Raw genomic sequence first — 72,089 nt, forward strand, 5'->3', positions numbered from 1 at the left:
CGTTAGAGAGAAAATGATTGTGCTTAATCATACATGAAAGGGATACCAGGACTTGCAAATGTAATCCACATAAACTTCTATAGATTAGATATGTGTTGAGGTTTTGCTCCTTATGTTCTGTCCTAGCATATGGACTCCGCGAAAGGAAGCAAACAATTCAGCAATATAACACACTGTATGCTACAGAGCAGTGCGGGTGCACACTGCTACACGGATGAATGGCAGTGTAAAATCCCCAAATAGATAGAGAGCTAGACTGATTTGACAGAATCACATATTAACTGAGAGTAACAAGAGTCCCTTGACCACTCTTGAGATCCATAGTATTTCTGTAGTTTTTGAAGTGCTGGCTTGACATAAATTAGCAACACAGCATTTTTGCATTAACTGTTATTCCCTCCATGCAGCTTCTGTCTTGGCTCAAGATCTTAGACACAAAAAGTCTTCAGAGATGGACAGGGTCCTTTTCATTTAGTATCAGCTTTAGATCTCTTAGAAATTGCTAGGTATGCAGATTCAACAATTGTCTTCCTTTCCTCTTCACTGGATAACAAGATACTACCAGAGAAGTCCTGACTTGTGTCAGAAGCATGTCTGTTTCCAACTTAGCTTTTACAGCTGTATGGTTATCTGCCACATTAAAATAGGAGGTCGTAGTGTCAGCGCTAGGCTTGACTCTAAGATGCTCTGCTAGTACAGGTCTCTTGGTTACATGGCCTGTGTAGTTCTGAGAGTAACCCTTGCCTGTGAACTGGACTTCTTCCTTTTAAAATATTTGACCCACTGTGCCTTTTCTATCCTTAATATATTTATTTTTACCATGTAATACAGTGACAACCTTTGTGTCCTTGTCAGTATGCAGTTGAAGGTCTTGTAGTCTATTCCTGACTGCATTTTATAACAACACACTTGAAAGAGGACACTGGCCACCGTGAACTGAGTAGTGTTTGAGTATATTTAACACTGGAGATATCAACCTTCAATGATTTAGTATAAAAACTTGGCAGGAATAAAGGCAGTAAGAATGCAGATAATCGGACTTAAAAGTGGCTTTTACTTTACAGCCATATAATAGGCTTGCTAAAATCTGCTGTTGATAAGCTGACATCCCTTTTGTTGGGAGCTAGAGACGTCCTGTTTTCCTGAAACATTAAGAGAATGAAGGGCTAAAATCTCTGAAAGTTCAGTGGCTACATGATTCATGTTTATTATTTTCCCTGGAAGGGAGTCTCTGATATTCACTCAGTGGAGACAAAAAAAAAAAAAAAAAAGCAGAATACCATTTTCATGTCACAGTAACATAATGGTCACAGCAACATAATGAATGAGACAAGCCATTCACTCCACAAGGGATGAGCACTCTTGAAGTAGGCAATCCATAAATCTCTTTCATTGTGTTTGTCAGCAGTCATTTTTAAGGGCTTCTTTCTCAATTCACAGGTTGTGGTTATTAGTAACCTCATAGCTGTGCTGCAGATGTCATTGAGGCTTATTCCTTGGAGCCATGTCATCAATCATGGTTTTCACATGGTTTTCACATACTGGAGCAGAATAATCCATAGTATTTTTTTTCCCCTAGTAAGCATAACTTCAGTAACTTAAATGGAAAATGTAAGATATAATCATCATGCACACGCACAAACCACAATGACTTGGCTGCTTAAACTGATGTAAGGCAGTGACATTTTTGGTAATACTGTACAGTTCTCTGAGACTTACCTTGTATACATGGAAAAGAAAGGCAACCACAGCTCTGAGTTACATACAGGAATTGCTGCTGATGCAGCTGATGTTGGAACTGCTGTAAACTTATTCCAGATACCTTTTTTTGCATGGCAGGCTGCAGTGTCACTCCCCCAAGTGTCGTCACATTGTTAAAACATCTCACATGATCAGAGTTGTCCAAAAGTATATGAAGAAACCCATGCTAAGGGTTTGTGACCTCCAAGTTTTGTTTCATGGCAAGGATGCTTGCAAGACCTTACGAATGTGGGATGCTTGCTAGAGGATGAAAAGGTTGTTGAAACAGTGTATGTTTAATGAGAGCACAAAAGGTATATTTCATCTATTTCAGCAAGAAAATGTCCTATCTAGTATGCAGTTCTCAACTGGAAGGTGGAAGGTGAGGAGTCTAAAATTTTCTATAAACTATGGTATAAACATGGTAAAATATGATACGCATTCTTACATAAGAAGTTAGCTCTAACTATGTCTATGCACATTTTCTAATAATGATATTTCCAATCCAGGAGGCTTTATAAGTACATTGCAAAACTTGGCTAACAATCAGCTTCTTCCCTGGAATGAGTTGCACCTCAGTAGTGAATCTCATAAATTTAATCGATAGGCACATACATCAGAGTGGTGATTTATATCTTGGCTGTTGATCAATGACACCATACATTTGCTGCCTGTTTACGGAGTAGATGGAGTGTTTTGGATCTGTGCAATTGCATACTGAGCTCACCACTTTACACTCCCTGCCAGCTATTCTTTTTCAGCCTGAGCATATTTCTTCTGTATTTCAATTATGGATTTAGCAGCAAAATAGAGCTCGGACGAGCTCTTCCTGAAATTGCTGCTGCAACTCTTCACATTCACCTAAACCCTCCCTACAGACTCTATCAAATAACAAAAGTAGATTTTACCCTGATGTGTAAGCTTGGGACATGAGCTTCTGTTTGGATCTTGACTCATTTCATCAACTTGGTTTAACTTTTGGTTGTCTCTAGCTTACGTCCCGAGTGGATTAGCTGACATCCCATGTAGGAAAACAGGAGAATGTATTGGTATTTGTCTTCTGTTCTTCCCAGCATTGTGTAGGAGATGGACTCAAACCATGTGGCTTAGAGAATGTAAGCTTAAGCACAAACGCAGATGCAGAAATGGGGTGCAAGTCCATCTGCTGTTGGTCACCATTTTTGAGGAAGCAGGTACTGTCAGATTCATCTCCTTTGGCTGTTTTTCTCCAAGCTAGAAAATATCTCCTGGTACTGATAAGCTATTTGAAAGAACAGACCTAACAATGTAGTGGAAAGCTACTCAAAGTATACTGTAGGAGTACAGTCAGGACTCTCTGTACTGGCTAAGTAACATGTTGCAGGCAACAACACGCTTGCTCTGTTCCTATCTCACTGGACCATAATGGTGGCAGCTTCCTGTGGCTGCTTATAGGAGAGCATTGGCTTAGAGCAAGCTCTGGACATTCAGGCTGCCCTTTGATAATTTTCTGGCTGCTCAGAGTGATTTATCCTTTCTAATGCAGCCAAAACAGTCAAGCTCATTTTCTGCGTCTGACCCTTTTCTTTGGCAGGTCTGATTTCCTCCTATTATTCCGTGTGTTGGGAAAGCATGCATCGCATTCCATCCCTGCCTTCCTGTACAGAGGTGCCATCCATTACTGCGTCCGTACTTTCATGTCCCTGCTGGAACTCGCCTATTATTTTCAACACAGCAAATGCGCTGAAAACATCAGGTCCCAAATGGGACTATGAATATCGGGCAAAAGGTTCAAACTGAAATGTAGGCTGTTGGATAAAAAACTGGATGCCAGGATCAAAGTGGTTGTGTTTTCATCAGTGCTAAGGACTTAAAGCTCTCATTGAAATCCAAACCAGGCGCTTTTAAGATGACCATATTTTAATGCTCTTGGAATTTGACAGGTTGAGTATGCTTAAATATGTGACATTGCCTGATGTTTAAGTGTAACAAAATCCCACAGGCTTCTGAACAATATTACCAAATGTGAAAAGCATAAATCTTTCATTTCATTGCCTTGTTCAGCCACTTAAGGCCCATGAAGATACTTACTGTGTCACTACTTTTTTTTGCCACAGGGAAATGCTCATTCATCATCTTAGAATCGTCCTTTAAAATGCTCACAGATTTTATTCTAATGAAGTCTTCCTTCACTTGTGGAAGCACTATAAGGCCCATAAGTGATGCAGCAACACAATGGTGTTTCAAGTTCAATGTGAATTGGTTTATGCTAAAACAAGCCAGCATCCCCGAGATGGCTGGGTTTACTCACTCTGCTCACTACATTAGTCCCATCAGATGATTCACATAGACTTTGTACAATGTTACACCGATGGCATTAGAAAAATGTGAAATATCAAATGTCGCCCATGGAAGCACCTGTCAAAACATAAAAGTTTGATGGATAATTTAAAGATTCTTAGATTATTTGCTGAAACTTCACTTTTCAGACTTTCAGTTCTTGAAAAACACTGCAATTTCTTCCCCCCCCCGCCCCGAATAAAGCATTCTGATGCATGTAAACCCATTGGTTTCACTGAGAAATGACACAGCCCGGTGCTAAGAGACAGAAATGAAGCTGGCAGAACCTGCCCAGATGCTTCCCAGCTACGCTGCACCAGAGCAGCTTCGTGGCAGCATGTCTCTGCATAGCAGAGCTTCCACTTCCGGCTGAAAACATTACTTGGTATACTCCAGCAAAAGCCATGCACGGAATCCCTTGAGTAGCTCACTCACGTTACCGGTGTCTTCTGTTCTTCTTAGTTGAGTAAATGTAGAATTGTCCCTGCTCCTGCTGATGCTCAAAGGCATCTTCTTCTCCAAAATTGTTCTGTGGAACATGACGCTATAGAAAGGAAATCATTTTAATTGGCTAAAGAGACAGAAAATTGGCAGAGCAAGTAATCGAGGGCCTCTGAAGTTTTAAGAAAAAGAGATTCTTGGTGCAGGGAAAGTTTTGTGGGTTTTTTTTTTTTTAGATAGCAATAGACAATAATAGTTCAGATGCAGGAGGTCCCTGGTTTTTGGAGAAGGGAGAGCTCAAGTGTTGCAGGGAGGCGGAAGCTGGTGTATCTTTCATGGTAATTCAGATTAAGAAGATTTAGAGCACAGATCTTTCAAAAAAACAGGGGAATTCTCCCCTGCCAGCCTGCAGAGTCTATTTTATTTATCGTAGCACCTTGCCTTGTAACATTTCTGAAAGCATATTTAGTACAGCCCTGTTCATGACGGCAGAAGTTTTAAAGGTTAGTCACTGACCTTGGATACCCACTGTTGAATGTGCAGCCCGAGTTTGATTTTCACAGATGCTGATGTCAAAGAACTGGCTAGAAAGTTTTTAAGATTGGACCTACAGAACTATAAAAGCATTGAAAGCAAGTAGTGAAATGTTTAGATTTAGGACCTTGTAAGAATTTATATTAACTGAAAAGAAGCAAGTCAGCATAGTATCTAAAAATGTGTAAATCTGGATGCCATATCAAAACATGTTAAAGATCATTATCTTCTGTAGGGTACATACTGATGACTTACATAAGAAACATGTTTTTCAAAACAAAAATGAAATCCTCAAAGACCTGTAAGAAATTATAACCTCTGATTTGAATGTTTGATTTCTTTTCACTTTAGTTTAAATATCTTCCTCTCATATAAATTACAAATCAATATTCAGAACACAAGAGATTCATTCGTCTTATCTCCTGCTTGGCATATACTAAAACTATCATGATTATCACTTGTAAAAAAATTCGTGTTAATGAAAGTACCTCTTCAGGTCATTTCTTCACAGCCTATGATCTGAGATTAATGGCTACAGTTCAGCAGACTATTGTTAAGTATTGCTTTGTCTATTCTGAGGAATGATAGAGATTTAATTAATTATACCTTGTTAATGAATTGGAGTAGAACATGATGGTGGTGAGAGGTTCATTTTCCCCTACAGAAAACAAATATTTTGGGTTTTTTTCTTAATAGTATTTGATAATTAGTATTGAGATATTGGTATTTAAAATACAATATGTGAAATGTTCAGATGAAGATGATTGGATTTACATTTTATTATGCAGCATTATACTTAATGGCACATTCAGTCTCTAGGAAGGCATGACCTGTGGTTATAAAGAAGAAAGGACAAAGTAAAGAACTCATTCTCCGACACTGACTGACTTGGCTTTTTCGTCTTGTTGCTTCCCCATTCTCTCCTCACCTGCCTTTTCAGATCTGAAGTGTTTGACAAGAGGGTATACAGCTTGTGCTGTATTATTTGACAAATATATTGTGTTAGAAACACATAGTCTATTTTAGGTCATTTATGTAAAGGGTAAAGCTAATAATTGAGGCATCCCGATAAATTTTTCATGTCTATACAGACTACAGTTAATTATTTTTTTATGGAATTTTAGATGAACTCAAAGTATTGGAAGTCCTTGGTGTATCTATGATTACAAAATGCTTATTATTTAGTATTTAAGCCGAAATGTCAAAGCTAATCCCAGTGACTTGACTAACTGAGTTTTGGCTGACTGACTCAATGTACCTTAACAATGACAGATTTTCTGGGAAAAGATACTTAGGGTCATTTGGAAATTCAGGAACTTTTCAGATGTCTGAAATTAGATACAGATGATTAAGGTAGCCAGTACCACTAGTTGATTGTTGTCCAACTTCTGTTTTAAAAATCCTAGTGATAATAGTATTATTGGACTCTGTCCCTTGTAAATGCTGTGTTAAAAAGACTGCCTTACAGTTTTTTGCTATTTAGTGTTCTGTAGAGCTTCTGTGTAGAGAAACTTCTATTATCTAATCCCACAACTGAGTAAAACATTCAAGCTACACAGTGAGACAATGACTTAAGATAGCTTTTATTCTTTTTTACCTTTTTTCTTTTTTATGCATTGAACAAAGAATTGAAATGTTATTGATGCCTTGATTAGTTCTTTTTTGGTTGAGGGAGAATTTGCTAGGCCATAAACCACCAAAAGCCACCATCTAATGGCAATCAGAATTATTAACTGTGAAAAAGGAGTTGTTATGATTGTGCAATTGTAAGGTGATGAATGGGTACCTTGAGCAAAAAAAAAAAAAAAAGTGAGAAACCTATTCCTGTGTGAATTATCAATGTTGAATGACTATTATGCAGTTTTGTGAGGGTTTTTTTGTTGGTGTTGGTTTTGGGGTTTTTTGGGGGGGTTGGTGTTTTGTTTTGTTTTGTTTTTTTCTTTTTAGAGTATTATGAACCTTTTCATTAATATCTTTCCAACTGATAATCTAGTATCTAATATTTTTTTTCAAACTAAATATCTAATATCTAATTTCTTTCCTTAAAGAGAAACTTCTCATGATGCCATCACAAAGGATACAATTACAAAGCACCCCGTGGCTTACAAGAGCTGCATGAAGAGCAGACATTTGATATTGTTAGAAGAGAGAAGTGTAAGTCACAGGTCCTTCACCTCAGACAGATGTGGTATGTAGGTATCTTTGTGGATAAGCACCTGCGGGCATCTTGAACAGAGACAGATGCATACAGAGAAATATGCGGATATATCTCTATGTATCAAAAATGTTCCCTAACAGTAACACTGTTTTTTATACACAGGTTTTGCCTGTTCTTCATACTACCTCTGCATAAAATGGGATCTTATGAGGAACTACAGTCTGTAAATATAAAGCCTGTCATTACTAATAACAAGCCTAGAAAAGTAAGTTTATGTGCCTAGATCTTTGGTTTGAATTGTACACCCAACATTACAAACAATTTCTGAACCTATTTTTTATGGTTTACCATGTTGCCTATTAGTTCTGTTTCATCATTTAATTTGCTGTATTGTCACAGCCACAAGGCCCATCCTTTTCACTTATTTCTTCATCACTTTATATAAAAACATTTGTAGTCATTGGTTTTGAAGAGACTTATGGGGACTGCATTCTGAAAATAAGGAGCATGTATTTTTCTCCATCTTGATGTAATACAGATGATGAATATTAATTGAACAGGCAACTTTCAGAATACAAGTTCCCACCTAGATCTTTGTATTCCCCTTTTCTTTAACTCTGTCACCTCATAAAATAAGGAAGAACTACTGATCAGGAAGCAGAGAGTGATGCAATAGGCAAAGCAAGGTTGCATTTCTTTGTTGAATGTCCTATCAAGTGTCTTGTGCTAGCTTGTCAGATCTAATCAAAACTCCTTGATGTTGTGCCTTCTGGATGAGTGATTTGATTTTAGGTAAATGGGGCATTCATATTTATGCTTTAAAGTAGATGTGGCATATATTGTTCATGTTTTGATCACTGCTCCAGTAAACACAAAAGTTTGGGTTTTTTTTTTATTATTTTACAAGACATAGAGTAGCAAGATTGTACTTGACTTGCAAAACAACAAAATAAATCTTACAAAAAATGTCAGCGTTCAATAAATTATGCACTTTACATCAAGCTGTGCTGACATCTTAAATGAAGTATAGCTTAAAGATAAGGTGTTAAAAGAGAAAATTATAGATGTGCAGTGAGTTTCTTTAAAACTATCACTTATCCCCATTCCATCACTGTAGCTGTCATTTTATCTTCTTTTTTTTTTTTTCTCCCCCCTACATTTTTAGGGCTAAAATGTCTGAATTATGACAGAAACTGCCATATTATGAATAATTCTTGATAAATGCAGAAGAAGATGAAATCTCTACAAACTTAATGAATATTTAAGGTCACATATATAATATTAGTTCTGACAGATTGTTAAAAACTGAGGGCTTTTCTTGAACTGAAGGAAGTTTCACTGAAAAATCTGGGATTTTCTTTAAGTATGTATTGCATGTCACGCGTACATATTACAAAATTCTTGTTTCTTACAAGCACACACTCCTAGATTGACACTCACTTTTCCTTTCTGTGGCTCTAGTCCAATACACAGCCCTTCTGTTCATTTTACCCTTTCACATTAGCATGCTGATATCATAAGGTACTAAAAATAATACATTTTTTAACTTCACCACTGGGTTATCACTTCAACAGGTTGTTACGAGTTTGTAAGAAGAAAATTCACAGCTGAAATGCGTGAGAATTTTGATAAAGAGGGAATCACAGAAAATTCAGAGTTTACTTTTGCTTTGGATCAGCATGCAAAACCTCACCCAACTCATCTGTACCATACAAAAAGGTGAGCCATTTGCTCCGTTAGTAAATGCCACTTGTGTTAACTCTTGGCATTTCCCGGTTTCATTCAGGGTGGAATCAGGAAATGTGTATATATATATATATATGAAAATATTTATAATAACTACAAGAGGCTAATCATTATCTTCAAGGCAACCAACGTCAGGAAATTCAGACTTAAGCTTCCAAAATTGACCTAGGTTCTGATGCTTATTTTCACACACTATCAACCTCCTTACAGTATAGGATCTGAGTCATATATCAAGTGATAGCAAAGGTTTGAGCCATTTCAGCCAATGGCATGATGAATGCTGGACACAGTTCTTTTTCACGCTGAATTGCATGAAACATTGGCCAGTTTTCTTTCCAAAAGCAGAAAATTGCAGGAGGAATGTAGAGGTGGATGATACCTGTTGTGTGACTGCATAGTTTCAGTAGACTATGTTCTGCATTTGGATTAGTAACCCTTATTCATAGTTTCTTGTTGAGAATCAAGTGTATCATACTACATTAGCAAATAGTGTTTCTAGAGTGAGCCACAGCCAAAATCATACAGTGCTGTAGACTGTGTTAACAGATTTTTAACTTTGTTCCCTTGATATTGGAGAAAACTGCAAGATTCTGGACTATAAGATGGTGTCTTACAGTGGTAGCTATGTGGGGAAGCCCGGATTGCACATGAGGGCTGACAACTGAATAAGAATTTAAGCCCTTGAGAAACTTGCTTATAACTATCTTGAAATTAAAATAATCTTTGGTTTGTCCAATATCCTACAAGTCTATGAGTTGCTCTATTTCTTGTGAATATACATTTACAACATTATCTGCATCTGATTTTTAATTTATTAGTATGCAAAAACTTGTGAATACTGGATTTTTACCTGGTATTTCTTGTTAAAGGATAGAGATGTCATGTAAAGTAAAGTGCAAGAAATCTTGAACTTAAATCAGATTTTCTATCATCAGCTAAGCTTAAATTGTCTTAAGGGCACCTGGAAGTTCTGCAGGCCATGGTTCACTGGCCCGAGAGGTCTGAGAAACTTTCTTTTGACTTAAAGAGTGTATCAGAGCCAAGACATCGACCAGGTTTTTGATTGACTTTATGAACTTTGCAGCGACTTGATGAAGTTCTCAAAGATGCAGATATTTTTGGAGAAATGACTCAAAATTAACCACTGAATCTTTGTGAAATTATGCTCAGGGATAATTAACTAACATAACAGCAAGGGGAAAAATGCTTAAGAAACATTTTAAATGAGTCATGATCAGTTAATAGTTCCTGCATATATTTTACAAATTTCAAGCCCTATCCTTAAAAGCTTCCTGCAAGAGTCTGCTTTTTATGTTTTGACTGACTTAGATGTAGCTTCAAAATGAGCTAGTTATAGATAAGTTTTAGTGACAATGCTAATTCACTGCTGCTTTTGCCCATACAGTATCCTCCTATCTAAGGGCATGAAACTTGCTATTCCCTAAGACATATCTTTGTTCCACATCTGAGGAGCACCTAAAGAATCATTACTTTTTAGAAATACAAAACATATCTAACATTATATGAAAGACAAGTTTTGCCACATAACCAGCTGAAGTTCATTTATGGTTACGATGTGAGTTTTTAAGGAACAGTTTCTGAAATATGGAGCGTGAAGGGAGGATGCCCTTGATCTTTCATGTGAGTCTAGTGATGTATACTGAATATCACAATACATGAAGAAAAAGCATATTTTAGTACTGCATGAATTCAGATACCTAAGAGAAGGAATTCCTTTCAATCCATTGACATTCTAAAGGTCAGAACATGGTTCTTAATTTCTGAGGAAAACTGGCATTTTAGTGAACAGCGTTACTCAAAACCCTGAAATATTCTGGCCAGGAAATGTTTCTTAGTGGTTCTAGTTACTCTGTTATTCAGGTCCCCTTGTTCCCATTCAGACTGCCTTTTCCGTGATGCATCACCATTCCTCAGTGAAGCCAAAATATCAGATTTCCTTTTCCTCACACAGAGTTTGTATTCTTCAAAACTCTTCTTTATTACTGCATTCACAGAACATACTAGCAACTACTTAAGAGAATGTAACCTTTGTTTTATGATCAACAAATAATCATATGGATGGGTTGCATACCTCCTTGTTTTCCATTTTCTGCTACTGGGCTCAAGTGCCTTCTTTGGAAGACAGGCTACTTACCTGTAGCCTGACCAGTAATTATTTATTTTTGCCCTTTGGCCGAATTCCATTCCTTATTACTTTGCTTAGCCCAAACCTGCCTTTCCAATACCCAAGATATTTTATTTCAGTTGTTTCTTTTATGCTTACAAACATTTTTACAGTCCATCAGAGAACAGCCTTTCAATTTACTTATTCAATAAAAATTCCAAATTCCTAAGAATTTCTTCAGCAATGGACTACTGTGATCTTCCACAGAGATAGCAAATGGTCCTTGTCCATTTAATACCCTCCAAAATAAAATCCTGAAAAACTGATAGGCAAGTGGAGAAAACCGATGAGTCCAAAATTATTTATTCCAATTAGTACTGATGTAAGTGTTCGAAGAACTGGACAAATTTTTCAGGCCCTCAAGCTCAAAATTGAATGAGGTCCCTCGGTCACCTAACAGATGCCCTGAATGTCAAAGATACATATCATCTGTCATCCAAAAGCAGGAAGGAATCACAGCCCCAAAGAATCAGAAGCATCTCTTTTGGTTTTCTTTGTTCATGAAGGCTACAAACCTGTAATTGGGACTGGTTTTAACAATAAAATACAAATGTTCAAAGATAGAAATGGTGGGAGAAATGCCCTGAGATCTCAGAGCCCTGAGTGATTTGCAGAAGGGAATGTTAGTAAGATGTATCCCAACCAGACTGTCACTCCAAGCTCTTGCTTTGCAACTCCATAACCCAAATACTCACTTGAAATGAAAAAGAAAGAGGAGGAACTAAAAAATTTTTTTTTTTTTTCCTGTGGAAAATAGTCAACTGCACATACTTTCTGTCCTCCTGTTTAGCCCCATATGCTTGGGTTAACCCTTACTAGGCATCCCTTAATCAACCTAATAAATGGAAGACTTCACTTTAATTATAATAACTATATCGGATATTTCTGCACACTTCTCCAGGAAAGAAAAAAGGGATCTTGTCAAGTATCCCAGTGGTGCTCTAGTGTGAGGAGTAACTTTGGGCAGAACTGTGTCCAAGAAAAATCTTACATGGGACTAGATGGGAGCTACACGTGTGAAAGCCCGGTTGTTTGGCCTGAGCATGAAGAAAAATGATGAGGATTGGCAATACCGTGGCACTTGGCCAAGCACCTCTTTACAATACCATGCCTGTAATGTATATTACCTTTCACATGGGAGCTAGCTCGACAGTATGAAGCAGACTAAGAAATGCTCTGGAGTTTGTGTGGTGAATATTTTTTTACCACCTCCTACCCCAAAATCACGGTGGTAACTGGGATCCATTCACAATTGCCACTTCCCACCAGACCCCTGAGTGGTGCAGAGATAGATGATAACTGTGGTGTTTCTCTTCATTTTAATAGCTTTGGTTGGGGAACTTGAGATAGATTTTTGCCACAGCATGCATTTTAAAGAAGATAAGGAAAAATGTTGAAACTTTTCCACATTGTCCTATGTCCCCATTTGACCTGTTGTCAGTGGAAGTGGTGGTGTGGCTTTCTGCCCCCTCCCTCTCCACTGGAGAGATTGCTTTCACCTACCAGCTGAGTAGAGGGCACACTGCACTCTGTCCCCACCCCTTGCACTCCCCATCTCCTGTATCTCTATGGACTGAAAACAAAGCAGAGGCTGTAAAAAAATCTCATGGCACTTCAGACCTTGCTGTGTCTGATTTTTACCTTACACTGTCAAAATTCTGAATTCTCACAATTACTCTCTTCTAAGCAATTAGAGTGTAAGTTATCAGTTCACGTGAAGAGTGGCAGACATTGTGTAAGGTAGAGCTGCTACGATGATAACGAGCAAGGCTGTAGAGAAGTCAATTATGTAAGACTGGAAGAGCTCAGAGACTCAATTCATTAGTGTTCTTCTAACCTCCAAATCATCATTTCGGTTCCATCCCTAGGGGCTGTGATACGTCTGAGAGACATTAAAGATAACACCTCAAGCACTCTGATATCCTTGGCAGCAAAAGGAGGGAGATATTTTCACTCCTTTCTCTTGGCTTCACTCCTTCACTTTCTGGCACCCTTTCTGTGGCAGTGCTGGGCCCCAGATCGTGAGCTTTGGAATAGCAAATACAGTTTCTCCTATGTTGCTTAAGAAATGCTGAATAAAGAACTGCTCGGGTACATGACAAAGAAGAGCAAAATAAAAGTGCCCCTAACAAGGACACTGTTCACTCAAGGAAGAATGGTAGAAATAAGTATATTATATAATTTTATATTCAAATGTTCAATAAAGAGGAATATTGATCAAGGAAAAATGAAATCTTGAGTGAGTAAAAAAATGAATGTCACGGTCCAACCTTCCTCCAAATATGATTATATTGAAATTAACTGATTTTACCAGACATGAATTTGATTGTGTGGTTCAAACAGAGAAGTGCAAAGTATTTAACAGCATAAAATGATCTCACAGCACTTTCTTTAAAGCAAAAAAAAAAAGAAATATTTGCAATAGCAACATTACATTAGCTCATTATTTACCTCAGTATTTTGTCAAGATTTTGGCAGGGATGGAGAGTAGAATGAGATGGCAGGGCCCTATGAATGCTAAAGGGAAATTATTGTAGCCTAAATGAAAAAAACCTGATTTATGTTTGTGGCAGACTTGAAGACAGAAGGACTGCCAGGGGTAAGAAGATGACAGCAAGGATAAGGCTCAGGCACAAATGGCCATCGTGGTTGTGCTGTTGTGAAAACTGTATGGAAAGTTCGTCTTGAAGGATTAATGCACTTGTCAGCTGCCTGAAAGGGAGAGGCAAGGATGAGTATGGAAGGTGATCCAGATACTTAGAGATAAGAGGGCCCTGGCTCCTGCTGGCACTCAGACAGTCAGCTTTGCTGTTAGGAGATCACTAGTTGACCTGAACTTATCTGACCTTGTGCTTTGGAAGTATAGATAAGATATTTTAGACAAAGTCCACATCTGTTCTTTTCATTGCATGATCATTCTGGTTTTAGCAAAACCAAGAATTTGTTAAGAATAGTACTGGCTGAATAAGGGGAATTGCAGAAGCCAAAGGGAATTCCAAAGGGAATTTTTTAATTTTCTCTGAGGAAGGTACTGAAACCTGGACGGTTTCTTCAATCTGCCCTTTTCTTGCTCCCTTTCTCCCTTCACTCTCAAAAGGTATCAATTTTTGTATGGGAACTACTTGCAATACACATGCAGCTAATTACAGGAGATGGGAATCCATGGAAGTACTGATTGCAACAGGTACAGGCATTGCGCATTGTCATGCAGAGACAGCTGTCTAGCTCTTTTCAAACCACTTGTGTACCAGAAACTGTCGTCTTGATGCTCCGCTTGAGCTAAAAGCGCAGGCACTTTAGACCCAGCTGTGACATTACCTCTCCTCAGATGAAATGGAGCACCTGATTGTGGGAGTGCTTCTAGTCCATCTCAGTGCAAAGTAAAACAGGGTCACTAATACTTGTCAAAGGTAATGAGCAGAGCTCTTACAGAAATGAATGCGTGACTGCATACAAGAAGGTCAAGTGCAAGGTCCTGCACCTGGGCTGGGGCATTCCCCAATATCAATACAAACTGGGTGACAATTTGATTGAGAGCAGCCCTGCAGAGGAGGACTTTAGGATACTGATGGATGTAAAATTGAACATGAGGTTGCAATGTGCACTTGCAGCCCAGAAAGACAAGCGCATCCTGGGCTGCATCAAAAGAAGCATGACCAGCAGGTTGAGGGAGGTAATTCTCCTACTCTACTCTGCTCTTGTGAGACCCCACCTGGAGTACTGTGTCCAGCTCTGAGGTCTCAAGTACAGGAAAGACATGGAGCTGTTAGAGAGTGTCCAGAGGAGGGCCTTGAAAATGATGAAAGGGCTATAACACCTCTCCTGTGAAGAAAGGTTGGGTTGGGGTTGTTCAGACTGGAGAAGAGAAGGCTCTGGGGAGATCTAATTGCGGCCTTTGAATACATACAGAGGGCATGGAGAGAGACTTTTTATCAGGGCCTGTAGTGACAGGACAAAGGGCAAAGGTTTTAAACTGAATGAGGGTAGATTTAGATTGGATATATAGAAGAAACTTTTTATGATGAGGGTGGTGACGAGACACTGGAACAGGTTGCCCAGAGAGGTTGTGGATGCCCCATCCCTGGAAGTGTTCAAGGCCAGGTTGGATGGGGCTCTGAGCAACCTGGTCTAGTGGAGGGTGTCCCTGCCCATGGCAGGGGGGTTGGAACTAGGTGATCTCTGAAGGTCTGTTCCAACTCAAAACATTTTACAATTCTATGATTCTATGACTGTGCCCTTATATTTACTGTTTCTTGGCTGAGTTACTCAAACTCAAGAACTATGCTAATGTACCTACTTTTGGTTGTTGAGCTGGCTTGAAGAAACTTGCATAGTGTTCTGCATGTACACATCCAAGGTTTAGCTCATAAGGGTCTGAGCATATGAAAAAACACCAATATGATACTAATATCAATCCTGTTTAGTGTACTGACTTTTGTAAGGTCTGGAATGAGTCTGATGTGAATATTTATAATAGGACTATGATTCTGAAATAGCAAAAAATATGCTTTTATTGCACAACAAATAAATATAATCTCCTCTGACAGATACAGTTAAAACCCCGCAAAAACTGGTGTGTTTCCTTACATATGAAATTCCACAATGCATGTGTTATAGTGCTACATTATTGATTTATGATGGAATCAAAGCATCCAGTACCACATAATAGATTAGAAACTCTTTGACAGAGAACTGAGGTTAATGCAGGAAATAGTCTTATGACCCTTGGTATTTAAGCCCTTGTGATTATTTTAAAAGAGTGGTTACATTTGACATATTGATCAAATTCGTCAGTTACATCAAAAAAAGAGTATCAGCAAATAGACAGAAGAAAGTTAAACTGCAAGGAGACTTAAAGAGGTCAGAATAGTACGATGCAAGAACATGACATACATTTGTGTAAAATACTGACTAGGAAACAAACACCATGAAAAATTAGAAGATGGATACCCTGAAACCAGCAGGGAAGTCCTGGAGATGATAGAGAAAAACGCCACACCCTAAATACAAGACAGATGTTCTGTATCATATGTAGAACATGAGAGGTAATAGTGTAGTTTTCATAGCACTGGTGAGTCAGTACGTGGAATAAATCACAAGCTTTTTGTTGCATTACATGGGAAAGACTGGAGAAACTGAGAAAAGATAAAAATGCTAAGCAAAATGCTTTGAGAGACAGTGTCAGACTTCTGATGTAACATATTTGAAAAAAACTCGAGTGATGTGAGTGCTTACTTTCCAATGGCTTTAGGACAGACATGGGTCAAATGCAGATCTTGATTCCATAAAACAATATAGCACAGACCTAATTTTCAACATGTGCTTAAGCAGAGCTCTTCAGGCATTGGCTTATTCTCCAAAATACTGGGGAAATATGGAATTTAAGCATACAGGACAATTTTCACAGTGAAAAACTTTGCTAAATTACGACCTAACGAGAGGCAGAAAAGGAGTAATGTGAAGGAAATCCTCATGCAATGGGAGGTATATGGAATAACTGACACATGGGAAATGCTAATTACTCTGTTTGTTTTACTTTTCTTTAGTGTAAATAATGACTCAAAATGAAAGGTCCCTTCAGTACACTTCAAAATGTATTGCAATGCTTCTCGGACTTGCAGGGATCTAAATTCCTAGGTGAGAGCTGAACAAATGGGAAAACTGCTCCACCAATGATTCTTCCACTTGCATTTGGTTCATTGAAAATTCTTGAGAAACAGAGAGCTTAGCTTCTGATTCTATTAAAAAACTGGCTGCCTTTCACCTTCTTTTTTCATTTTCATTTTCTTTCACCTTCTGATGTTTTTATTTTTTTTTTTAATACAGTGGATATATAGAGGATGACTGAGGAGTAGGGAAACTTTGGCTTCTGCAATATAGTTATGAGGAGCTGCTAACCATGTAGCCTGCCAGTCTCATATTGTGGACCAAAAATGTTTCAATTTTTGCTACTGTGTTTGCACAGTCCTGAGGGCTATCTAGCAGGAAGGAAAATGCAGCCTGTGGAATCAAAATAATGTAATATTTTCCACCTATACACAGAATTAACAGCAGTAAAATATTTGCTATGGGGAGAAATGTAAACAAGTCTTTTCTCAGTGCTGGAACTTATGAAAACACTCATGTGTGGAGGTGAAATTTAGAACAAATAATTAATGACCTCAGCTAAACAGAGAGGCTAAGATTGGCATGTCTTGAGTGCATAGCACAGCTCAGAGGGACCAGCTTTAAATCACCTACTATACCTTGCTTTTCCTCCTGGCTGTGCGAAATGCTGTTTGATAAGTTTCTGAAGGCTTCTTTAACCTGTGCTTCCCAAAGGGCTCTTCTGACACAGTCCATTATTCCAGACTACATCCCTTATTTGTTGCCTCAGCACTCTTACCTTGCCTATATTCATATACACTTCACTTCAACCCCTTCCAAAAGATTTCTTTCTAGGGCCTTGAATCTGGTGATAGCTACTTTATCATTGAGGAAAATCTGACACTGGCTTTCTGAAAATACTCAGGATTATGACTCAAAGACACTGGATAGATTATCTTTGAGTTTAAAGGTCATGGGGGAGGTATCCTCGGGTGAGGTATAAAACCAGCTTTTCCAATTTATAATCACAAAAGTGAGGTGTACTGATTTGGTCCTTGAGAAACCTACCATTTGCTAAGATACTGGAAGTCTAATGGGAAAGCTGCAAATGTCAGCTTCATGAATAGCCTTCTTGCTTTTATAGGTGAAAAGCAGAAAATCACCTCAAACATCAAGTGCAGTTTGAGATGTGCAAAAGAAATTTGATTTAAATCTTAATGATTGGTTTAGTGAGCCTGAAACAAGCTGAATGTTACTTTGTGTTACATTTCAAAGCAAATTGTTTTGTCCATTTTTTTTTTTTCAGCAGGCTTTCAGTAGTTTCATAGTCTATCACAACGAGTAGAAGGCCTAAAAGTCTTTAAGTCTTAAATATAATTTCTTCTTGGGTGACGCAGACACTTAAACACAGATTTGTAGATGCTGCAAGACTTCAGACTCAGTTCCTCAAAAAGACTTCCACGCCTAACTTTTAGTGAAATTCACAGGAGCCTGACTAATTTGGGTGATAAGTGGTGAGAATGTAATTCCCACTGAGCTGCAGTGAAGTTCAAGCTCCCAAGCTATTTAATCCAATATTACTGCCATCTCCTTCAAGTTTGCCTTCAGTGGAGCAACTGCTGTAAGAAGACATGATACTGTACACAGGAATAACAAAAAACTGAGACCTTCTGCCGCTCAGGGCTGATTACTGCCTCCCTCTGAAGTCAACAAGATGCCATAGCAGCTAGGTGTGAACAGATAATATTCCGAAATGAGCACATAGGTGCTTTGGAGATGTTTTACCATATATCAGCAGGTAGATCTCAATAATAAATACAGCCAGTCTTACTGGGAAGTTATCAGCTTTAGCAAACTGGTTTGAGTGTGTGCATTCTGGCAGGCTGGTGAACCTTGTTTGCCTCCTCTATTTTCAAGGACTTCCTACTGCCTATTCCTTTTTTGCCAGGAGTTCAAGCATTGAGTAGGAACATCTTGTTCTGGGTGCTGCTTTCCAAAATTCTTGTTGGAGAGCATGCAACAAAAATATTTTACTACAGGTGAAAAAAAAATATCCCTGAATAGCAATTACAAACAATTACTTAGCTTTTTGAAACATTTTGGTTGTGTGTTTGTTTGTTTCCTCTCTCTTTTTAGACACTCAGTAATAATTTGTTAAACTCAATCAAATTATTTTAGAAAACATAATAAACATTAAGTATGCGTCAAAGCCATCTGGAAGTGCTATGCACTGCACACAGAAACAGTGGGATTCATCTATGCATATTCAGCACTGGAGTTTGTTCTCTTTCTGAGTTTTACATTAGCAACCCAAACACACAACTCAGGACAAGAATGTGCTTAAATAAAAGAGAAGGACCAGCATGAGACTTTTGGAACCACGGCATTTTGGAAATCGCACGAAATATCACTGTGCTCTTTGGCATTTAGATCCCAGTGAACACGTAACCCCATTTTCAGACCTATCTCAGCTGGTTTTGGGGGATCTAACAGAGGTGCCAGGTCCGGGTTGATGACAGAGGAGTCATGAGCTCAGGCCAGTGCTGATCGCACTGAAAAACAACCTAAAGCACAGCAAGAATTTTCTTGGTGTTTTATATGCAGAGAACACGGTTGCCACACAAGGCTACTAGGACCAAATGAAAGCAGGAGCTCAGCACAGAAAAAGGAAATTCCTGGGGGGCCACACGGCTCAGGCTCTTAAAGATGCAAGTACTGCCCCTACTGCGTGGGTCAAGCGCTGTTGGTCCTGAATGCTGATTTTTGGTGCTGGAAAAAAACATGCATATTATCCCATTCTGAAAATTATTTTGTTTTCATGCACATACCATACATGTGTGGGTAATACCACAAGTTTGCTCAGAAGGGCTTTGGCCCTCACACAGAAACAGGAGAAGGGGGAAGGTAGACCAGAGTTTTGCTGCTTCGATGAACCTTTCTTTCTTCTTCATTTCCCATCCGTCTTTCCCCAGAAAGAAGGATGGAGAGTACCAAAGTACTTGTTTTTAAATGTTACGTGACTGATGGGTTACTGTGCTTGAAAATGCTTGTATTGATGACACAGTAAGCCTCTCTGAAAACTCTGGTACTCAATGTCTGAGGTGTTTTCCCCTCACACGTGAAAAGCAATTCCTGCTCTAAAGAACCCATAGTTGAAGAAAAAATAGATTCAAAACACTGCATTTGGACAAGAAAAGAATCCCTGCAACAGATACAAGCAAAGGTATCGTGGGGGAAAAAAAAAAAAAAAAGTTTGCATAGTTTCACATATAGTTCGTCAAAGCAAACCCCGTTATTTTCAGGGGACGCTTCACATCAAGTAGCTCCAGGTGAGATCTGAGGCACTTCGGAGTTGTAGTGTAGCTGAGGAAGGGAGGTAGTCCCGTCCAGTACCTAAGAGAGGTGCAGCAAGCTGTGTCTGGCAGCATCTACCCATCTGTCTGTCTGTCTGTCTCTCTGCTATGGCAGGAACTTTCATCTGAGTCTTACAGTGTCACCTCACCTTGGGTTTTCTTTCATGCTTATTGTGACCTGTTACTGCTTGAGTAATGTAGACTGCAAGACTTCTGCTGACACAACCTGAGGGTTGCAAAGGTCTGCACTCCTCCTGTAAGAGCATGACTTCACAGCTGTTAAAATGTTTCCCACATTTTTTGTTTTATAGTTTCCATAAATTAAAATAACTCTACCAATATTTGCTTGTCATATGACTAATTGCTGGTTTCCTTGGGTTTGCCTGTTTTTTAATCCCTGGATAATCCAACTGCTGTGTCCAAACACTTCCCTACGGTGGTCCAAAGGCTGGCATACTTTGTGCTACAGAAACATGTTGCAGTAAGAAAAATCGACTACAGTCGACTACAGTTCAGCCCACAGACTCTCACAGGTACTAATAGTTTGTTGACATGTCAAAATACCACAATGTAAGAAAAAAATCCTTTAATTTCTTAAGTGGTAAATATTACAATAGATAGAATATGAAAAGCAACACTTGCAGGACTCTAAAATATGAGCAGGGTTATTCCATGACAGATCATCTACGCGTACGTAGCAAAAGTGCTGCATATCTAACAAGCATTCGTGAGTGTAACTCTTTCATCAGGCTAAACTGTATTTTACCACCACTGAAAGCTGGGATGCAGGAAGAAAGTACGAGCAGTCAGAGCTTTTTCTGCAATTTGTCATGCATGCCAACACAGTGAAAGACATGCTTGAGCTGGCAGTGACAGCACAACTGAACAGAGAGCATGAGACGTGCCCTTCGTGCACTCAGCGTGCATCGGAGTGCCACTCAGCAGAAGCAATTTCTGTCCTTGAGCGTTCACAGGGAAGGGACGTGTTTCTTGCCCTGCACCTGTGCTGCTCTCCAACTCCTGATTAACGCAACGTGAGCAGCAGTCACAGCTCTGCTCTTTGCCTGTGCTGGAACTATAGTGTGAGATGAAAACCATTTTCAATTCATATGAGTAATGAGCATTACAAATTAGACTCAGATCAATTATTAAATGAAGATGATTATGAAATATTAAAAAGAAGCTATTATACATAATGTATTTGTCACAGATTAAAAATCGGCATTCATGTAATATCCTTCTTTGCCTGATAATGTACTTGGATATTTAACATATTTAAAAGGAGTGCCAAAAGTAAAGATAAATGGGAGGGAGGTGCATCTATTAAAACAAGAACTGGACTTGCTAATGACTTCTGCAAAAGGGAGTTTTCTTCAGTCTTGGATATAGTTTATCTCTGGTCTATAGTGATGACATGCAGGACACATCATCTCAGGCCTGGGTACCGCTGTCATTATTATTGTCTTTGAAAACACTACTTTATTGTACACATTCAGGGAGAAGAACACTTTTGATTTAACGTCTAGCCCTGTCACTTGTGTGGAAGCCCTGGCGACTAGAGTGTTTTTGTACTAGCAAAATGAAGTTGCTGGTCGGCTGGGGGTTTGTCATGACAGAAAGTACAAGCAGTAGAGTCACTTGTTCCCTGAGCTGCTTCTGAAGCCCTGCTGTGCTGAGATATTTTGCATCGCATCTGATGAGTCAGTGGTGCAGCTTTCTCTCCATGCTTGATGCGCTGAGGACGTGATGCTGCTACAAAGCCTCATTAAATTCAGCTCAGAGTTAGAAATGGTTGAAGAAAAGAGGAATCATTGAAAGAGCAGTTCTCACATCAGAAAATACTGGTTCCATGGAAATGAGACGTTCTGGGGAGATTTGTTGGTCCTTGTGAATTTTACAGTGAGAATCAGGCAGGTAAGCTGGCCAAAAGTCAGGATGCCTGGTACTCCTGGGGCACCCCATGCCTCCTGACTCCCCAGGTGGTGAGGCAACGTCTGTCTTACCCAATGTTGGCACCCCACCTTCTTTCTGGGCTGGGGGTGTTCTGTCCTCAAAGCCAGTCTGCAGTTTTCCCAGCCAGTGCCCAGCAGGACACGCTGGCTTCTGGGTCCTGCTGGATGAGCCCAGGAGGGGTCACCAGGGAGAAGGGGCAAGCGGAGAAGAGGCAATGGGGGAGGAGGTCCCCAGACATTGCAGCCTGTCCAGGAGGATGGGGTGGGCGGCCAGCGGCTCACTCTTCTGCTGTGACCGGGCAGAAAGGGAGCAGAAATCCAGGCTGCAGCGCGAGGCCACTGGCCCTTTGCACCGCACGGGGGGGTGCCTGGGGTGGGGCAGGAAGCCCTTTGGGTGGACAGAGGGAAAGAGTATATTTAGCTTCAGGAAAAACAAAATGTTCCAGCAACCTGTTCTCTAAGGTTATTTCCATATTTCCAAAACAAAATCTGTTGGGAAGTCAGTACATTTCACAATTTTGCCTTTTTGTCCATACTCCGGAGGGAAGCTTAAAAATCACAAGTTGTTGTTGTTTCGTTTGTTTTTTTTTTTTGTTGGGGGGTTTTTTTGGGGGTTTTTTTTTAATTAGGATGGACTTTTCCTATTTATCTCTGCTCTAGTGTTAACAGCTTGTGTTTTGGTTTGGGTTTTTGGGTTTTTTGGGGGGGGGGGTTATTTTATTTTATTTTATTTTGGAGACCCTCATTACAACAACCTCTGTTGGCCAAGAAGCCATCATACACATGCAAGTATTTTGATGCTTCAGGAGGTAAGGCTTCATTCTGCAGAGTTACTCTGTGAGAAAGGAAACTTTTGAGGCACTTGTGTTTGTTTTTGTTGTCTATTTTTGTCTGTTCTAGAAGAAATGTCACCCTCAACCTTGCGTTCCAAGATATTATTGTTTGAAACCAAACACTTAAGAGACTTGAACATTATTATATAATATTAAATATTAAATAATGCCCAGTTGATGTATTTATAAACTGTAAGGTCACAGATTGTTGGGTAATAGTAAATGATTAAACTTGTTTTCAAAAAGAAAGAAGTCTTTCCTGGAGGTTGGAAAATCTCCTTTGAAGCCTTTTCTATCTCTTGAGTAAATATGTGCAGTTATAATTAGACAGTTTTGTTAAACATGTATTATGTAACCAAAAACCTGGAACAATTCCAATGCCATTTCTCTCTATTGTGTAAATATGTAATTAGGCAAGATTTTTTCCAGTGCTGCTGCTGATTACATTTTCCTCGGTCATGCAAGAATGGGATTTTTCTGCTCTCGTACATACCACAATCTGAGCTCTACAACAAGCCCTGATGCGGCGTATTACCGTTCCACTCCCGACGGATAATTATTTGCCCCCTATTAATTTCTTTGAGTGTCCCCTTCTTTTAAATGGGGCAAACTCCACATGAAATCTGACATAAAATATCAGTCTAAGAGAAGATTAGATACTCATAATGGCACCATGCGTAGGGCAGACAGCTAAAGTTTTTCCATCATGTGGGACTAGTGAGAGAGGAATAGCTCAGAAGACCTGATCATGCAGGTTCTGAGCATGCCACTGGTACACAGCCCTGTGGTGCCACTTCCAATATTCCCTCAGCCAAGAGGATTTAGGATGCAATAGGTGCTGTGGCTGTGCTTCAGGAGTGCTTGAGGAAAACAACACAGAGGTTGTAGCTCTGTCGCTTGCAGCCCTTATTTATGGGGTAAAAGTTCAGTCCTGAACGCTAATAGTCCTGCGGACTAGCAGTAGCCAAGGGAGCTGGGCATGAGTGCTGAGCTGGACAAGCTGTAGGAGGAAAACTCACCCTGACTAACTACATCTGGCCCACTTGGCTGGAGGTTACTTTATACTTTCAGATGGTGTATGCCTCCAAAGGAACTTTTTTTTTTTCTTGCATAAACCAGAAAAATACAGACATTTTTTGTGTAAGCCTTGTGGCACTGCTGATAGCATGTCCTAGAATAGGAAAAACTGGCAAAGATGACTGACGGGAGCATGTCAGCACAGGCAGATACCAGTTTGGTTTACCTCTGGCATTTTTTTTTTTTTTTTTTGTAATTTTGCCAAGAGCTTTCTAATAGTGGATTTTCATGTTTAGAAATATTTTTGAAAATGAGAGAGTAATTTTGAGGATTCACAGTGTTTGGGTAACATTTTTATTATTTCTGGCTTTGATTGTATTTCTCCAAGAAAATGTGACTGTTAACTATCACTTTGAAAGACCTTTAACATTCAGGAGGCAGCTAGAGCTTTTTTAAAACATAATTAACATTTTAGTGAACTTCTGAAATAATTCAGGCATATATGAGCCATTAAGGACTCAGCAGAAGGGAATCTATCACCACTCACCAGCGAAACAAAGCAGTGTCGTGCTCCTACAGTGCATTTCAAGTGGCCATTCTTAGACTGGTTGTCATTCTCATTTCTGTTGCCCCACAGATAAACTATAACACTACTTTTTATGGTGAATACCTCTATATGATATTAAAATCAGCTCACTTCCCGAAGATCAAGAAGTTGGAAAGTGTTATATATATGTTTTAAAAAAGTAGAGCTGTTGCTTCAGAGAACTGCAGAAAATTAAGGCTTATCTCAGCAATAAAATTGATCTTTAAAATCACCATTATTAAACTTTAAGCGATTTGTTGTAGTTCAGATATAAAGGAGCATTTTTTTCTTTAAAAAAATCCCATCCACCTCTAATCTATTACAAGGTTATGAAGATAACAAGCATATGAAAATAATGGAGGGTAGTGGGGAAAAGGTTTATGTAAATTGCAAAGACTTAAAAAAGCCAATGATAAAGTTCATTAAAAGACTCTGTGAAGTGATCCTGTGGTGACAAATGTACCTTCAATGCCTTAAAAACGGCTCAGCTATGAAAGGACATGGGCACAGTCCATTTTTTTAAATTGTGGAAAGCTAACATCAGAGTGTGGCAAGGTGATCTATAGGATTGATTAATTATTGATTGTATTAATAGCAAAACACTATAAATCTCTTACATTAAGCATTACAAGAGTGAAGTAAAGCAGTAGCGAAGCTGAAGAGAAAAATACTGTAAGTTTCTTAGGACACAAAATTATTGCAACTAGTAAGTGCTGCTGAGGACTGAAACTCATCAGGTCTTAAAAAAGAAAAGAAGAGAAGTTTCCAACTTTGATTCACGGTTGACGTCTGCCCATTGTCATGTACAACAGCGACAGCAAACCCCATGCATTTCATTGCCTTCCCATCTAACTGTACGAGTTGTGGTTGTCGTTGTGGGAAGTCCAACGGTATCCTTGCTCATTGTGCAGAGATAATCCAACAGCAGACAGAAAGTTAGGTGGAGAACACAAAATGTAGAGGAGGTATGGCATTACACAAGCCCGTATGGCTCTGAGGCAATCTCATTTCTGTCTCTTTCTCCTCAGCAAGTAATAAACAAATGAGCTATCCCAAAGCAGCTTTTTTGTAAGCCCCAGTTTTTGGATTGCAAGCACAAACTATACTCCTTTATTTGGAGACATGGGTTTTGCAGAAAGCCATAATTAGATAAGGTGGGGTTTTTTTATTCTCCAGCTCCATATTCTGGCTCCGCTCTTTGGGTGAGCCCATAGGTACACATGTACAGCGGGAGGGGGAAGCGAAGCTGGGGCAGAAACGTCACGAGCTTTGGGAATTCCCAGCTGTGCTGATCTCCCTGTAGTGGCTGGGTGTCTAAGCATTTGCAGAGGAATGATGTTAAAAATAATAAAATCTAAACAAGTTAAAAAAGAAGGGGAAAGGCAAAGTAATTCACTCGTCTTTCTGAGGTGCCTGTTTTTGGAGCTCAGAGAAGCAGCATGTTCACACGCCTGTTCCAGGCCTTTTGGACGAAACCCCAGGAGGATCCTTGTCCATCCCATCTGCTCTCTTCTGCTTTCTTCATAATCGATATATTCCTACTGTCAGAGAAAGTGTGAAACTGACTAAAAAAGCTGCCCTGCGTTAACTCTCTTGAGAGCTTAAGGCAGTTTCGTTACTTGAACCGAGCAATTTGCCTTAAAATAACAGCGTGACGTTTCCCCAGAGAGATGAAAACCAAAGCCTGATCTGTCATAACTAATAAAGGCAGAAGTTTGTCAGTCAAAGTCAGCAAAGACCTCAGGGGGAAGGGAATAAATGGGGTTTATTAACGTGTTGCTGTTGCCTGAACATGTGCGTTATACAGCTGTTGAATTAAAACGTTCCACAGCATTCTTGCAGAGTGATGCTTTTTATTGTATTTTCTTATCTACTCTTAAAATCTTAAAAGGAAAAAAAAAATCATTAATTGCACTGAAAGTCTACTCATTAAGAATGGCTGAAACAATGTACATCAAGAGAGCATTCACCTAATCTTTATTCATGTTTGGGATAACAACATATGTCTGATTCAAGATAGTATAGATAACTGCAGCTGATTAAATTATTCTGGGTTTTTTTCCCTCATACTTATTGGTTCATAGTACTGAAAGGTCATTTCATATCAATCATAGCTGGTTTTGCTAATATAAATAATACTCTTTTATCTAAAACAATAAATAGAGCTTAGCATAGAAATTGTTTACATACAGGTACTTCTGCATCTTAATTCTTTTTTCAAATGCTTCAAAGTGCAGCAAACTCCACCAGAACTGCATGACTTATATGACCAAAACTGATGTCAAAAGTTATCTTCTAACCCTATGGTGTGTCTTTATTCATCCAAATTATTCAGGGCATAGCTATGAATAAGAAATACTTTTTTCACAAGATGAAATGATTTCATAAATGTATCTAATTATTAACCATGAAGAAATGTAATGCGCAGTGTTCTATGTCACGGACAAATTACCAGATCCCAAAGAATACATTTTTATGTTCAATGTCATTCAGATTTCGTCTTTTCTTTCAAAGTGTCAGAAGACCTCTGTGACAAAGCTGTGGTTTCCACGTGGAATGTTTCCATGTATAAAGAAAATAAGAACTGTACACACATTTGAGACACTTCAGTCTCATGAGAAGAAATTCTTACAGGATTTCCTGGTCAGGATCAAGAACTACTGGAAACATTCAGCAATAGCAGTGAAAATCTCAAGAGAACAGACTATCTGGCACTCTCTGTTTTAAATAAACTTTGTATTGAAACTAAACTTTGGGGTGCGTATCTGAACAGGTTTATTATCTCTATACATTCTTCACAATTAACCAGAAAGTTCTATAAATAGCTGCATTAGTTACTACAATATAAAAAAATCATGTCCTGATCCTAAGAAGTGTGAATCCTACAGTTGGTCCTTGTTCAGGCTAATAGTTCTATTGCCTTTAATTTTAAGGACAGACAGTCAGTGAGTGCTATGAATCAGTGAAACACAGCTCTATGCCTTTTTACTAAGTCACCTCTATCCATAAGATTTTGACACCCCCTGCCATTAAAAAGGCTCTGCAAACACTGAGTACGAAGCTGATCCTGTACGCAGGTACCTGTCCTTTATGCCTGCAAACTGCCTGGAGAACTGTAGTGTGACTGCTCACGCAGGTAAAGCTGAGTACTTTTGAAATGCCTGCAAATAAAAGGCTACAAATCGTCCTTTACTTACTTCTCTTAGAAGAAAATTAAGATATTCACAGCTTCTAACCACCTCACAGTTGTAGCAACTTATAGAATATAAAGTAAAATCGTTTCTCACTGTGTTCTCTCTTGTAGCATGGATCAGAGAAGATACATCTCTCCATCAGGAAGAGCGTCTGGCTCCTGTATGTGTTTTCAGGAGGGAGGTGTTGGTGCTCTGCTCTTCCTGCCATGTCTCTGAGACCCCGTTACAGCTGGTGGCAGCACCTGCTCCTGATTCGGGGACCTGGGGTGGGCTCTGCCTCACTGCCAGATGCACTGGCAGCACATCTGGGGAGCAGATGCTGTAACTTTTAAAAAGGGTAGCAGATGGCAGTGTGCTTTTCTGCCCAAACAGGAGGCATTATAACTTCAGGGGTATCTGAACCAGGCAGGCGCTCCAGCTCTCCTGGCGCTGAAATAGCCCTGGCTTCATCCGCAAAACACAGCTCTCATTTTGCCGTTTCTGATTTCCAAAAAGTTACTGCATTAAGTCAAGTCGCTGCTATTCACTTGTTAGGATTAAACACTGTGTCCCGAGGAGACTTTGCCATGCAGGGTGGCTGCCCCGGGCTGGCTGTCTGTCCGTCCGTGCGGGAACAGGCGCCGGCCTCAAGCCGCGTGTTTGGAGTTGCCCCGCAGGCTGGCACCACTTGCTCAGCGGATCGCTTCTAGCACCGCCGTATCCCACCAGATCACTGAAATCGAGTCACTAGAAGGCAATTCAAGACTGAGGAGATGAAAGTCCCAGAAGCTGGCACACAGTGGTGGAACTCACAGGAGATAAAAAATAGTCCTGTCTTCTGCCATTACCAGCACTTAGTACAAGTCACTTTTTTTTTTAACTGATCTTTCCTTCAATGCTATAACAAATTCTACACACACCACATCGTCCCCCCCCCACGTGGCTACTCACCCACACAAACCTTAACAGGGACAAATGACCCCAAGTAAAACTCTATAAATTAACTGAAATGCTACTCGAATAAACTGGGAAAGGAGATTAACAGAGGCACTGATTGTGAAGTGGTGGGGTGCTGCTCACATTTGCGTGTAAATAGCTAGCTTCATTGTGCAGATTTTGGGGTTTTATTGACCTCCAAGAAAATGCTGTTGATCAGAGTTGTGGAAAATATGAGAATTAGAATCACATGAAAATATCCTGGAAAAGGATGCAAACTGGAAAGCTGTTTCTAAAAACCCATGTTCCAGAATAATGAGGTAAAATTACATCTGTAATTAAATGTAGACAATGTGGTCTCAGGAGAAAACCCCAAAAGTTTATATTCCTTATAAAGATAATCTGAAAGTTGATGAGACAACTCATGGTTTATAACAAAGGCAAATATATACACAGTGTATTTTTGACTGGAACAACATATTCAGGGTAGAAGCAGGGTAGATCTTTACTGGAATAGGAAATAAATGTACAAAGTAAAACATATTCACATGGATGTGTTTTTGCCACGGGTGGGAACATATCTATTAAGGGTCTTATACTGCATGTATTACTGTGATATCAACTGAATGTTTATGAAATTACCTGATTTGTTTAAAGCCATACTAGTATTTAATTCCAATATTTATTTCACATGTATTTAATTATTTCAAGTTACATGTACTAATCAGTTTGTGTAAAACAGGTAATAGGAAACATATGAAAAGAAGAAAAGGCTTCTATGGAGCGATTTTTTTAGGACACTGCAAGCAGTTTGTGACTCCATTTCCCCATACTGTGGGTTTCATATGGATTTCTCCTTTTTTTTTTTTTTGATAGATTTCTGTGCTGAAACTCAGCATAACCCAGATTTGAAAAGAAGCAGATGTTTGGGCTATAGCATTCTCCTGCCTGTTTTGCTGTCCTTTTTATCACTCTGGGGCGAGGTACTGGATATTTTATTTCAGAAAGTTATTCTCAGCACAAGAAAGCTTGTATTTCCTATCTTCTGTGTCTTCTCCATTTAGGACCACAGAAATGCATTCAGATTAATTTGTAATAGTTAATGGCAATTTAATTTTAAAAAAAATGCAAGTATCAACTGAATATTTGCGCAAGATAATAAAATTACTTCTATAATCCTTCAGGACTCCATTATTGCCTAGTTGCTGGTTAGGCTTTTACTGGGGGAAATACCCCAATGCTCCTACAGAGGACAGGATATTAAATTTTCAGGACTATTCTGTTAAGTCAGGAACTTTGGCATTGGGAGGAATGACATGGAAATATTTACTAACTCTACTTTTCGCATTGATTTTGATATTAATTATAAAAACTTTCTGAGAGGTTTGCTAGGAATTGATGAACATAGAGATGGAGACCAAAGTCCAGCTGTGACATCGCTCGCCGTAGGGCTAAGGACACGTAGAGGAGAGAGGAGGCAGCGAGAGGGCAGCTGGGGAGAGCAGGGGGTCCCGTGGGCCCACGGTGTCACCGACCCTGCTAAGGCAAGTGGAAATTCTTTGCTGTTAGCAAGAATTAGTCAAATCCAAGGGGTTTTGTTAGACTAAGTCTGTCAAGGGGGTAGGTTTGTGTGTGTAGTTTATTGTTCTGAGACCATTTATATTTCAAAGGAGAATGCGTGGGACACAGGAATAGCTGTGCAAGGACTTTATGAACTCCTCCTATTACAGTGTCACTGTAAAACTTCTTATAACTTTATAGGACTCATGACATTTATATTGTACTATAATTCTGCACCCACTTTCAGGCATTTCATTCACTTTGGTGAATCTTATTCACAGGACCTCGTGAGAAACAGCCATGTGCTCTGAAACAACTGACTATTTTAAATATAATGCAGGTGGACAAATTGTAAACATCTTTTCCATGCAATGTTCCGTACACCTTGCATGTAAGCTGCATGCAGTTTTCTCCCATAATGCATGGTCCTAGGAAATAGCTGGTGCTTCGAGGGGTAAAAAAAGTCAGAGAGTTCCCTGAAGTCCTGACAGCTAGGAAATGGGTAGCCCTGCTACCTCCCATCTCCCAAACTGCCGTTTGGAGGAGTGCTTGCTGGAGAGAGTGGCCTTCACTCCTGCTGAACCTCCAGGCTATCTCACAGCCTGAGCTCTGGATGCCATTAGTCCTCCTCTCCCTCTTGATCCTCTCTCTTTCCTTAAAGCAAAAGCTTAAATAGAAACAGCCCTTGAAATGATTCACCCCTACAGTGCCTAGGTGTTCACATATGTTTAAGCTTATATGCAATGTAAATCAAAAATGTCAGCAGTTAAAAGCTGCTATCTGAAAGGTGAAAAGAAAAAAACATTTTACAGTGATGTTTGTTCTGTAGAAAGAATTAGTGTGGTGTGGGTTTTTTTTTTTTTTTTGCTACCACCTCTTAAAGAAATTTCTTGGTGCTTCTTAAAACTCTTTGGACTATTGCTATGAGCAGTATTGCTTAATACATCATACAATAAGGAACAAAACCTCATGTGAAAACACAGCTCCATTTAGGTTATGCTTTCATGCATCAGAAAAATTATTTTAAAAGCTTTTTGAGCCCCTTCTGAGAATTGACTTGATTCCCACATCATTTTGCTCAGAAGTGCAATCAAAATCTCTTAAGAACAAGGAATGGTCTAATTGGCATACTTAAAAATTCTTAATTGTGACTAGGAGACAGCAGCGTAGTTTAAGAATATGATTTCAAAGAAAGAATGTTGGTTTTTATTCTTCAATAACCATTACGGTTGTTAGTTATGTCTTTGAAAACTCCATGAAAACTTTAACAGTTCTACTTCAAACTTGAGCTTTTGGAGATTAAATTGTTCTGTTGCCCCAGAAGATATAAATTACTAATCTTTAACTCAGCAGATGTAAAAATCTTGCTGCTTTCTTGAATGTTTCAGTGACCCCAGTGCATAGCCAGGTTTCAGGAAAGGATTTAGGTTCTTGTTTTCCATCAATAATAGTCTTGAGAATAGGACTGAAAACCTGAGTCTGCTGACTTTCATAGTATCTCCATATGCCGTCAGAAACACACGTAACTCTAATGGTAGTAATGCACAGACAGTTTCATGGTGCTATTTTAGGCATTTATTTATCTGTAAAGTCAGATTTTCTTATTTCCATGGGAGGCCTCCACCTCAGACACCTTCAGATGTATGAAGGTCAAGCATCTTGTCTAGGAGAGCCAAGACCAGCCATCTCTCTCACCTGGGGTGGGTGTCAGGGCACTTCCCAGTGGTGAGCCATCCCTCTCCCTCCATGACCCAAGAGGAGCTGGGAAAACTTGCTCGGACTGGGTGCCTCGCTATCAGCAGTGAAAGTTAAACCCATGAATCCAGCTTGATGGCTTCACATGTATCTGCTATAAACATACATGAGGGTTGCCTCTTTTTTTTTTTTTGTTTGTTTGTTTGTTTGTTTGTTTGTTTGTTTGTTTGTTTGTTTTAAATTTGGTTCATTGTAAAGGTATTGGTTTTAAGTGCTACATTTATTTTTTGATTCAGGCTGAAAGATAATGCCTCAGATTGTTGGAAAGGATTTCTTCCTGCTGTCATCTGACATAACCTGGAATTTCTTGTGTGAAATAAGGCCTTCTGGTCATGATTTGGGTTGCAAGATCCAGACTGGTCCCATCCAGTTCTCCCAACCTACTGGTGTCTCATGACTGCACCTGTCCTGCTAAATCATGAGGCACTGTCAGGGTTAAAGATCTAATGGAAGTCACACCAAAGTATTCACAAAGAAAATTTAAAATTGCAGCTGTATTACTCTAGAGTAAATATTTTCAATTTGCAAGCCCCCTAAAACATTCCTTGTACTTTACCTGTATAGGTAGTTTAAGCCTACTGTCAATAGGTAGCTTTGTTTGCTTTTATTATCTTTCATAGACCCCTTAGGATTAGTGTAGAGATTTGCCCAAGGGCCAACAGATGTATGGTTGAAAAAAACCTCTCCAGAGTAAAACCAAAATTCTGTGACCTCAATTTCACAGTTACGATGGATTTTATGTTTGATACAAGTAATTTTCATCAGCATGAGTGAAGGTAAGACTTGTGTGGAATGCAGGCACAACCAGGACAAATATATGTGGCATATCCTAAGAGGTAAGAGGGCTTGGTAACACAGAAATGAAGCTTTTATATATGTTATCATGGATGAACAAGGGAGGAAGGAGATTTTGTGAATTATAAACTTCTGAACAGGTAACAGCTCACTGGAATAGCTGAGAAGCTTGAAATGTTTGTTGGAAGAAGACAAAAAGTAACAAATATCATGGGCAGAATGAAAGAGACATAGTCAAGCTTGCAAGATAAATTAAATTTATTATGTGCAATAAACATCATAAATCATAACATTGGAGGGGACATTAAGAGTTTCCCACCCAAGCAGATTCATTATTCCTTTTCAATGTTTTTCTAACTTTCCTAAAGAAATTGACCTTGAATAGCCATTTCAGTGCTCTGCACTTTTAGAGTTTTTCCACCTATCCAGTTTAATTCTTCTGTATACAAGGTATCTTTTTTCAATGTCCCCTTCCCTTCCCCTTTTTCTTTTCTTTTTCATTTCTTTTTCTTCCCATACTTAGAACTAATCACACCCCTTTTCTATCCATAGCTGACTTGTGTTCCCCCATGCTCACGCAGTACTGAAAAATGTCCAAGATCTTTCTCTGCCTCATAAAAATGGCATTTCACAAATTCACAGAAGCTTTCTATCTCTAATTCTAAGCAGAATTCCACTTTCATCAGTTCTCTTTCAGTGAAAGTAAGATTTTGCTCAAAGACTAGTTACCCCCTAGAAGGGAGAGGGAGGAATTTACAAGCTTTCAATTTATGAAGAATTTTTTTAAAGAAGAACATGAAATGGATTTAAGCATCTTTTCACAATTCTAATAAGAAATGTCATGAAGCTTATGAAACTTTGGAGGACATATAATAAAAATGTAATCCTTTAGAGGTACGACCTCCTCTCACAGTTTGCATGTAACTTTAATAGGACTCAAGCAAAAATTGGGATAAGGAAATAGTTGTATCAGATTAGAGGCTTTAAAAAGTCCTTTTCCTGATCATAAACCTCTTCTTAGCATTTTCAGTCACTGCAGTGCGCTAAATATAGTAGTTCTTACTTGAGGACTACATGAGATTTTTGCAGACATCTTGTCATTAATACAGAAGATATTTGACATACTGAACAAGAGGCGTATGCTGTGCTATTGGTGTCCCGTGTAGTTACAGTAACAAAGCTTTACTTATTGAGTTGCTCTGGTAGACAGGTCCAGGGTTATCAATAATAACTGAGAAAATAAGCAGGAGAAAACAGAGAGGCGTCTCACAAAGAATTGCAAGGAGGTATCTTCAGTCTGTATAGGATGAAACTTAACATACAGATACATATGTAGCACTCTGAGGGTTTGTGAAGTTTGCTCCCTATGAATTTTTCCTACCTTTAAGAAGAAAGAAAGGGAAGAAAGGAAGAAAGGGAGAGAGAGAGAGAAAGAAAGAAAGAGAGAGAAAGAGGAAGGAAGAAAGGAAGGAAGGAAGGAAGGGAAAAGAAAAGAAAGGAAGGGAAAAGAAAAGAAAAGAAAGGAAGGGAAAAGAAAAGAAAAGAAAAGAAAAGAAAAGAAAAGAAAAGAAAAGAAAAGAAAAGAAAAGAAAAGAAAAGAAAAGAAAAGAAAAGAAAAGAAAAGAAAAAAAGAAAAGAAAAGAAAAGAAAAGAAAAGAAAAGAAAAGAAAAGAAAAGAAAAGAAAAGAAAAGAAAAGAAAAGAAAAGAAAAGAAAAGAAAAGAAAAGAAAAGAATGGAAGATCACCCGCAACAGAGTAAGATATGTCAGGCACAAAGAACATATCCTGGTGTGACTGACTGGGGAGAAGTGAGGGAGAAACTTTCAGGAAATGCTGGCAAATTGTTCTTCCATAACATGAAAAAGGAGGCTGAGAAGTATTGCCTTCAGTGAGTTTTCTGTCTTAAATCTACATTAATTCCTTCCACTTTATCGTTATAGGCTAGCAATGATGCATTCCGTAGCTGTCCCTTAAGGTGGTAAACCATGAGGCACAATGAAAGGGAGAGCAAGATCCCAGGGAGAGGCAGCTGGGGTTTGGATTCTAGCTTTCAAGAGATGCTAGATAAATGTTTTTCACCCCTGAAAGACCCCAAAACAGTAGCAGTCTTTTCAGACTCCAGTGATTTAAAGTATTAAGGATCTAGTGGCTGGTGTCCCTTGGAGCAGTGTGGATTCTGGCAATATCATATCAGAGTACTTTGAGGGGATTGGTCTGTTTTGAGTTTGTTTGGTTTACTTTTTCTTTCATCCTAAATATATCCAGAGTAAAATGCAACTTGCTTCATATTAGTAAAGCACTTCAAAGACTCCAGTAAGGGCTGCAGCAGCCTTCTCTGGTGAAGACACAGCTGGCCTTAGGGGCAAAGTTAGCACCCTAACTTGCACCGCTAAGAGTGGCCCTCTCAGTACCACGCGGCTCCAGGAGCTGCCTCAGGATGAGCCCATGAATTTAGCAGAGTTAGAAGAAAGGAGGATATCCTCACTGTCTTCACGCCAAACCTCAGCTTGCTCTGCCAAACCTTGGCAAGCATTGACAGGAGGACAAGAACTACAGCAGGCTGAGGAAGGACAACTATTTATTTACAACAACTTTCTCCAAATTTGTTTTAGTTGTGCACTGAAAATAAAATGAGACATTTAGAAAAAATGTTATGTAAATTGGAGTTGTGCTGAAACATCTGTTCTGAAGCTGAGACGTTCCATTTTTCCATTTTTCTCTTTCTGTTGCTTTGATTAGAAAGATTATCCTGCTCCTCAGATACCTTACTGTTATAAACTTAACAGAAATTTATGTTTTGATTAAAATTGCAAGGTTTCAAAACCAAAGCATTTTTCATTTGCACAAGAATATTAAACTAGAAAGGATAAATAAGTCTACTCCTCTGCAAGTGCAGCCAGCAATGGATAGAAGTTTAAAGCAGAGGGATGCACAGAGCATCCCTATTACCTCTTGCAGAAACAGCACAAACCACAAGAGGTGTCCTAAATTTCCAGTAAATGCACAAGCTGTGAGGCAGGGCCAAAACCACTCCCATAGTGGACTAGAGGCAGAGAGCAGGAGAGCATGAGGACATTGCTAGAAAACAAAATCTCTGAGGCAGTTGGGGGTTTTTTTGTTGTTTTGTTTTGGGTTTTTTTCCCCCTAAACTCATTGATCCCCTTCAGGAATTAGGCTGTTCTCTCCTAAAGAAGGCAAAAATTCTTTAACATTTCCTACCTTTCTGAGCAGGGAGGGCATTTCCTTCTTGGTCCCAGGTTAACTTGTGTGCATGAACAGCCACCACGTGTTGGTCAAGAACGGTGGAGAATCAGTGCCCTGTGCCTTATACAGAGCTGGTTTTAGCAGTAAGCAGCTTCCAATGCTTTGTGGAAAGGTTTAAAAGGAAAACAAAAAGCTACTTTTTGAATCATGGTGCCAGAGAAGATGGGGAAGGAGAATGGAATGGGAGGATGGAATGTCTGTCTGTCCTCTGGAAACAGCCAACAATCATGGCTTAATAGAGCAAATGTGGTAACATACAAAAATTCAGGCAAGGAATGTGATGACCAGGTCTGGAAAGGCCACAGCAAATTAGTAGAAGATTTGAACAGTTTTGAAATGTGATGTTGTACCCATGTGCATGCCTGTTTGCTGCTGCTGTATCTGCATCACCCTATTAGCTGAAGAGCTACCTTCCTACTAGCTGAAGAGGGCCTGCTGTGCTCTGTGACAATAATTTGGCTTCTTCTCTGCTACACTGCTTATATTATAGAATCATGGAATGGTTTGGGTTGGAAGGGACCTTAAAGATCATCTAGTTCCAACCCCCCCGCTGCAGGCAGGGACGCCCTCCACTAGACCAGGTTGCCCAAAGCCTCATCCAACCTGGTCTTGAACACTTCCAGGGATGGGGCCTCCACAACTTCTCTGGGCAACCTGTTCCAGTGCCTCACCACTCTCACAGTAAAGAATTTCTTTCTAACATCTAATCTAAATCGACCCTCCTTCAGCTTGAACCCATTACCCCTTGTCCTGTCACTACACTCCCTCATAAACAGTCCCTCCCCATCTTTCCTGTAGGCCCCTTCAGGTACTGGTAAGGCCGAAATTAGATCTCCCCAGAGCCTTCTCTTCTCCAGGCTGAACAATCCCAACTCTCTCAACCTGTCCTCATAGGAGAGGTGCTCCAGCCCTCTGATCAGCTTCGTGGCCCTCCTCTGGACTCGCTTGGGCAGCCTTGGGCAGATTACATCTGAGGTATGGCCAATGCGATCGGATCCTTTACAGACTTCATTTGCCTCGCAAGCTGGTAAGAGAAAAAAGATCAGAAGCACTGAGCATGTTTAGACTTAAGAAGCAGAGAACATATTCACCCTTTTCCTGTTCAATATTTAAAAACCACAGCCACAAAATTTTGTTTTCCAGTGTCTTACAATAATCTTTCAGCATCTCTAGCTGAACAAAATAAGTGATGCCAAGGGACTGTCATCCATGCTTTTTATCCTGTATAGCATTTCCTCTATTTCAGTCCTATGCCTGCTCCCAGACTGTAATATGAAAGACCAGGAGCTTGAAGGGGCTGACAGACAGTACATTTTAATCGCTATAAATTTACTTTGCAGATGCTATCGACTAGATCGGTCTGCAACTTTGCACATACAGATACTTTCACCTCTCCTTCCTTTTCAGGAGGACAGGCAAACAGGTCTTTCTAATGAATGGTGCTTCTTGCTGAGGAGACCAACATTTCAAAGCACAGCCCCAAACTATCAGATAAGGAGGAAATTTCTTCTTCTAGGGTTTCTAAAAGCAACACTAACTGCAGCATGGCGGATTGTGCTGTCTCTGACAGGTGATGCAGGGCATGGACACCAGGGGTTTGTGACACCCCAGGTCCTTTGAAGTGGAGAGACAGCGACCACATTACCTTGACTTGTTGGATTTTTTGAAAATTTGGGCTCTGCTTGGAAAAAATGTGTCTCTCTCTTAACATCACTTATATTTGTGAAGTTCTTTCAACTTTTTAATTTCTCAAATATAATTGTTTATATGATCATTAAACAGAAAAAAAAAAAAAAGAAAAAAAGAAAAGAAAAAAAAGAGATGGATTTCAGGTCCTTGACATTAATGTGAAAAAAAATTGACTGGTTTATGAGAAAATAGTAATTATATTTTTCAAGTGGTTGAGCAGAATTGGTAGCATTGCAGTGCAGTTCTGTGAAACAACACAGTAACTGAAGGCAATACTTTATTACTAGAGTTGTTACATTCTCCTTCACAAAACCTCACGTGTTTTTTACCTTATTGCCTGCGCAAAAATAAAACATTTCTGCAACGCACCTACCTAGTACAAACCTCTGAAGAAAAAAGGACATTCCATTGTTTGCTTTAAGTGTTCAATGTGATCTGGAAATGCTTGCATGTCATCCTGGAAAAACGGCAGCTCGAAGACTGTGAAAAACAGGTGTGTGAAAAATGTTTGGAAACTTCCATGACTTGTCTTGAAGAACTAGCTTTATTTTGCCTTACATTTTTGGAACAGCTAGTACTTCCTCTGAGGAATGAGAAGGTCACCAGTGGTCAGGCCTCTGCGGCCAAGATCAATGCTGGGTATGACATGGGAGGCCATAGATGTACTTCTCATTGCAGGTGATTACCTCATCTCTTTGGATCCCATTTGCTGTCCACTACCCCATCTGTTTTTTCAGATTGTGACACGTGGACATCTGGGAGGAATTTAATAGAAAGCTGGCCAGTAAATAATTTTGCTTTCCATAAAAGATTAGGAAAAAAATTGTTAGTTTTGGAAGCATCTTTCCACTGAAAAATGTAATTTTTGCAGCAGCAAAATATAGATATTTTGATTTTTAGTTTTCAATTTTTAAAGGAAAAATAAAACACTTAGTTGAATGTTTCATTTTCTTAAGAACAGCAATATTGATGGAAAACTGTTACCCAACTGAGAGGAGGGATCAAATCTCAGTTGAGGGCATCGGAGTGCTGCTGTGCAGAATGGCAGTGTTCTACTTTCCACAGTATTTGGAAAATGTGTTTTTGTTTTCTTTTTACACAAGAGTAAAATTTCTGAGAATTTGCATGAACTTTGAAATAACAAGAAGATTTTTACTTTGAAGTTTGCACAAACAAGAACATGAAATCTCAGGTATGACTGTAATAAAAGAATTTGGGTGTGGGAGAGTCCTTAGGAGCTGACTGACTTACACAGTCTGTTGCTCTGGATAGTAAGTGACAGATATCATGCCTAGTGGTGGTAGCATTTCATCAGATATAAGAGAATGAAGCATGTTTTCAAGTCTGTGGATGTCACAGTAGTCGATGGTTTATGTGGAAAATAAATCCAATAAGCTCCAGAGATGCAGTAACTTGAAAATGTATTCAAATAAATTATTAATTTACGTGTATTTAAATAAGCCATTGTGTTGAATATGCAGCAGAAGTGCTGGTTTTCATAGTGAGGTATAAGTACCAATGTCATAAACATTAATTATTAGAAGGGAAAATTGCACAAGTAAGAATTTCTAAAGCACTTGGCATTGACCCAGGTCTGCAGGCATTGAAGTTATTGGAAAATTCCTCCATTGTATTCACTAGTTAGGCCAATACTGAGTGCCTTTAAATATCCCCTGTAGTTTGATCTGTTAGAGGCAGTATTTATGCATCATCAGTATGAACACTCAGCACACTTTCAGTAAAAAACTTAATCTGAAGAAAGAGCACTTCTGATTTTCCCATTTTACTCTTTTGGTAAAGACTGGAAAATTACAATAATTTAAACAATTAGCAAGCTGAGCTTGTTCAAAATTAAATAAAAAACAAAACCCTTTTTTGGATATGATAATGTTCTGTTAAGCTTTTTCTGCTTATTTCTTTATTTTTTTCACATAATCCTATTAAGACTTTGGTCAGGGTGCTTAACAGAAATACCAAAATATGTTGATTAATATAATATTATAGCATCCCATAACTCTTATATGTCATAAAATTTCTAGTATTTCATATGGAAAAGATAGTCCCTGACTAAAACATTTTTAGGAAGGACATTTTAATTTAGAGTACGGCTCAGAGTGGAACCAAACAAAATCTTGAGTTAGCCTCAGTGTACTTGATGAAAAAAACCCTCAAAAAGTAATATTTATAATTAATTAGAGCCAAGAGTTGTGAAAAATAGCTACAAGTTTTATGTTGCTCTTTTTTAGCTTTTCCTTTACATACATATTAGTACAGATTGTTTAAGTTTTGTAAGTGAATGTGATAAGCCATGTAGACTGGGCTGATGTGTGTAATGTAAGTAAAAAGGGGGGAAAAAAGATGTAATTAGAAATGTGTTTCTTTTCCTTGGATACTTCTTGATGCTGGAACTGGACATTAGGAACTGGACATTTAGACTGGACATTAGGAAGCATTTCTTTACCGAGAAGGTGGTCAAACACTGGAACAGGCTTCCTAGAGAGGTGGTCGATGCCCCGAGCCTGGCAGTGTTTAGGGGGCATCTGGACAATGCCCTTAACAACATGCTCTAGCTTTTGGTCAGCTCTGAATCGGTCAGGCAGTTGGACTAGATGATCATTGTAAGTCCCTTCCAACTGAAAGTATTCTATTCTATTCTATTCTATTCTATTCTATTCTATTCTACCACGAGAGGTGTGCCAATTTTTGTGATGCATTAGTCATACTTCTCAACTGGTCTTTTTGGGTGTTGCTATATTGAAGATATTATATCTAACATATAGGAAATTTTATTTTAAAATTAAAAATTGCTTATTGAAGGGCTTTGCCTCTTCAACTTTGCTAATGTTAATTAGTACCTGAGAATTTTAAATGTTAACCATGACAATTCCAGATGATCCCTGAAAATAACACTTAAACTCTATGAAGTCAAACACAAAATATACAGAGAAAGTTAGCCAGGAGATCAAACAGGAAGAGAAAAATTCCTAAAGGTTTGTTGGATGGCTAATTGATGTACAATGTTCGTACTAATGGGCTATTGTACTTACTCAGCTGGACAACTCCCTGTATTTTATTTTTATTAAGGACAAATTAATAGGTTGCAAGGTGTTGTGGTTTAACTCCAGCCGGCAAATAAGCCCCACGCAGCCGCTCGCTCACTCCTCTCCGGTGGGATGGGGGAGGGAATCAGAAGGGTAAAAGTGAGAAAACTCATGGGTTGAGATAAAGACAGTTTAATAGGTAAAGCAAAAGCCGCGCACACAAGCAAAGCAAGACAAGGAATTCATTCCCCACTTCCCATGGGCAGGCAGGGGTTCAGCCATCCCCAGGAAAGCAGGGCTCCATCACACCTAATGGTGACTTGGGAAGACAAACACCGTCACTCCAAACGTCCCCCCCTTCCTTCTTCTTCCCACAGCATTATATGCTGAGCATGACGTCATACAGTATGGAATGTCCCTTTGGTCAGCTGGGGTCAGCTGTCCCGGCTGTGTCCCCTCCCAACTCCTTGTGCACCCCCAGCCACTCGCTGGCGGGGTGAGGTGAGAGGCAGCAAAGGCCTTGGCTCTGTGTAAGCACCCCTCAGCAGTAACGAAAACATCCCTGTGTTATCAGCACACAAATCCACAACACAGCCCTGTACCAGCTACTATGAAGAAAATTAACAGCCAAAACCAGCACAAACAAACAAACAGAAAAGTGCAGACAAAGGCTGAGGACACAGTAGTGGTCAGTAATAGCTTTTCAATTTTTAACAACACTGCTAGCAAAAAAACCCCGTATCACATGGCCAGCAAGTTTCATCCAAACCATTGTTTGTGGTGTGGATGGAATGACCTTTTCATGTCCCTCCACCTGTTGCCGAGATAATCTGACCTCATTTGGCCTCAAGACCTGGCCTTTTGGTAGGTTGCCCCCAGCACGGTGCAGGGATCCCAGGAGGGAGAAGCGCCTGCTGTAGGAAAGGGCTGTTCCTGCTATGGAGAGGTGGTGCAGGACCCCTGGTCCCCAAGTCCCTGATCTCAGCAGAGGAAGGGGAAGGTGGAAGGAAGTAAAGTGAGGCCAATGTGCTGTGGGAAGGGTACAGAGGCTAGTGCTGCTAACTGAGACAGCACATTGCTGCTCGATGCTTAGATGCTGTCAGTGCATTTTCTCTTTTCTGGGATGCAGACTCTGCTGCATCTGATCATCAGTAATGAGGTCTAGGAATTAAATTGCTCCTGATCTCTAGTGATGTGAACACTACTAACCCAGCATTTAAAGATACTACTCAGAAGGCAAGGTAATTTTAGAGATGTCTCCTGCAGATACCCAGAACTGCAATGAAGCATTAATCTTTCCTTGCTTCCCAGTGCTTCCTACAGGGGTTCCCAATTTTCTCATAAAGTGATCAAGAAAAAACCCCTAGGAAGTCTGTCAGGAAAAGGTAAGTCAGAAGCGTCAGCCTCTTCTGAGGGCACTTCTAGCCCAAAAGTAAAGGAACTGGCACAGTAGGATCCCAGCAGGATGCATCATCTCAAGTCACGATGTGGGTCCTGCCTGTGTGTCTTAGAGCAGGCACAGCTCTGCCTCTTTTACGTATGAGCAAGTGAAGTTGCAGGTACCCCAAAGTCTTCTCAGATGTTTCTGTACATGCAATGGAAATACGTCCTCTTTCACGTATTGCCTCCCTAATTCAGTTCCCCTCCAGCAGTTTCCCACCTCTCGCACATCAATTAATCTCATTCCATCCATCACTCCCACTTCCAGATAAAAAACCCAAATGCTATCTCAGTCCTTCATTAATTTTTTACAGCTAAAAGTGCAAGATTAAAAAAATGTGGAGTTTTGTGGTTTTGCAATTTTAGAGTGGAAAAAAAATCTTTTCACTCACTCAAAATCAGGGCGTGGACCTCCCTAATGACAATTAAAAGCAAATGTTTATTCTCATTTCCTAGACAGAATAAGACTTTGCCAGATAGCTGCTTTTTTCTTTGCCACACCAGGCTAAATCCACAGTTCTTTGACTACCGTACCCAGACAACGTGTCACTCAGGCCGTTCCTTCAATAGATTTTCCAAAAATCAGAAGTGTCAAAGGTTATCAATGGTGGCAGCCCTGGCCTGACACAAAGAGGAGGTCGCATGGGACAGGTCCATATCTCACCATGGACCCCAGTGCAGAGGTAAATGAGGTAGCCATCGGGGAAAATTGCAGTGTCTTTATGTGCACTTCAAAACACAACACTTGTGGTCAGAATAAATAGACATACAAGAAACTTTCACCCCTCTCTTCTTTGCCTGACTCCTTTATGAAATCAGTGTATTTTTATATATTGCCTAGAAATTTTATAATATATTAATGCATAGGAAGTTTAAACAAATTATAGATTAAATAGCCTAAAATTATAACTATAAACATGGCACAAAATAATTTAAGGTATTTTTATTAATCTCACTCCATGAATTTCTGCCAGTGAAATGCTATCTAAACAGAAAAGCTCAGTTCTGTTGCTGCCTATTTGTTATGCCTGTCTCTTTAGACTCATAGTAAAATCTTGAAATGCAACTGGATTTTGTTCAACCAATGTTACTTGTTACTTGTGCTTGTTTGCTGGTGCTCATCTTGCCCTGGGCTAGGTCCATCAGACGTGGTGTCTCAGGGCGACCAGGGAAATGGCTGCGGCCAGCCAGGCGGAGGAAAGAAGAAGGTGGGATCGGAGGAAGAGCAGACCAGGTGGGAAATGTCCGGCTCTGCCATTGCTTCTACAGGGATGGGTCTGTAGCCAGACTCCAACAGGGATGACTCAGAAAACAGAAGGAACTCTGTCAGGAGCTTCTGAGGTAGAAACAGGAGCTTCAGTTCTACTTCTCAAACAAGCTGTAAGGAGCTGGTTTGGACTTGGTCCTAGGTTGGTTTTTTTTTTCTTAATTTTAGTTTTTGTGCCCTCCTTGTCTCTGCCCCACCCCTGAAAATTGCAAGTGCGGAAAGCTGTGTTGGTTTTTGATCACTTCTAATTGCACAACTCACGTCTTGGTAAAATACCCAATTCTTTCTCTTCTTGAACAGGTTTTTGTACCTACCTTAAGCCCCGGCCCTTGCCGTCCACATTAGCTGTTGAAAAGTTTCCTCTCATTATGTGGTGTTTAGCATAATAGCAGTCGATTTTCCTGCCGTGTATTACAGTACTGGAAAATGTTTAAATATTATCCACAAAGCTGAACCTTTTTATAATCACCTCTTCTATTCTCCGTAGTACCTCAAAATAATTCCTGAGGTGAGCCAGCTAATATCCTCCTGCTTAAGTGTTTCTGAAACCACTTCAGTTGTGCACGCACCGAGGGAAGTTTTCCTCCATACTTTTCTCTTCCATCCCTGTCATTCAATGTTCCAGTCCAATGGTTTTTCCATTTCTGTTTCCAGTGAGCTCATTTTAAAGTTCCAAATGGCTCCTTACATTTATATCGTCTATTAATTTCTTTCATTTCCATTTTTTTTTGCTTTCTTTTTTCATGTCATTATTAGGATGTGCTGCTATCTTTCAACTTACAAGTTACATCCTATTCCTTTCCCTCTATGGATCTGAAAGGTGTAAATGTGCACTTTGATTTCTGTAACTAATTTGCTATTTTTTTTTTAAAAAACAGATTTTTTTTCCTCCTTTTTCTGATAAAAAGTCAAGAATTTCCAAATATAAAATTGCTCAGAAGAGCAAGTCTGTTGACTTAGTATTCTACAGTAAAGTTTTTTTTAAAAAAACATATTCCATGGATTAAAAATGCGGTATGCACAGCCTATCTTTTCTTAAATGTCAGCTTCCTAACCAAGCTTGAAATCAAACTTCATTTTTGAATGAATTCTTTTGGTATTTATGCTGTATCTTGAATGAATATGGATCAGTACCTCTAATAAATTAGTATTCAGGTTTCATTTCCAGACCAATTGGAAAGGACAATTACAGCTTTCCTAGGAGATCAGGGGAAAATGGGTACTATAATACAGTGGATTTGCAAAATCTGCTTTTCAATGAGATTTCCTGAAGGCACAACAAATATTTCAAACTCTAAGGAGCCATGGCATTAACTGCTCTAAGAGTCGATTTTAACAATTAATATCTTAGCTCAGAAAAAAATGTTAAGCAATTGCAGAAGACTGATCCAAGCACAGAAGAGGGAGAGCTGGGAGAACATTTCAAAATGAGAGGACCTCGAGGGAGAAGGAGAGATAGGAGCATGATGGATTGCCCACCAGCAATAATAAATCATATGTAGATGTTGCATCTGTGAGAAAAGGCTAATGATTATACTTGTTTCAAAACCCAAAGGGCAAAGGAAATCTTGCCTCAGACTCTACTTTATTGTTTGTTTATTTCTATGCTTAAGTTTAGAAATTACGTTGTATTTCTTTTCTTCCAGGTCCAGAAATCAGCCATATGCTGAAAGCAATGAGATAACTTGTTGCTTCCAGAAATGTTTAAGTTCAGAAGATTGAGCTTTGGTTGTTCTCTTCTGGGAGAACTGAAGTGCTGCAAATTGGAAAAAAAATGCTGGATACTGCTGTTAATGCAAGAACACAGCTCTTGAAGCCTTACTTCTTTATGTACAAGGATTTCCCTTCTATGAAACAGCAAGATGATCAGGTTTAAAAACAGGTAACATAAGAATCGCAGGAGTGACCTGTTATGAATATATTATCCACTGTATTTAACTTATTTGTTTGTGAACAGAGCATGAAGCATACAGAGATGGTTGCTATTCATAACTATTCGCTAAATAATGATTAAATCACTGAATGACGCTCTCTTATCGGTGAACATTTCACTGCAGCTTGTCTGTCCGTAATAGGTGGTTGGTCACTTGAAACACAAGTCCTTGTTCAGCGTCTCCAGCTGACAGGAACACTTCTGTAGTAGTGCAAGTAATCAAGAGCCAAAGTTCTGCCTCAAAGGGTACTCAGCACTTTTAAAATTAGCGGTTATTCATTGTTCACAGCATTAAGCCCATTAATTCCACGTCCTTTAAAAGATAATAATAGTAATTAATAGTAATAGTAATAGTAGTAATAGTAGAGATGCTTCTCAGGTTTTGCCAAAAAGAGATATAGTCCCAGCACAAAGCGATGGTAAAAGGTAATTCTTGTTTTCAGGCACCTGCTGCTGAGAAGCAGTATTATTTCCAAGCTAAGGTGGTAAAGAAAGGTGGGGGGGGAATAATTTCTTCACAGGAGCAATGCTCTGGGCGCATTTTATCCTCCGTCTGGCACGCTTCTCATTAGCGGTCCTGTGGGGTCACCGCTCCGCATGGCTGGCAGAGGGAGAGGAGAACACCACAGCAATGCTTTCATGCCTACTGCGGGTACCTGCTCATCCCTTGTGCCCACAGGGTGGCAACTGGGGGACACCCAAAGTCTACACAACATTGGTCCTGAAACTGGGAGTGGTACTGGGAAGCGATGCTCTTCCTACCTGCAAGGGCGGAGGACTGTTATCTGGTGAAAGTGCTCTGCAGAGCTATATATCACTGAAGGTGTGCAGCAGGCTATACATAACGCACGGAGAGTATGTTTTTATAGTCATAAAATCAGTCCTCAAAAATATGCAGTTCTAAAGCAAATATTTATGTGAGATGTTAATTTTGTGTACAGTGTATGTTTCTCTCTTTCTTATGTCACTCACTGAAATTTCCCCTGAGATAGAAAAGCAATTTTTGGCCAGATTGACTTTGTATAAATATATCTGAATACAGAATGCAGTTGGGGGTTTTTTTTGTTGTTTTGGGGTTTTTTTGGTTTTTTTTTTCTTCTTTTTGGGGAGGTGACACACAACACTGATCTAAAGCAGTGGTTTATGGTTGAGAAACACCTCATATTCACAGCTCCAGCCCTGAGAGATGAAAGTTGCTGTCTCACAAGAGGCCAGCAGTTGCTGGTCCACAAGTAGCGGCCCACTGAGGTGCCTGCAGGAGTGCAGCAGGAACCGAGACCTTTGCTGTCCCGGGGCAGGGGATGCAGAAGCAGTTTCACTGTGTTGTGTGTTTGGATGCACGGAGCAAAAGACTGGGGACACAGAGGACATCTGGGAAGGAAGTATCATCCTTTGGGTAAGGGTAGTCCCTTCTCCCTCACTCCCTGAAGTATGAGACAAAAGTGATGAAGTGTGTTCTGCGCATGCTAGCTTCCATTTGATTAAATTGCTGTATTTCTTTAAATTATCTGCATGTCATATTGATAATAACTAGACAATGCCGTATACATCGCCTTATGAAAATGCACTCCCTTGATCACTCCCAAGGAAGGAAGAGGGACAGCAGTTCCCTGAACTCTTTTTGAGTGGCTGGTGTGTGAGGTCACAATACCCTGCTGCACGCTACATTACGTATTAGAGCATCAGGCAGATTGCAGTTTATTTCTGTTTGGGAAATAATGGCCAACGATATCCTGGTACAGTTTTCTCAAGTTGTCACATATGTATATACACTTGGAGGGTCAAAGTGCAGCTGAGATGGAGAAGTGGTCCCACAGATCATTTTTGCTACGCAGGCGTGAGCCCTATCTAAGCAGATGATTTGGAAAATGTTTTTCTTCCGCCAGTAACTATCCAGGTGTTAGTGAAGTTCGAGTAACTCCTCAATATTTTCTACTGGCTGAGCCATCAGGATGACACAGCCTTTGTACTTTAGGATGCAATTTTATGACAAAATATCTATATTCAAATATGATTCTAGAACAAAAGTGGATATACAGATGAACAAGTTCACCCGGCACAGATTTCTCATCTCCGTTTTTTCCTTCTTTTCTGTTTTTCTTCCACATACGAAGTCATCAGAGTTATTTTTTTCCTGATTAACACATTCCTTCATCAACTATAATTGCAACCATTAAATTAGATTGCCTCCTGTTAATCTTCCACTGCTCCAATCCTATTATGCAGAGAAATAATGTAAACTGTCAGAATTAGAGGATACAAGTGCCAATCTTGAAACTAGAGAAAAATATTGTTTTAATAAAAAGCCTTTCCATCATAGTGAACCTTAAAGCAACACATAGATGGCATTTGCTTAAACCACCAGAAATATGCATAAAAAATGGGAAATCTTTTCATTAACAGGAAGAAATAAACATCATATCAAAGCTGATGGCATTCTCACATGCATCATTTGTATAGCTCAACAGACAGCTTAGAATTAAAGGGACCCTCAGGCAACGAGTCGGAGAAGCAAATTAGAGCACTTGAAGTCTTAATTTATATCTCAATATAAAGTTTATAAGGCTAGATAAAAAAGTAGGTAGTGGAAACATTAAGTCCCAGCAGTCTAGCCAGTCTGATTAATGTCTCTTTGAACAGAACTTATATTAAGACAGTTGAGGGAAGACACAGCTGGGTTTAAAAGGCAAAGCCTGGCACAGCTGCCAGGCTTGGCACGTAACAGAGGTGGAATACTTCCTCTAGAGCTACCTTATGTTAAAGTACGATATTAATCTTGCAGTGAATTTTAAAGATCTCATGGTCTGAATGAATGTATCAGCTTTTGCAGCACTGAAACATTCTATGCATTCTCCTGTGATTTTTTGGAAGACTTTATCATAGATTAATTAGGGCTGTAGCACGTTTAGAAACATACTGTATTTTAAAATGTTAAAATAAATTATAAACTGTCCCTAGTATTCTAGTGTATAGAAAAAAGCAGTGACCCCTGGACTGAATACTTGATCTTCAGTGCCAGTATAGTCCATGGTCAATCGATCATTTTTTGCTATTTGAAATAGTAAGGGAAAAAATGCTTATTAGCAGGTTGAGTAGGATTATGTTCACTTTGCTCTGAAGAGTAAAATATGCATAATCAGAGAAATCTACTGTTTGTTTATTATCTAATTTCTGAGATGGCTTGGGAAAATGATTATTGGTGGATCTTAAAAGCTGGTTGTTCATTCAGAAAACAAGTGACTGGAATGCCAAAAAAAAAAAGAGAAATAAAACCAAAACAGAACAGCAGAGTATTTCCCTAAATCCTCAGCTCATACATTTTCATTCTAAGATTTCTCCATCAGTTTTTCACAGGGTGATTTTTTTTCCTCCTCTAGGTTGTAATGGAGGTATCCTCAGAATTCATTTGGGCTCCCATTCGTAACTGTTATTATTACAATAAGTACCTTCCCTGCAACAGCAAAAGGTCTTCTGAAAATTTTTCAGGTTTATTCAGGCTTTTTCAACCTCTGCAGTCCTCCTTTCCTTTGTGCAGCAATCTGGCAGCCCTCCAGCTGTGGCCTGAGCATGATGTCACGCTCAATATATAAGGAGGGGAGCTGGCCGGGGAGGTGGGATCGCTGCTTAGGGACTGTCTGGGCATCAGGTTCCGGGCAGTGAGCAAATTCAATTGTGTATCACCTGCTTTGTATATTCTTTTATTAGTACTGTTGTTGTTACTCCCTTTGCTAGTAAACTTTCCTTATCCCAGCCCATGAGTTTTACCTTTTTCTTCTGATTCTCCTCCCCGTTCCACCAGGGTAGGTGGGGGAGGACTGAGCGAGTGGCCGTGTGGTACTTAGTTGCTGGCTGGGGATAAACCATGACAAAAATATTACTGACGGCATTTGGAAAGGATAGTCACCGTGTTGACAGTGAGGGCAGGAATAACTTTAATAGCTATGGATGCAAAGTAGCTTCTCCTTGGAGTGCTCTCCATTGCAGAATGTATTATATCCAGCGCAGGGACATGCCCTTAAAGGTAAGGGAACAGAAAACAAGAAAATGGGAAGCATAACAAGGAGGAGTTTGTCAGTGAGAAGAAAAAGAGGTGAGAAAAGAGACACAGAAAAGCAAGGCAGATATGGAATGGCATGTGGGGAAGAATGGATAGAAAGAAATGGGTAGAAGAAAGCTTCACAAAGATGCTGAAGGAAACTGAAGTGAGAATAAGTAAAATGATTCAGAGAAGAAGAAAGTGGGAAAAAGCCATAGCGAGTTGGAGCAGTCACTGAAAAGAGACAGGAGTGAGCGAGCCAGCCCATTTGCCACTGTCAGCACCCAGCAAACCCATAGATCAGATGTGACAGCAGCATCCTTATCTTCTTCCAGGGACATCCTTGGCCCTCCATCCCTCCACCCTAAGCTGACATCGTAAAAAACCAAAGGTGCTCCCTGAAGTACATGAACAAGCCAGTCCCTGCTGCGTTCCTTCCCTGTTTGTAAATGTGATCCATCACAGAGGGAAAGGCCTGCCGGCACCGGTGGGTTGAGACACCACGGAGGTCTGAGGAGACCACCCCCCCGCCCCCCATGGTGCTGCTCTCGGACGGCTTGTCTTTCTCACTCATTTTTCAATTATGTTGTCACTCCAGTAGTGGCAATATCCATATAATACATAGGTTTTCGACTGATGAGAAAAGGCTTGTCAGATGTGGGTAAGGCATCTTTGTTGAAGAAATTCTCATTCTGTGTCCCTGTCTCTCAGTCTGTCAAATCTATTTCTAAACTACCTATTTTGGCATCTGAGCAAAAAGTGCATTATCACTTAATTCTGTTCATATTATCTAAGCAGTTTATGTATGTGTAGGAATGTGGACTGTGTAGCCAAATTAAATTACAGTTATTTTGTAATTTTCAGGGTAAAAGTTATTATATATTTTCAATCTAATTACAGAGTAGTTTCATGATAATTGAAAAGTTATTAGTGGAACATAGAGTGAAACATTATAGGAAATCACTATTTTGTCCCATTTGCTCATCGCTATTTGTCTAAAAAATATAAGGATGGAATTGCTTGCATCATACTCTCAAAAATATTTTGCCAAAATACGTTCATTGTTCAGATTTGAATTAATGTTTAAGTGCTGTCTTTCATCCCAAAAATTTTACATTCAATCGTCCCTCTACAAGCCATGAAAATACTTCTGGTGGACAGACAGCTCTTCAGCATGTCCTCAGGTGCTTTTTGAGATAAGATGGAGATGGGAGGTAGAAGTGCATCTGTATACTGGGTGATAAGGGTGAAAACACAGTGTCACAGTGATTTATAGCATATCTGAGATATATGTGGAGTATTTTTCAGTTTGTTCCTTTAAAAGAAATGGAGCTTTGCACTTGAGGCTAAGCTTGGGACTGTTAATTGGGAATTGTCAGAATGAGTTGCAAGTGCAGTGAGAACTCTGTAAGATTACGCAGCTGAAGCAGAACAAAACTTTTCCAATACATGGATAATTGCATGCAATTTACCTATGGGGCTTCGCGTTCTGTTTCAAAATGTTTTGAATAGCAGTGATTTTCATGGTCACAGTACTCATGAGAGAACTGTTATCTACTGGAGAAACATTTCAGGTAAACTTTAGACAGCAGCTCTGTTATTTCTGCACTTGCTACGTCTTCAGGAACTACGTCACACTGTTTAAGCTCAGCCTGTTTTAGAGGGAGGGCTAAAGCCTGGCTCCTGATGGGCTTACTTCATCTTGGGAAAGAGAGAGCTGGTCCTGAAGCTATTCAGGTCTACATGGTACACCATAAAATGGGGAGATGCCTTTGAACCATTGTTTTGCAGTGGTAAATCAAGGTGAAGATGTGGCGGAGCCCCATTTTGTCAATTAAAGGGGGAAAGGTCCTGGCTGAGGTCAGGATTGGGCCCATTTGCTACTGATGGATGTTGGAAAGCAGAATGCAAAGCATCACCAATGCATCACCTCTTAGGGTACCGAGTCAAACCTCTGCTAGGAATGAGTGCTGCACATCCGAATGCACTTGGGCTGCACTTGCTCTTTCTCGTCCACCTCCCTAATTGCTGAAGAGGTGCCAATGTGTTTCAAAAAAATGACGCTGGTGGTGAATGGACTGCAGCTCATTTTTCTCTCCCAATCCCTGCTGACAAACTGAGCCCAGCACCTATACCAACTGCTTAGCACAGCCTTCTGTCACAAACGTCACCCACAAGAGGAGGACTAGTGATGCCATTGCTTCTGCTGGCACCACCAGACTTTGCACTGATCTTGGGAAACATGCAGAAAGGGCTTCCATGGCCCTTCACCCCTCTCTCCGGTCCTGAAGAAAAACTGCAAGGTGCTTCTTGAACCACAGCAGCTTCTGTGTTACAATTAGGCATGAAAACAGAGGCATCTAACCTGCACGTTACAAAATAGTTCTTATGGTGTAAATGTATGTGCTTAAAAAAAAAAAAAAAAAAAAGCTTTCTATTCTTCTTGAAGTTTTAGCCATCAAAAGGGAAAGACTGGAAAGAAACACTGACAAATCACTTATTTCAAAACTGGAAAGAAAATATTAAAGTGCTCAGAAAATTTGTACATGGAGCTATTTTAAAACTAACAACAGAGTGATGACATCTTGGAATAAATGCCTACAGAGTTAGAAAGCATAGGGTAAATTAATTTCAGATGGATGACAGACATATTTAAAAAAAAAAAGCTTAAGTGAGTTAGAAATCTAAATCTTCCTTTCAGACATGACTAAAGGCACTTAGAGAGACAGCTTTTTTCAAAATGTGACTTGAGCTGAGTTACAGACACCCTTTGAAAACTGTAAGACAGGTTTCTTTGTAAAGTAGAAAATGTGAGAAATTTTAGATAGCCTTAGATGGGGAGGTTTGTAAGGAGCTTTACTGAGCATTGTTGAGATGAGACTTCAAGGAAATAGATTTTTTTAGAAACCTCAAGACTTGGCTAAAGGATCTCGGGCTACTTACTGGCATTTCTGTTGCTCATTTCCCTGAACGAGCAGCAGTAGGGGTAACAGGAGCAGATGAAAATATGAGGGTCATTAACAAAAGCAAATTATGTTTAGATTTCACCAGTAAGCAATACGGAAAGAAATCAATCTGCCCAGAAATTCAAGAAAAATGTACATGTGTATACCAATTTATCCTACAACGTTCTCAAAGAAAAGGATATTAATAGAAGGGACGTGTATCACCATTGCCAAAACCTGTGTGGACATCTTGCAACAGTCAGGAACATTTTCAGGGAGAGTCTTCCTGTAGGAAGTGCTGTGTGCCCTCTGCTTTCTCATCTGTCCTTGTGCATCTTGCACTCTGGTCTCTACCATGGAGAACAAACTGGTTTTAGTTTATATTTAGTTCATTTAGTTACTAAAGAATGAATTGTTCTCCAGTCTCAAGAGATATTGATGTATTTTCACATGGTACAGTCTAAGACCATTTGTTCACAAATTGCAAACTCTGTTACCACTCAGTTTGCCAATACTTTATGTCCCGCATCTATAGATTTTATGGCAACCTTGTGATACAAATTTGGGATAAGGATTGCTTTGATCCCAACATTGCAGGTACACAGTCTGAACAATGTTAGAATTATTTATCAGAAGTGTACAACTTGATGTCCTTCACAAAAGCCAAATAAAATGAACCTTTCTTTATGAACCCATATTCTCTCTATACAGCAGTAGTTCAGCATTGCATGTAGTTACAGTTAACACAATATGGTAGCATCTCTGTTGAAATACGAATCTTTAGCATTAATTTGAGAATTTTTGTTTAAGGAGTAGAACAACACAGCACAAGAAGCAATCACATTTCCAATGTCATGAGGTTGGTAACTCCAGTAAATTGTGTCCTGTAGGCTTGATTCAACACTCCAGGTGGGTTTTTTTTCCAGATTTTGAGCATCTATATACTTTCCATGAGCATCAGGTCCTGATCTGGCTGCTACATGAAAAAGTATCATCTTATAACAATATGTTTAAAGAGATGTTATCAGAACCTTTACGAGCAGTTTCTAAATTTAGGTGTCTGTTCAATATTGACCACCTTCAATATTGAATCAAAGGTTATTTTCAGGAAGCCATGTTATGCCCAGGAAAACAGCAAGACCATTTTAGGTAAACAAACCTGAATGGTCTGGTTACATCAAATACAGAATATAGCAAAATAAGCTTCATTGATTCTAAGGCAGACATTTTCAATAAAACCAGCCACCCACAGACATATTTAATCACCTTAGTAAAGAGGATTTGATTTTCTATGGCAACTGAACATCTGTCACATCCAGTGACTTCCCAGATACTTTGAATTTTTTGTTCCAAAATGGATGTCCATAGCACCCCCTGACTGAATATTTGATGTTCCATCTGGCCCAGGCATGCTCCTGCTACTGCCTTTGTACCACTCAAATTTTTTAGAGGAAAATTCTAAAGCAATGTTTTTACTTTTGAGTGCTTAACCACACTGGAATTAAGACACCTACTTACATTTAGGCTGAAGCACACATGCTGTCCTAGATACGACTGCTTTCTCAGCAGCATTTCTCAAAATGTATGCTAGCAACAGTAACATTTTACATTTTTTTAAGAAAGATTAATCTGATTTTTTTTCCCCCCCTCTGAGCCTGAATTGCAGAATACCCTGGTTTTCTGTGATATTTTGCATAATGACATGAAAAGAGCAGTCTTAGTGGACTATGTGGTTGGAATTAGTTGATCATCTCATTCAGATACAACCTGGCTGTTACCACCTCCTCCTGAACTGGGTTTCTGTAAGACAGAGTGTCTCCAAGTCAATGTGACCTGCAGGTCTGGTCCCCACCACGCGCCCCTGGGGTCACTTCCATAGGGTGGCTGTTCCTGGGGAGGCTGGGAGTGGTGGTGTCCAAGAGCCCCAGGGAGGCTGCTGGGTCTGCACCCGTGGGCAAAGCTGGGTTAGCACTAATCCCCGCCTCCTTACCACATCTAAAATAGACATGCTCTCCCTTGGTTTACATGCATGTGTAGTTGTCTTTCTCAGCTACTGTCACAGAGGGATGATCAGTCCTGGCAATTTTAGATTAATAAATCAACTTTGATTTGATCAGCTAATTTGAATTTTGGTGATGAATTCTTCAATAACATGAAAAAGCAATGGAAAAAGAGCACAGGGAGAGCTTCTGAATAGTAAAACCTTCGAAAATGCAGATGTGATATAAAAATGGAAGTTGTTGCACAGCTTTCCTAACTCGCAGTGCTTATTACAGGCTTTAATAAGTTTTTTCCTAAGAAATCTATTTTCATGTGCATTTGATTGAATGATGGGAAAGACTACATTTACCTCATTTTCAATTCAGATAATTGATTTCAGAAAGCCAGAGGGTGTGAAAAGCTAGAAATTATGTTGTCTAACTTTCGTGTTGCAGGGTGATGACCAACATTTTCATTTGTTGGCGCCAGACACCACAACCTTTTTGAACTGTTAGAAGAATTTGGATGCAGAACAGAGTGAATTACTCTTGATATTTGAAGAAAACGAGCATTTTTCAAAATCACTTTATTTATTTCTGAATTTTATAAGACTTTTATATTATTGTTTGCATTAAAAATTTTTTTATAGGAAACAGAAATTCTAAATAAAACTTTGCAATTTATTAACACTGAATCTTTGGTCTATTTACAGACATCTTGATTCTATGTAGCGTGAATTGTATCAAAAGAGATACATAATTATTCTTATGTCAGATCAAGAATTCATACTGCATCCAAATCAGGGACGACTGATGTAAAATAAACATTTTTCTTAAAAGTCAGTATTGTTCTAAAATTTGTCTATTCTTATTGCATTCAGTGCTCAAGTCTCATTTATACAAAATGGTGAAGAGCCAATTTTGCTTCTTTTAAATTTTGCTGCAAATTGTTAATACATCTTTCCATGTCAGAATCTAAAAAAGTGCTATACCAGAAGTGTACATGAATTTGATATTACATGGGCAAATTCTGCCCTTGGATATGCATTTCCACGTTTGTATGGAAGACAAGAACTTGATCCACAATTTATAATTAAGCGAAGCAAAGACATAAAGTAAAGCTTCTAGCTTGATATAAAAAGACATTAAGCAATTTTATTTTGGACCCAAACATGCTTAATCCAAAATGTAATGCTGCCTTTTCAAGACCAGAAAGCGAAAACCTAGATTTCAGAGACATTTATGTTCTGCTTTTATGACATATCTTAGGACTTCAGTCTGCTGGAAACCCAGGTGTAACTCTCTTCTCTGTTGGGACAGTTTAAACCTCCTTCCATGGAAATGAAGTCTTTTTGGCTACATTTGAAGATATCCTATGGTGGGTTGTTCACAGTTTCTCTTGGTGACACTTTTTCACATGTAGGATCATAGTATCTGTGAATTAATAGCTCATCCATTACTATGTTAAGTACCAGGCTGCAAAGCTGCTGGATCAGTGATCTCTTTCTACATGATTTTACATTTTTTACATTTTACGTTTTGTTCTATCTACATTCATTTTACAGTACTTCATAAAAGGCAGAAAGCATTTCCCAAGAGAGGGCTGCATCCAGTGCATTGAATGAGGCAGGATTCTTAAGAAAAATAGTATGTTGCCATGAGTTCAAAGAGGCTGAATTAAGATTTGAGCCTTACTGATGAACATCAGGGCCAGGTAATAGAAGCCAAAGAGAATGCACATGCACTCATGCGTACCCACCCCCCTGCCCCAACACACACACACACACACACACTCTCTCTCTCTCTCACACACACACACACACACACTCTCATGGACATGTCCAAAACTCAAATCAGTGAAAATCACATGATGACCACTGCAAGCACTCAGATGTATGGAAGTGCCAAAACCAGGAAATGAACCTTCAGGTATATACATCTCAATCCCATTTTATATTTTTTTGACTCATTTATTCAACATATTGGATGTATTTACTCTGGGGAAAAATCATATTTAATTGATGAAAGAAGCTTTTGCTGCCGAGATCAAAAGATATATAATGAATGTGGCAGGGGATTACAGGATAGATATAGGATGATAGGTTAGTATTTCTGCCATGAACTTTTTTGTGTACTAGACAAGATTGTGTTGGGTATCTTGGAATCTTGAGACTTGTGCTTGCATAGATCAAGATTAAGTTATTGACAATTAGTAATACTCATTGTCTTTGGGTTTGGTTTTTGTTTGGTTTTTTTTGTGCCTTGACGTGGTGGTATAATGATGACTTACACAAGTGGGAAAATATGCAGAGTTATATCACTTCGGAGTATTTTATAAGAAAAGCAAGTGATTGACTTACAAAGTCAGCAGGTGAATGGCTCTGGTAAATTTAATGAGAGAAACCCAATGATACTGTCCTATTTCCTCAGAATTAAAGGAAACTCTCTGATTATTAATAAATGTGTCCTTACATTAGGTATTAAAGTGACTCTGTTAATGATTCTTCAAAGTCTAAAAGCAATATATTACCTCACTACTATCACAATCATTATCAAACACAGTACGAGTCATTCTCCCTGTTGGAGGTCAATATTCCAAGCAGTTTCTGCGAAACACAACTATACTCTCAGTGGCAAATTTTGCACAGTATGTTCTAGTTGTTTAAGTAAGGTATGAATTTTTCTTGGTCAAGAGTTCCAACGGTTTCAAATCGCTAGATCAGTTGATCTTCTAATGTTCTGTACTTATAACATTATAAAATTCCTTGTTTCTGTAACTTTAAACAAGTTTATAATTTATTAGTCCACGGTGCCTTGTAGGACTGTACCATCAGCTGTTTCTGCTGAATAGTAGCTTCTCTCACACAGTCTTTTGCTTCATTTTTCTGTATTTTGCAATTGTGTAAAGAAATCTCTGAACAGTTCTTTTATTAATGCTTGCTTTAATTTAAATGTGATGTTCCAGATTAATTACAGTTTCTGGTCTATCCAGTTAGCTAGAAGGATTTCCTGGATGTCAGGCTGATCACTTCTTTCCATTCTCCTGCTAATGCTTCTGTATTTAAACTCAGTCGTCCCCCCCCATGAAAATTAGGCTCAAGATCTCCATCAGTTTTGTATCACATGATGAAAATGAACAAGCAAACAGACATATAACGTTGAGTCTTCTAGGTCAGTTCTCTGTTTTTTGAAGACTCCTAGATGCCTTCAAACTGGAATGCTCTCTGTTTTTCTGCATTTTTTCCCTGCTCATTCAAGAGAAAATTTCTGTGTAAAGGAAGCATAGGACAGTACTTTGCTTAGGAAAAGGACTGAACTTTGTCAGTCACAGCTGGCCTCAGAGGCGGTGTTCTTCCTTGGTACGTCATTTAATGGAGCAAGCACAATTAATCTTGACCTGAGACTGCGTTCACTTATGAAGGTAGCTTTGCCCAAGTGTATCTTAACAGACTGGAGGATGAGAAGACAGAGGGAATTTGCTTTTGTACAAATTATTCCTTCTAATTTTTACAGTAATGTAGAACTGTTTTGAGAATCACACTCATGGAATAGCTGGGGTTTGTAGGGACCTCAGGGAGTCTTCTCATCTCACCCTGGGCTCAGAGCAGAGCTGTCTTCAGCCTCAGGCCAGGTTGATCAGTGCTCTATTCAACTGAGTTTTCAATATCTCCAAGGATGGAAATATCACAGCCTCTCTTTTTTTTTTTTTTTCTTCAGCAATCAATTCATCTAAGAGTTAGACTAGGCTGTTGCTCTGCAGTGTGAATACAGATGCTGTTATGTGCCCCCAAAGTCCCAATGCACATCTTCTATGGGATCCTCTGGATAATTCCCTTTGGCTACACTATTAACTGGACTGGTTTTTGCTTATTTTCTTTTTGAAATGACACTGTGATTTTCTTCAATTTTGTCTCCAAAGAATGGGCATAGCAAGTTCGTGCCACCTAGTATGAGCGACCTGATGGAGCCATCTGAACAGAGAGCTGCAGTGAGCCCATCTCACATAGCTAACGGAGAAGAATAGCACCTCTGGCAAGTACCTTTGCCTACCCAGGCTCTTCCAGGTTTGAAACAAAAGGTTGTTTCAAAGGAAAAAAGATGAAATGTGTTATTTAAATAAATCAAAACGAAGTGTTCCAATTTAAGGAATAACTGCTTTTTTACTGAGAAAAGCATTTGTTACATTTGCTTGAATTCGCAAATTCCATGAACTGCATTTCTCAACAAATGAAAGGTTTAAGGTTTCTGCCCTGCCTGCATTAATTTTATATAATTAGAGATGAGCTTCACAGTTCTGAGGAAGTGAATTATCTGTCTGTGTTTTACATTGTGAAGAAGTTTAAAATAGATTTTAGCTCAATTTTAAGAAAAACATGCTATTATTTAAGCAGATTTTTAAGGACTTTGTTGAATGAAAAAAGGGGGTTACATATATGCCAAAAATGCCTTGCTGTGCCAGGGCTTTAATGAAAAAAATAGTTTAGAATGGCTCTGTGCTGCAATACAAAATTAACCATGTACTTCTGATAACTGGGTTTACTCAACAATTTTAACAAGTTGGGGGGTTTTTTTGTTGTTGGTTTTTGGATTTTTTTTTATTCAACAGAAAGGAACTCAACCTTTTTGAGTGAAGATGGAAAAATCTTTTTAGATTAAGAAATAATAGAAAAGAATCAGAAATAATAAACATTTATAGATAAAAAAATACTAAAAACAGCTTAGCATAAATCTTTTGCATTGTGATAACACTGCCCTCTGAAATTTTTTATTCCCTTGCTTTGATATTACTGATTCTATCTCTGCATTCTCTGTCAGCTGAATCTCTGATATTTCCCTTTAAAACCAATCAAGAAGGCAAATCTTAGCGAGGAGCTGTGATTGACTGTGATGATACTTTATTGCAGGATCTTTGTGGTTAGTCCTATTGGACGAAATGCATTGCTGGGGACAGGCAAACAGCTGGCACGCTAAACAGAGGACAGTTTGCCATGTAGGGTCAGGGTACAGGGCTTCGGGGTCTGCGTGCTCCTTTCCCACTCGCTGTGCTGCAGCCTGCCATGAGAAACTGCCCCTCAGGCAAAGGGGCACTTTGGCCTCCAAGATGCCGCTTGTGAGTGAAGCAGGGGAGGAGGTGATGGGGGTCACCCCAAAGTCTCCAAAAGATTAAAATATTTTCCTTTCTCCTCAGTGACCCATTCTACTCCATCTCGGCTGCGTGGGAAGCATAAAACACTTTACTACAATGGGAATTTATATGCAAATGAGTTTCACATTGCATTGAGAAGCAGATTCAAATCCCTAAACTGCCTGGGAGCCAGACCTTCAGATCAGGTCCTCAATGGCTTTTGGTAAGTGAAATTCCTTAGCACTGGGCTGATGTTGCTAATGCTGTGATTCTCCACACCCAAGCAGCAACGGGTACATTTTTGCCATAGTTCTCTAGCTTCCACATCAGAAATGGCAGCCCAAGAAGGATCAACGCAGTTCAGATGTGATGAACAGATTGTGTTTATTCACTTCATATACAAATAGCGACATTGTCCCAGTACCTCTCTTTAGTTCTGCAGTAAACAAAAAAAAAAGCTTCAATAATGAATATTCATTTGAAAATGTTTTTCATGATTGACTCTAAGTCAATTGCACATAAAGTTGGTTGCTTACAAAGGGACAACAGCACCTCTAGGTATTTCTGAAGAGAAGCCTATGTTTTAGCAGCTTTATTGAAAGTTAAATAAGAATGTTAGGCATTCTAAAACCTGACAGGTCCTTTAACCAAACAGAGCAAATGACTACAAAATTGTGAGTATATCTCTCAACCCATGTAAAATACTCTGTGTCTAAATTATTTGAATACACATTCTTCGACTCGACTTTTTTGCATGTCTGCATACATATAGATTTTTGACCTTCAGAGTGCCCATGTTCATGTGGTTATCCAGCTTCAGTTGGCATCATTTATGTAGAAAATCTTCAAAAGATAAAGATTCACAGTGTATTACAACTATTTGGCTGATTCTGCTCACTGTGAACAAGATTCAGGGGTTATAAAAATGAAAAGGTCACTGCATTTCTCCATTGCAGTGAAAAAACCAAATACAATGTTAGGAATTATTTAGGAGAGGAAGAACAAAACAGAAAACATCACCAGGCCACTCTATAATACTTTCATGCACCATGTGTTGAAAATTGTTTATAATTCTAGTGCAACCCTCTCGAAATATTGCAGTAGAATTGAAAATAGCACCGAGAATGATGAGAAGGATGATCACAGACACCGGACGGACTCTGCATGAAGAATGACTAACTAGACCTCCCTGGCTGAAGAGAGACGAAGAGGGGTGGTATGGCAGACATCTGTGAAATCACGTGTGGGGTGAAGAAGGTAAACAGCAAATGAAGTCGCATGGTGCCTGGGGTGCCTTAGTGCTTCAGGATCTGTAATGCTACAGGTCTGCTATTTGCAGCTCTGTAACCTTTCACCCGGCTGCCTGGAGCCTCGCAGGCAGTTTTCCCGTGCATTCCCATGCTTTTATTCTGGTGCCGTTGGTCTCATGTCCCTGCAGCTGCAGACCCCAATGCTGTTGTTATGCGGGTTCTCATGGGAAGCAACTGCCACTGGCGTGAGAAACATCCCTGCTTACCACCCTTCGCTCTTGTTTTGCTTGTTTTAGTTTATATCAGGGAAAATCAAGCACAGTGCCCAGCAAAGCAGGTTATGGTCATTTAAATGCTTGATAAACACTACACAGAAATACACGTGCATGGAGACTTAAAAGCAGATCAACAGGTATCTCCGATGCCTCAGTAGCATGCTCCAGCCAGTGCTAATAGCATGACAAGCAGGAACACCAATAGGGAGTTTAAGCCGAACCCCATGGAAAGTATATAGTATTGGGGAAAAGCATGGTGAGACTAGGAGAAAAGCAATCAGGAGCACTAGGGGAAAAGCAAAGGGAGACTCAGGAATGTGAAACTTGGCCAAAGTTATAAGGTGAGGAGGCAGATGCTGTAACTGGGGCCAGGTGCTTTCCATCATGTCCATAGAGTTAGAGGAGCTATGAAAAACTTCAAAGATAGTAGGATGGAAAGGAGTGGATACAGATGTGTGTGATCCAAATAACTGGGAATGCACACACTGTGTTTTGTGGTAACACGTAGCAGAGAGTTAGAGTCCTCTTAGTGCCTTGGTAAATCCAGGTCTGAAAGAGAGGGGAGATGCTGCAGTGTTGTGGCTGTGAGATGTCACCACGTCTCCTGTGTCTAACGTGTCTGGGCATGGTTAAAGAGGTGACATCCTTCATTTGCATCCTTAGTGAAAAGTGTATGTTAAAAGGACCATGGCCAATATTTTAATTCCAGATTCTTGAGTATCTTCAGGTTGAACTATGAATTTTCTGACAGTTTAACATAGTAGCAAAGGAACAGAGACACATTATCTTGTGGGGTTTTTTTTTTTTTTTTTTGCAGGAGGGTTCCCTGTGGGAACCAGACTGCGCTTGTGACAAGTCTCCAGCCTGTCAAAACCAGCCAGATCAACAATGTGAGCAATACTGGGACAGACCCGCCAGGGAATGTTCACTCAATGTATTTTCCTCTTCAGATCACACAGAAGCTTAGCACGCAGCTAACACTTTATTGTGTAAGGAAGCAGAAATAAGTTTCCAACCTGTTCTTCTCCTGATAAACTCACAAATTTGCCAAGGAATTTAAAGGTTAACAATTTAATTTAAAAATTAAAGCAGCTGTTACTGTTAAAATGAGTTAGGCATCTATAATAAGGAGCTTCATTGCCTCCCTGGTTGCTTAGAATAAACCTTCAGTATTGCAGTAATAGAGCTGGTACACCTCAGACACCCCGAGTGCTACAAGGCGTGTCGGAAGGAGCTCAGTAATATACACGTATTAACACACCATTAGCAGGATTTTTGTGTTCAGCAGTTTCTCTGGAAAGATAGAGGGTAGGATTTTCGGATGGATGTGAGAGGCTTAAGAGCAAAAACTCAAATATTACTGAGTTTCTCCCATTCCCTCTGTGCTTGACTGGATCACTAGTGGGCAGAATGATCTGCAATTGTATAAAACAGATTTTATTAATACAGCAGGAGACATATATCCCAACGAGGCTGGGGCATGCAGTGCATGCCACTCCGGTGGATGCCTTCCTTAAAATTGGCCAGTCCCTGGCAGGGACAGTGTTTGGCAGCAACAGCATCTGCTACACTGGCAGGTTGCAGAATAAAGCCAGTGCGAGAGGCAGGCAGGGGAAAACACTGGAGATCTCACCCTGGCTGTCGCTGTACATGAAATTATGGATTAAATTGTGAGACACCTTGGACAGTCACAATGAAACAGTGTCTCCCAAAAATCCTGAGCTCAAATTGTTATGAGGAAACATTGGAAAATGAGATGGGGAAACTGTGTAAGTGAATGGCTTGCCTGGAGTCTTTCAGATAGCATGATGGTGGAGCGTGGGTGGTGACATGTCCCCTCTGAATCTCAGATGGCCTCTCACATTGTCTGCTTTATTGTGTATCCGTGTTTCCAGACTAGACTCTGGCAGTCTGCACAGTCTCTCTGTGGGCAGTGTATGGGTTTTGTTAGATACTGGTGGCTCTAAGCGTTTTCCTATACCAGGCAACACACTCCATTTTGAAGGTCCTACTAGTCTCTTGCAATACTCTTGAACACATTAAGAGAAATGGGAGCAAGTCCTTCGACATGCTAAAATTTTCTTAAAGCTATTCCATTATAAAGGAATCTCCTTTGTTTTGGTTAAGTCATATACAAATGTTTATACATATACATTAAGTTAAGGATAGACTTTAAAGCTTTTTTCCCCAGAACTTGTGAAATGCAGATGCAAGAGCAGGTTTAGTGATGGGGAGAGCAAGACTATGAATGTACAGAGACCAAAAGGAGAGAAAATGGAAAATGAGAGTGCATGCTTCATGCCTTGGAGGCAACAGGAAAAAGGATTATATGGTACTAATGGAAAAGGCTTTCTTTTATGTTCAGGATACAAGCACTGTTGAAAGGCAAAATGGAATGTGAGCCAAGGAGCCAAATGTAACAAGGAACTTTCCTGACATCTCTTATAGCAATGGTAAAGGGGAATATGTTAGAAATACATTGTTTAGTAGAAACAATAAACTGCAGCAGAAGGATGTGAGATGAAATTAATGTGAACAAGAGTAATTTCAAAGTCTGCACACAGAAAATGCATAAATGGTCACCAAGGAGGTGATCTGGAAAGTATTGAGTCTGGGGCTTCTAGAATAACTAATTCAAACAAATGAATCTTAGGAAAAAACCCCAAAAAGTAGATGACATGGAAAGTGCACCAAGCAGAATGGTACATATTAAGGGATTCTCAGAAATTTCAAAAGAGACACAGAGTTGCATTTCTTCTGCTGCTGTAGGATGTAGCTAGCTCAGAGGTCAGTCTCCAAGGTCAATTACTGTTTTATTTTCCTTGATTTCAAGGCAAAAACCCCCATACTGATAAAAGCAGCCAGTATGAAGACAAATATGAGAAACAAAAGGCTGTTTTACCTGGGTAAAGCCGGGGTTCATTGAAAACATGGTGTCATTTTGATAAAGTGAGGGAATATCTCAGGGATAAAAGGTTTGATTTGTATTATTTTCTGCTCCTAGCCTGAAATTCAAGTGAAATGACGCACAGCACATGCTTATCCACAAAGGCAACACTTACAACAAAAAGCTAAAAGGATCCCAGAGCACAGCTGCTCAGAGAGCATCTAAGGAAGTGCATCTTCATTCACCTCATTTCAGAATCCTTGTTTTTAAAACCAATCTTCATTTCATCGTGCTGGGTACTACCTCAATTTCCCTATTTCAGGCAACAAGAAGGACGAGACTCACCTGCACAAAAAAGATAATTTTGTCAGGAAATTGAATTCTTAGATTTCCTGTAGATGCGAGGAACTTATATCATAAACAGTGACAGTCATTCTCAGAAAACTGGAGACAAAACATCCCCCATTCCCAAAACAAAAACTATTGTCACTTCGGCTGAAGAAGTTGTCCTGTGACAGCTACCAATGCTTAATAAAGCATCTTCCACTCTTGGGAGCATGGCAGAATTAAATAAGGCCATGTCTATTTGTCACTTAGGCAGCCTGAAGTCATTGTATACCATAAACCAGCTTGCATCCTCCACCCCTCTTAGACCCTTCAGCATCTCCTGCTATCTCCTTTGGCCCACCCATCCATAAACCAGACCCACGTGAACTCTAAAGTTGTCTCCCTGACCTGATGTCCCATGCACTAGTTCAGAATTTATCATGTCCCCTGTGCTGAGTTCCTTTGGCAGTGGTTGCTGCCTTGTGGCACTGTTATACCAGGGACAAATTCTCTGAAATCTACTTCCAGTAGAAATCAGGTGGAGAGAGCAGCAAGCTGGGTGTGGAGGCCTAATTTTGTTAGTAGTGCTTACTTATATTCCTCTATTTATATCGTTCCGCTGAGAGAGAGATGCTGATATTTAATCATAAACATCAATTAACAAGCAGCTCAAAAGCACTTCATTTGGCCAAATAGTAGAACAACTGTGTTTGATGTCAGATTGCTTCTGTTCCATCAAGTGCTTCCAGCACTTCAGAGCCCTTGCCTTGGGCTTTGCCTCCAAGACCCTCATCAAATGGTAGCGGAATCAAATAGTTAACCTAGACCAGCTTAAACATGAACTCATTTCAACTTCCTTGCCAGCCACAAAACCTTCAAAGGTCTGGGTTTCTCTGGGTGTTTGCATTATAGGAGGCATTTGTACATGGAAGGAGCATGGAAAGACCTTCAGATGCTTTCATTTCCCATTTTAGCTGTATGTCAAAAGCTTATCCAAATTTTGAATAAGAATGGGAGACGGTAGAGAACCTGTTGGGACTTTGCACTAAATATCAAGCAGGAATTGCCTATGCATCAGCATACGGATCTATTCCTTGCCCTGTTGAGGAGTGATGGCTAGATCCTGCCACCATTGGAGGTTCTTTCTGCATTCCTGGTTATGGTGCATTTTGTAGTCCTAAGCTTCTCATATATCAGCTCTTGCTACACCTGTCCTAAGTAAGAAAAAAAAAATTAGTCTGTGTATTGGAAGGTATTTAGATACTGTGTGGTTCGTTCACCAAACCAGACCAAAAATCAGACTTGATGTTGGGGACCTCATTTCACTCAAGTTGATGCAAGTGAATAATCCTTCAGGAAGGCTCCATTTATCCTCCAGTTTTATTACGTTAATTTTTTCTTCATTGTTCCCCGAAACTACTATATGAGACTTCTCCCAACTATTTGAGAGGGAACATTGGGTGCTCGGAAATTCCCACAGAGAGAGACAGATGAACAGGCAGACAAGGTAAAAAGGGATGAAAAACTTAAAGAAAGTGGTTTTCAAGTACCTAAACATATTGTTTGCATTCTGAAGATGCTTATTTCTATTTCTCCTGGTGTTTTAAAGCTGCTTCAGAAATACTGATGAAGTAAGATTTCTAGATGGTTAGGTAAGTATTGTTAGCTCTTATTAATAACATTACTTTTTTGTTTACATTAAAGATCACCAAAGTATGTTTTTAAGACTTGCCTTAAACTGGTTTATGATTTTAAGTTTTGCGCATGGTTATAACTCTCTGACAACCAATTCAGGGTAAACCTAAAAAACCATCACTATCTGCCATAGAGATTTTACTTCCTTGAGGTCACTGTGCCAAGATATACTTGAGTGAAACATTCTGGATAACGTAGTGAATAAATATAAACACTATAATTACTAGATATTATGGTTCACCAACTATCCAAATTAAATACAAATACTTTGCTACATCCTAATATAGAGAGAATTGATTTGGCAAAGGTATATTAAACCAATGTATCTCTGAATATGACAAGGAGCTGCAAAAAAAAAGGTCAATATTTTATGGCAGCCAAACAATTTTAAGAGGTCCTGAAACAGCGATACTTTTACTTCTAAGCTTCACTACAAAGACTTCCAATCACCTTTTTAATTAATCCAAAAAGTGAATGAAAATTTTTGTTGGTTTTGCTTCATTTAGAGAGCATTATTAACATTTACATTTCAACAGGCCATTATATCCTCCTCCTCCCCCATCTCCTTGTCAGACTTTGAGATTAAACACATTAGCGTACTCTATCTCTGGAAAGCAAAGGCAGCAGCTCTATTTTGCAATAATTTCTTACTCTTGTTGAATTGCTTATTCAAAATACTGCAACTGCTTCCTAAATTTCATGTGTTAGCTAGCTGAGCCTTAGTGAGAGAGAGGGGCAAATTCAATCAGAATTACAATTGTATAGCAGGCTTCCTTCATAGATTAAAACAAGGTCCCAGGTTTAAATTCTTCTGGGTCCAAGGGTCCATCTATTTCTGCAATAAGCATGTCAAGGCACTGACCTTGCATAATGATCTTTTTTGGAAACACTGTTTCTTAGATACCTTAGCTCTGGCGATTTTCCAGCAGCAGAGGCAGTTCAGTCGCAAGGGCACTTGAGGAAATCATACCTGTTGCCCTACATCAGACACAATAGGTTGTCTCTGTGTTGCAGCGGTATCCGCTATGAATTCGGGTTGTATATGACCTGTGTGATCCTCACCCATGCTGGGGATGGGACAGCATGTGCTGAGTGAGAGGGTGCTAATGAGGCTGGGTGAGATCCTGCTGAGATTGGTTAGGAAGTCTGGATACTTATGGTCCATGAGTGGGACCAGCAGACTGATCATGGGGTCAATATGGAAAAATCCAGGGAGGCAGTTCACACTCCCACAGGACTGCTGCAGGAAGAGCTGAGGTTGTTGTCAAGGGCAGTGACACAGGAGCATTGCTCCACATTGTTTAGGCCTAACTACTGAAATGGAGGAAGGTAAGACAATTTCTGCCAGCTGAGTCCGCTGCAGGTTACCTTGTTACTGCAATGCTCGCTTTGAGGGAAAGAATCTATGTTTCCCACGGGTGTTAGGGCAAACTAGCAAATGCAAAAAACATTTCATGTTCTGATGATGGACATTTCTAGCCCTGGATTCAGACAATATCTCCTAACAGCACTGCACTATGAGAAGTGCAGCCTTGTTTTTCATTATTTTAATGACATATATCAAAAGTATTCTCCACAGTCTACTGATACTGCTAGGGATGAAGAACTGTAGGAAACTATTCTTCAAAGTGATGCTTTACATGGAAACATTTAAGGTCATCAAAAACTAGGCATGGCGATTTCCTCACCTCTGTAACTATCTTTATTACATCATTAATGTCATTAGAGGTTATGCCTCTACTAGTAAAAGGTGATCATCAGTAGGAGAAGATTCATAGCATGAAACAGTCTGTGATGAGAACATGATATCCACATTACACAGATTTTGGGAGTTTTACATTGTGGTAACTGTAGTCTGAGCTCCTGCACTGAAGTCCGTTCATGGTTGGGCTGCTGAGGTGCACTCCCAGCACACATTTTCCAGCTTAGCTAATCCAAATGGACTCCAGGTCTGCTCTCTGAAATTACTCCACAAAAGCCAATGAAAATGTAGTAAACAGGAGGTGTTTGGGAGATGTGCACCTGTTCTGAACTAAAACACTAACAGAGGTGCACCAATAAGAAACCTACTGATTTGCTATTCAGTGGAAGTCCTGGACTTGTTTTGGAACCAACTAAATTAGAAGAAAGCAATATGCTTTATCCTGTATCACCATTTACTTGGACTATTACTTCTGCATATAAACTTCTAAGTCAAAATCACCTTGGGATGTAACTATTTCCAATCAGTCATGTTACAGGTGAGTAACTTAAGCACTAAGCAGAATTTGATTTAATTGGTCAAGAAAGAAGTCTAAGATTATGACACACAAGGACCCACTTCTGAAATGGCAAAGGTGTTTGCCAAGTAAGATTGAAACACCTTTGAAAAACCGCAGTTTTATGCTGTACCACATACAACATGAACTAAATATCACCCTGACCTCAATTCTATTAAGTCAAGTTCATTCTGTTACAATGCTGCTGACTTCAGCTGACTTACTCTGAGGGTGAATTTAGGCTGATAACTTTGACAAAATACAATGGTATCTAGAGGACTGCCAAAGACATTCATCTTTATTTCCGGAATTCAGGCTTAAAAATCCACTTACATTTAGTTTGTGAATTTCTGGTAGAACATGTAACTATTCAGTATTATATTATGAAATAGCAACATGCCCTGTCACTTACAGGGCTAGAACTTAGTGTAGGATATTTATGACATCAAAACCCACAGCAGAACTAAGGTGATTTACATATGCCCCAGAAATTTGAAGGTAGAAATACAACTAAGTTTTCAAAGTAATCCTTCTTATATGTATACTTTTCCTTTTGGTCCTATTTTAATTTCTGTGGGCAGTTGCTGTTGTACCTCCTTGAGCTTCTGCTTCCAAACTACAAAATCACAATTTACTTCAGATAGCTTATAATGTAACTCCTATTCACATACCTACATCTACAGTCCTTCCATGAATAAACCTCTCCTAACACCCGTGGGTATATACAATGTCCACAGAGTTCAGTGCACCTCCCTCCAAGCTCTTTGGAACAATTTTCCATCATTAAATGTTGGGAGAAAAAAGCAATAAGAAAATAATGACAAAAACTGTTGGGCTTCGCTATCTGTGAATATAACAAAAGCCTTTTGACAGCTGATAGGCCAAGATATCTCCCATAAGTGGTCATTTCCTTTGTACCTGGGAATGCATCTTCTATAATAATAATAATCTGTATTATTAAAGGCAGATTCTTCTGACTGTAGGTTATGTGCATTTATAAATGACAATAAGCCTTGTTTAAGGACAATGGAGTAAAATTTCCTATGGGAGGATTTGACACATTCCTGGATAGGAGAAGAATGGAGTGAAAAACAAGAAGCAGGTCTTCCCACTAGCCAAATTGTGAGTGAATCCCTTTATTTTGCATTGCACTTTTCTACTATTTCCAGCAAATCTGCACAGCCAATATTTGGATCCCTTCAGAAATGCACTCCTGACAGCTGTGAGCAGATAGCAATAGAACTTATGTTATTGTCATTTGTTCTGGCAGTACATGTAGGTATCATCATAAAACAGGATGACAGTCTGTTTACAGAAAAGCAAACTTGTGTTTGCATTTGATAGGCTGTATGAAGAAGGCTGAAAGCTGTTTTAATCCATCTAACATTCTTGATGATAATGTCCACTTAATACAAGACCAACTAACATTTTGTTTCTAGAGACAAATAAACATTAGAAAGTGTTTCCAAGGATGTTCTCAATGTATATTGTCATTAACTCCGGTACTGCGCAGATTGAATTGAAGCCAGTCTATCAGTATTAGGTACACTGATCTGTCATAGCAGAAGAAGCAGTAATGTGCAGAGAAAGAGCTATTGTGCTCATCCTCAAGGGGACATTATAGATTTATGCCAATTATACCAGGTAAGAATCTCCCCCATGATGTATGGGTGTTACAAAGATATGAAAATGTTGCCCCTGGGCACAAAAGGCAGCATAGGTATAGAAGTAATTTCCCTTTACCTCCAGCTGCAAGATGACATTTGTTTCTGAAAGACTTTCAATAAAGGAGAAAATCCAAGAGTGCATCTTCTGTACTAATTTCAGATCAGTGTTTTTTCCTTTAAAACCAGTCTGCTACCATCATTCCTCTCTTTTCCACATCACTTCTTATCTTTTCCCAAATAAAAATAGACGCACGTGTAGCTCCAAACAAGTTGTCCAGGTTTGATTTACCCATTGTTATCAGTTGTACTGCATCTTTAGTGCATGGCTATCAGCCCTTATGGAATGGCTTTTGACTGATAAAGTTGGCAGACAGTCAGGTGTGTGGTTGTCCAGCTGAGAAAGGTTTTAAAATGGAGGAGCCTGATGCTCATTTACACTGAAAATCTCTTGACCCTGCCCTGGCAACAAAAATTGGCCTTTCACACTCACCCTACACAACCAGGGTGTTCAGTGTGACTCTAAATAGCATATAAGTGGTGTTTCTGGTTTTTGTAGGGTGAGCTTTAAGACAGCCGTCAGCCTGAATTCACCTCCAAATCTTTGTCCAGCTCTGATTTGTACATGCAATCCTATTAAGTTACAGCAAATATGTGCTGCAGGTATACTGTTGCATTGCTATTGAGCAGGAAATGGAACATAACTCACAGAAAATGATGGAGATATTTGTGTCACAAAACATGAGTTTCATCCCTTTTATGACTTTTTAAAATTTACAAAGTCCTTACATGCTAATTCAAGCATCATTTTTTCCCCCCATTGGAAAACTACAGAGAATGTCAGAGAAGTGAATCAGTTCACCAAAGAGGAGGCATCCATGATCTTGACAACATCATTCTCAAAATAATAAAGATGCTAAATACAATTGCATTCACTGCTTTTACTTGTTATTGTCAAGGTTAATTTTCTCACTGAAGACCTATACATTTTCAAACACCTGATTAGAAATATTTCCTCAAATTAAAAAGATACCCTCCCAGGTTCAATCTGATTTTTTTCTTTTTTTATGAGGTCTCTTTGCCAATAATTTTAAAGCCATGCCAAAACAGAAAAATGAAAAGATATCAACTATATTTCTGATGGGAACTCTCAAAACAAGAAACCTGCATTAGCCTGCATTTTGCTGCATATTCCAGCTAAATCAATAGAAATCATGATCTTTACTCAATTAATTTTATTTTTTTTCCAGTGGGCAAAGCTCTGTGTTTATGTTATATGGAACTGTGATAAAAAAATAAAAATTGGGTAGAAACATTTCGTATTTTGATCTGTGTTCACATAACTTTCTGCCTGTGTGCTGTAAGAAAAGGGAAGCTTTCCATTTGTTCCAGTGGGTTGTGCATGTGGCTCAGATACTCCTGGGTAACCTAGTGTAATATCATGGAGTTATTGTGGGGCACATGAGAAGGGAGGTCACGATGAAGTTACCCTGCTGTGAGATTTCAATCAAGCCCAGAAGGGAAATGTTCTGCATTATCTAGCATATTTTGCAGTTGATGGTCTTGTGCAACGTAAGCATAAAATGGTTGCCCTTTCCATGTTTCGGTCCTGTTACAAGGATGTAAAAAGCCGCTCTCCTCCAAGGCTCAGAAGACTCACAGTGCAAGCATTTAAATAAAATACTCAGGAAGAAAATACTTGTTAGCCTGGTTATGAATTTCCACTCTGGAAAAAAGTGACCTGAAACAAAATAGGAAAATACAGTGGATGGGTGTTATTTAAGCATATAGTTTTAGTGCATCTCATGCATAGTTAACTTCCATTCTTCTTTAATGTTTCATCCAAAGGACACAAGGGGTAGTGCTGGGATAATTCTGCAGCAACACATCACCTGCTGACAAGTTTATAACACTAATTTCTGGAGTCTGTAAGTCTCCAAAAGTCACAGTGATAAAATATTGCTTCCTCTTTCTCTGCAGACTCTGTTGCACTGTATTGCAGTGCGTGTATATATAGGCGTACTCGTTAAAGGCTGAAATCCATACAGACCTACGCTTGTATAGGGCAACTCCTGAAAAGCTCGGGAGGGAGCTATAAGCCCTTTAAGATCTCAGAGAGGGAGCTGAGTGCCTGATAGAAGGATCTGAAGTTTTAAACCAGAACGAAGTGGGGTTATCTGAGATTTGGGGTGGGGAGAGGGGGTGATCTAGGGAACAGCTGCCTGTGCAGCTTTTCAGGCTGCTGAGGCATCTCAAAATGTCATATTAACGAAGACTGAGCAGGTCCTTGCTCTGCAGCCTGGCTGGGGAACTGGGCACTCCATCCCCTGGGTGGGAGGCTCAGG

Source organism: Grus americana, chromosome 3 (assembly GCF_028858705.1).
Source record: "Grus americana isolate bGruAme1 chromosome 3, bGruAme1.mat, whole genome shotgun sequence".
Taxonomy (NCBI): Eukaryota; Metazoa; Chordata; class Aves; order Gruiformes; family Gruidae; genus Grus; species Grus americana.